The 60,948-nt window shown below is 38.3% G+C and overlaps 1 protein-coding gene and 1 long non-coding RNA gene across 3 annotated transcripts; one reads left to right on the top strand and one right to left on the bottom strand.

The window, feature by feature from the left end:
- The first annotated feature begins 11,297 nt into the window (after positions 1–11,297).
- LOC124086863 (rho guanine nucleotide exchange factor 6) lies at positions 11,298–59,155 on the top strand. Of its 2 annotated transcripts, XM_046435350.2 has the most exons (6): positions 11,298–11,815; positions 13,163–13,246; positions 39,818–39,902; positions 42,257–42,381; positions 43,895–44,096; positions 57,198–59,155. In XM_046435350.2, exons 1-6 carry the CDS (start codon positions 11,651–11,653, stop codon positions 57,383–57,385), a joined length of 849 nt encoding a protein of 282 aa, XP_046291306.1. In that variant the 5' UTR covers positions 11,298–11,650; the 3' UTR covers positions 57,386–59,155. The 2 variants fall into 2 exon arrangements, with proteins under 2 accessions (XP_046291306.1, XP_058432041.1); XM_058576058.1 differs by lacking the exons at positions 11,298–11,815; positions 13,163–13,246 and adding an exon at positions 19,361–19,537.
- On the bottom strand, positions 18,629–20,474 carry LOC124086860 (uncharacterized). The gene is made up of 3 exons (XR_006849947.2): positions 20,358–20,474; positions 19,716–19,839; positions 18,629–19,605 (listed from the first exon to the last, which is right to left on the bottom strand). It is a non-coding gene; the product is annotated as an uncharacterized LOC124086860 (long non-coding RNA).
- Positions 59,156–60,948: the final 1,793 nt, after the last annotated feature.

The following is a 60,948-nucleotide window of genomic DNA, read 5'->3' as shown; positions in this document are numbered from 1 at the left end:
ATTTTCATTTCTCTTGGGTATTTCTAGGAGTAGAATTGCTGGGTCAAATGGTAATTCAATATTTAATCTTTTGAGGAACAGCTAGTGATTTTGTTCAATTATACCCATTTAGTAGATGAAATGACTTGGACAAAGAGGTTTTAGTGACTTCAGGTTGAGGTTGTGGCTCAGTGGTAGAGCACTTGCTTAGCATGTGTGAGGCACTGGGTTCAATTCTCAGCACCACATTAAAAAAAAGTCAAGGTTTATCAACAACTAAAAAATAAAAATTAAAAAATAAATAAATAAATAAAATAAAGGCATTGTGTCCATCTACAACTAAAAAATATTTTAAAAATTAGTGATTTCAATGCACTGTTTTGCTGAAATTCTCATTCATTTAAAAGCAAGATTTCTGACGATTTCACACCTTGCCTTACTGACAGTTATTTCTCTGAACAGACAGAGGAAGTAACAGGAGGAAGTATTACTTTAGTCTTAATACTGACAAATATGGTGGAACTCTGAAGTGGCAGGAACCTTGGGGAAAGTAACCATGTCTAAGAGTTCATGCCAGTCAAGGAAGAAACACTGGGTAAGGTGGTCTGCCTCAATTTTAAGGAAAAAAGTTAAGAAGCTGAAAGAATATGCAAATATATTGTTAGGTCTTAACCTTGTATTCTGAAAGGGAAAATGGTTTGAGGGTAGGCTCTTGAAAACTACTATTTGTTGAATAAATATTTATCAATTACCTACTGTAGGGATAAGTGTGACCATGTAAGATATGATTCTTAACCTTATTTGATCTTTTATATGGACCATATTTTTGTGTACTAAGCAATTAGCACCTAGTGGTACTGAAAAAAAAATTATTGAAAGCATAGTTGATTCCCATTGAAGTTTACCTCTCTTTTTATTTTATTTTACTTTTTATTTTTATTTTTTTGGTGCCAGGGATTGAACCCAGGGATGCTTAACCACTGATCCACATCACAGCCCTTTTTAATTTATTTAGAGAAAGTGTATTGCTGAGTTGCTTAGAGCCTTGCTCAGTTGCTAAGGCTGGCTTTGAAATTGTAATTCTCAAGCCTCCAGAGCCATTGGGATTACAGGCATGTGCCACTATGCCCAGATTTCACCTTTCTTTTTACATTATAAATTCTATGAGGTTTGGAAACACATCTATAATATTTATAGATGTATCTCCAATGCCTAGAACTGCAGTGTTCGATATGATAGCCACATGTGATTACTGAGCATTTGAAATGTGGAAGTTTGAAGTGAGATGTACTCTAAACATAAAATGCATACTGAATTCAAAAGACTTATTATGAAAACAAAGTTTGCAAAGTATCTCAATAGGTTTTTTTTTTCTACTGAGTACATATTGCTATGGTTTGAATGTCCTCTTCAAAACACATGTTGAGGTTTTATATCCAATATAGTGATATTGAGAGGTAGGGCCTTTAAGAGGTGATTAGGTCATGAGGGCTCTGTTTTTGTGAATGGATTAATGCCATTGTTGTTGGAGATGGTTAATTATCAGGGGAGTGGGCTCCTGATCAAAGGGTAAGTTCTACCCTATACCTTTTCTCTGTGTCCCAAATTTCTTGTTTGCCCTGTTATAACAGCACAAAGGCAACTTGCCAGATGCTGGTGCCATCATGCTACAGTTTGGACCCGCAGGGTGGTGTATTGGGAGGTGGTAGAACTTTTAAGAGGTGGACCTGATAGGAGGTCCTTAGGACATTGGGGTAGTGTACTTGAAGGGATTCTGGGACCCTGACTCATTATTCTCTCTTTCTTTTGCTTCCTGGCCATAAGGTTAGTGTTTTTTCTTCTTGATGTGCTCCTGTCATGTTGTACTGCCTCACCGTAGGCCCAAAAGTAGTGGGGCCAATTGATCATGGACTGGAATCTCCAAAACTGTGAGCTAAAACAAATCTTTTCTCTTTGTAAGTTAATTATCTGAGATACTTTGTTAGTGATGGAAAGTTGACTAACACACATACTCTTGAACTTCATTGTATCTCAAACCATGAGTAGAATAAAGTTCTATTTTTGTAATTTACCCAGGATTCTACTACAGTAGAAAAAAAAAAACCCAAAACAACCAATCAACCAACCAAACTCACAAACAAAAACCAGACTAAGACATGGTACAATGACAATATGTTGGATTGTTTGGTCAATATATCATTAAAATTATCTTTCCCTTGCTTTGAATGTTGTTGTTTGAAAATTTTAAATTACATATTTGACTCACATTTTGTTTCTATTGGACAGTGCTAGTCTAGAACAATGCATTCCATAATCAAATGTGTTTCCATGAATGAGGGAGTAAAGAGAAAAGATAGTCATACAAATTGATGTCATTATACTGGGAACTCTGGTGAATTCATATTTTAAGGATAGTTAGGACAGTAGAAGGAAGAGTATCTAATAAAAGGTAGAATTAAAAGGACAATTTTGGGAAGATTAAGCATCAAGATAAACTTTAGACTCCAGAAACACTGATGACTCAAAAAATGCTCCTTTTTGTATGTTCAGAGCAAGAAAAACAAGAAGAGGATATCCCTACTTTTTGGAATAGGTGAGATATTATTAACAATAAAATTGCAAAAAAGAGGCTCATTCAACTTTTGTTTTGCTTACATACTCTTAGACTTGACACCAGATCTATGTGTTGTACATAACAGGAAAAATGGATGAGTTGGACCATATCAGAACTAAATCTTTTGCTCAGCAAAAGTCTATGTAAAGAGGATGAAAAGACAAGGTATAGATTGTGAGAAAATATTTATAAAATCCATTTCTGACATAGAACTAGTGTCTAAAGTTTATTAAAATCTCTAAAAATTCAACATTAAGAAAATAATCCATTGAAAAATGGAAAAATAGATGAACAGACATTTCACTGAAGAGGATATCCAAATGGTGAATAAAGCTCATGAAAAGATGTTTAACATCCTCAACCATCAGGTAAATATAGTCAGGGTCTTGCTGAGTTGCTTAGGACCTCACAAAGTTCCTGAGGCTGGCTTTGAACTTATGATCCTCCTGCCTCAGCTTCCTGAGCAGCTGAGATTACAGGTGTGTGTCACAGTGCCTGGCTTCTACTTATTTTTCAGGGAGTATGAATTAACGCTATGTGTTTATGAGTCTCAGAGGACTTCATTCTTTACAAACACCATAGCATTCATTTCTCTGTTTATAAAAGTAATGTTTTCTTATGATACACAATATAGACAACACAGAAAGACATAAAGAATAAAAATCAAGGGGGGAAAGGAAGGACAGCAGAATTAAAAAAAAAAGAATAAAAATCAGCCACAATACTACTACCCAGAGATTAGTACTGATAGTATTTTTAAATTTCTTATTAGAGAATAATTTGCATATAATAAATTTCAGTAAATTTTTATATATGAATGCACTTGTGCAATCATCACCCAGATCAAAATATAGAATATTGTCATCGACCCATATGTGACCTCATGTACCTCCAGTCTATACCATCCACCAGAGGCAAATTCTATTCTAATTTCCATCACTGTAGATTAATTTTACCAATTTTTAAAACTGATATACATGAAATTATATGATATTCACTCTTTTATATGTATGTCTTCTTTTGTTCAAAATTATATTTTTAAGATTGATCTATGTTATTTGTATCAGTAATTCATTACTATTAACATTCCGATATAAATTTCAGAAGGTTTTCCACACATACTCAGACACAACTATAAACGTAAGATCAGTCTGTGTGATAACATTTTTCTCCTTTTCATGTCAATATATATATCTAAAATTGTTTTGTTCTGATTACAAAAGTAATATATGTTTACTATATATACTTACTATATATATATATATATACTTACTTACTGAAGTATATAATTTACAAAGAGACTGTCTCCCATATTTTCCGTAATTTCAGCTACTCAAAATAAATAAATAAATAAACAGACAAATAAATAAATAAATAAGCATTTAGAAGGCTATGGTACTTCTTTTGTGGCAGTTTAAGGGATGAAATTTAGGGCTCATACATATTTGGAAGGCACTGTATCACTGAACAACACCCTGGCCCCATGGAAATTTTGACTACTTTATTCATGAACTTAATACTCATTTATTGAATGCATTCTATGTGCTATACATTTTTCTTGACACTGAGGTTATAGCAATGAACCAAAGAAAGTCTTTGCCATCATAAAACTTACTTTATAGTGGGAACTACTAACAAATACACAATTAAATATCTGATGTAATATTAAGTAATACTTGATAATAAGAGAGGTAAGGATATTAAAAGAGTGATAGGATACTCAATAGTATTTTTTTAGAAGAAATTATATTTTATTGTCAGAGAGAAAATGAAGGCAAAAGTCTTGAAATTGGAATGTGTTTGGTGTGCAAGGAGATATGGGAGGGGGCGGGGGAGAAGACAAAGCCAGGAGAAAAGTAGTAGAAAGTGAGGTTTGAATGTAGGTAGGGTGTGTAGAGCCTAATAGTTTGGGATAAGTCCTATGGGTCTTATTCCAAATATGATGAAAGCCATTGGAGTAGTGGAAGCAGGTGAAAGAGATGATCTCATTTTTGTTTTAAAAGAATTATTCTGCTCCTGTGTAGTAAATAGACTGTATAGGGGCAAGAATAGAAGTGTGAACCTCAGAGTGATGAGCTGTTAGCAATGATCCAGGTGAGAGGCAAAGTGGCTTAGACCAGGGTGATAGCAGTGGAAGGGATGAGACAAGGATGGGTCCTGGACTTGTTTATTGGTGACAGGACCATTGATTACCTGGGTGTGAGGTGTAAGAGAAAGAAAAGGAGTCAAGCATGACTAGAAGATATTTATGCTTGGTGATTTCAGTATTCGTATAGATGACCCATCCAACTCCCTCCCATCTCAATTCCTTTAGGCTTGATGTGTGTGTGTGTGGTGGGGTGGGAGGTCACATACTCAAGCTGAGTCACATTGAGTTTGAGGTTAGATCATTCAAGTGAATATGGTGAGTAGGCAGTTGAAATATGAGTCTAGACTTCAAAATAGATGTCAGGGCTGGCAAGTTACAGCCACAAAACTGGATGAAATCACCCAGGGAGTGAGTATTGATAGAAAAGAGAAGATACCCAAGGCCTGAGGCCTGGATCATTCCAATGTTTAACAATCTGGAAGAAGGAGGAGGAATAAGCAAAAGAGATGAACAGAAACTAGTGAGATAAGAGGAAAACAGTAGAGAGTCATGGAAGCCAAACGAGGAATCTGTTTCAGCAGAGCCACTGTAAGGCCATGCTACTCCTTTGTGAAAACATAACAAAGCAAACAAAAGCCCTCTCTTCCTTAAGTAAAAATAAATTAAATTACTATTGTATTTACTTTCCAGTAAGAAGAAATACAAAAACCATAAAGTCATTCTGTGTAGATTATACAAATCAAATATTGAGCACAAAAGTATAGACAATTTGCAAATTTGGTCACAGCAATTAAGAACTCAAAGCCACCAGAGTATAATAATTTATTATAAAAGAGTTTCATATCTTACTTTTTTTCAGAACAGACATCTTTGTGGCAGTTTCAGTGCTTGCTTATTGTATTTCTATAGGATGGTGATTGTGCTGGAGCCCAGCCCAGGAAGATGGCACCTTCAGCAATGCTGTATCCCCTCTTGTGGCTGCTGGTCCCGCTGAGGTTCCCAAGAGGCTCTTAGCAGTGTCAAAATCCTACCTGAAGGAGCCACAGAATGTCAAGTTCATATAACTATCATTTTGACTTTGAGGTGGGAATGTATCGGGAGAGTAGAACCCTGGGTCTCTGATAACTATGAAGCCACATGCTAGGCTTGGACCACCAAACTCTGGCTGTGTTATGCATGAGAGTGAGATAAAACATCTTATTCTTTAAAATAAAGAACTTCTGTTCCTTAAATGCACCATAAAATGAAAAATGAGAGAGTAAGACTATATTTGCAAACATGTATCTGACATAAGTTGAGAATCCATAATGTATAACATTTAGCAATTGGTAACAAAAAGATGACTCAATAAAAAATGGGCATAGAAATGAGCAAGTGTTTTACAGAAGAGAAATATATATGGCAAATAAACATATTAAAATGCCCAACCTTAATATTGTAGTAATAATAGAAATAGAAATTTTATATCCACAATATAACAACAATTTAAAAGTCTGAAATACCAAGTATTAGCTATGATATGGTACAATGGGAAATTATACCTTGCTTGTGGCAATGTAAATTCGTACAATTTTTTTTCTTTTGTTGTTGGTGGCATTGGTGTGATAGCTAAGAATTCATTGTCTCATCATTTTGGAAAACAATGATTTGGAAATCTGAAGTTATGGAAAGATGGTAGGAGTAACTGAGCAAGTAAGTTGGAAATATAGGTTGTCTAATAAATATGAGGCTTGAATTCATGATTCAAGAGGCAGAAAATTTTGTGTGATGACAAAGTACAAGGTGAAACCTTGCACATGGTTTGCTAAAGTGGAATTGTTCTTTGAAGATAACAAGGTATATTAATTTAGGTTCCATCAGGATAGAGAAACCCCACAGTAATTTGAACAGAAAAAGTTTAACATAAAAAATTAAGGATAAAAAATAAAAAGGGCTAGCAATGTGGCTCAGTGGTTGAGTGCCCCTGGGTTCAATCCCCAGTACAACCACCACCAACAACAACAGAAAAAAAGAAGTATAACAGGATTGGAACATTGAGGGACTGGCCTAGTAAGAAAAAAAGGAACTCTAAAATAATATAGGAATAGCAGATGTAATATAGAATAACAGACAATATAAAAATAACATGTAGGGGCTGGGGATGGAGCTCAGTTGGTAGAGTGCTTGCCTCGTATGCACAAGGCCCTGGGTTCAATCCCCAGCAACACACACACACACACACACACACACACAAAGACAAATAACGTGTAATAGCCAATACTCGTAGAACTGTGATAACCCTCCTCTCTGATATCTAGGCCATATATTAGAGAAGTTGTTTGGTGCTGAGTCAGTGGAACTTGTTGGACATCTGTCCTCTGGAACTAGCCATAAATATGCTCCTCTAAGATACTAGTTCGCAAGGAAGGTGTCTTAACAGAGACAATTAGCTACAGAACTGCCCAAGGGCAGTGCCAAGGGAAGCAGTACATTTGGTACATTGTGTCCTGGGGAAGCTAGCGCTTCAGAAGGTGGGCAAAGTAAAAATGTTTCAAAGTTCCAGGTCCATTTTCACAGAGTAGACATAATGGTGCACCAAAAGGAAAGCTGGGAGCTCAGCAAGAGTATGCGGAGGGAGCACACAGGAAACAGGAAGTAAAACCCCTCCTTACTGCAATGTCTCTGCACCATTGATTACTGGTAAAACTTAAAACCATACAAGCTGGCAAATCAAAATATATTTCAAAGTTCCAGGTCTATTTTCACAGAACAGGCATGAAGATACACTGAAAGTTAACACATTAATTACTGGAAGAAGCAGTCAAATAACTGAGTGCACATGGTGTTGGATTGTTGTTTTGGAGGAGTTGAAGTGAACTAGGTGTTGGCAGAAACTGGAGTACACTAGAAGGTCAGAAATCAATTTATTTCTTCAAGTGTGACTGTGACGTTGGTCTATCTACTGCAGAATCAAGTGTGATATTAATAATACATTTTCCTTTCCCCATTGCACATCTTCTGAGTTAGAATATATTTGGGAATTGGGCCCCCAATCCTTCTTTTTAACAAGTGTGCCATTAGATTTGAAATTTAAAAGTACATCAATTATGACTATTGCAAGTAGATAAAAGTAAAGGAAAAAAGTATAACAGGTCCCAGTGTACCAACTATCCAGTTTTAACAAACCTTCACACTTGCCTTATTTTCTGCAGATATTTTTATTTTACATAAAAACCTATTTTAGTTCAAGTTCCACTTACTCATTCCTTTCTCATTTATCACTCTTAGGAGGTGATTATTCTGAACTTCCCTGTTTGTCAATCGCTGCTTTAGGCTATGGAGAGCTTTTGAGGGTTTTGAGTAGGGATGTTAACGCTAGAGGTGCTTTTGGAAAATTGGTAAAAATGTGCTCAGCTGGAGAACTCATAAAATGAGAAGGGGAGGTGGACAAGTACTCCAGAGGCAGGTTCAGTGTCCCAGAGGGTGTGGTCCTAGACTTTTGCCCTTTTTACTCATGCTTATGGATGAAGTCTGCTCTTTGTGTTCCTGTGACCTCCAGTATTCCCCTGCCAACCTTATTCCCCTAGTTCATCAGTTGCTTTAGCAAGCCAGCTCAAGTTCCACGATTAGTCATTTCACCAAGATGCTTGCCACTGCCCTGAAATTCCCTGCTTTTTTGACATTATACCATACCAACTTTGACTCCAATCTTTATGTTAATAGAGCTGTTTCTTTTGTCTTGAGGTGGTGACCTTGCTTTTCTGGTTCTACTTTATTCCTTATATTAATTTGCTATAGCCAGCATCCAAAATGAGGCAGATTTTCATCCAGGTGACCTCAATAAACTCAAGCCTATTTTGGACTAGGCCAGGTTCCTGAAGTTACTCTTGCTTTGTTCTTCATTAGAAAATGAAAGTGATACCTTAATAATACTGCCAAATTTTGTTGTCTGTAGAGTAAAATTTTGATGAGCAATTGTGAAAATTGTCCAAATGACATATAAAAGTGTTTATAGAGGTCAGACCAGGGAATTTAATTTCTTAACAAATGAATTCTGTTTTTATTTCCATTACATAGATTTGGCCATGGGTCAAAGGCAATAAAACATCTGACTATATTTATTTTGCTTATATCAGCCAAAACATATGGGGGTCAAATCCCTATTATATGGATAGACTATGGATAGACACAACATGTATGAATCTCTAAATGATGATGTTGAATTAAGAAACCCTATGAAGTAGAACCAACCTAGATGCCCTTCAATAGATGAATGGATAAAAAAAAGTATGGCATATATACACAATGGAATATTACTCAGCAATAAAAGAGAATAAAATCATGGCATTTGCAGGTAAATTGGTAGAGCTAGAGAAGATAATGCTAAGTGAATTTAGCCAATCCCCCAAAACCAAATGCTGATTGTTTTGTTTGATATAAGGAGGCTGATTCATAGTGGGATAGGGAGCGGGAGCATTGGAGGAATAGATGAACTCTAGATAGGGGAGAGGGGTTGGAGGGGAAGGGAGGGGGCATGGGTAATTAATGATGGTGGAATGTGATGATCATTACTATCCAAAGTACATGTATGAAGACAGGAATCGGTGTGAATATACTATCTATACAACCAGAGATATGAAAAAATGTGCTCTATATATGTAATAAGAAGTGTTATGCATTCTGCTGTCATATATAAATAAAAATGATATTATTAAAAAACAAACCCCATGAAATGAAGTAGTGTGCTGTATACTTCCATTTATACAAGATAATTAAAAATACAAACTAATCTCTTTTTTTTAACCAACTAATTTAAAGAGACTGAAAACATTGGTGTTTGGTTGCCTGAGATGTCAGAGGAAGGAAGAGAAGAAGGTGTTAAAAGAGCACAAGGACACTTTTGGGGGTGATGGAAAGTTTATCTTGATTTTGTGTGTGATTATATCAAAAGTGTTGCATATGTCAAAATTCATTAATTTGTATGCCTTCAGTATTGCAGTTTATTATGTATTAATTATATCTCAATAAAGTCACAAAAATAATTAGTAAGACTGTCTTATGTCATTAAAAAAAAAAAAAAAAAACACCAGATGCAGTGACACACGCCTGTAATATCAGCAGTTCTGGAGGCTGAGACAGGAGAATCTGTAGCTCAAAGCCAGCCTCAGCAATTTAGGGAGGCACTAAGCAATTTAGGAGATCCTGTCTCTAAATGAAATACAAAATAGGTCTGGGGGTGTGGCTAAGTGGTCAATTCCCCTGAGTTCAATCCCCAGTACCAGAAAACCAAAACATAAAAATAAAAAAAACCCTCCAAAACAAAATCCTTGTTATAATCAAGTGTTGTCTATACCTGGGACACCATCTGAGTTCATTCATTCACACAACATTCAGCATTACTGAACATCTATGGTGCATACCAGGCACTCTGCTGAGAGCACAGTGTTAAATAAGGAGATGAGAGTTACTCTAGGAAGCTTACATTGTGGCAGAGGAGACAGGTCAACAAATAATAACAGTGTGATAAGTGTTCTGACAGAGCAAGAAGGGGCAGTTTTGAAAATGCTTATCAGGATTATCTGAGCTGATTATTTGATAGTAGATGCCTGAAACTGTGTTGAAAAGGATTCTGAAGCTTAGCAGGAAAGAACTGTGACTGGATGTCCCCCAGGCATCAGGGGTAGTGATTTTGGTGAATGACATACATTTGCCAATGTAGAGCTATCTTATTAAACTTGGCTTTACTTAAATTTCTCAATAATATGACTATTTTAACTGGTTCTGAAAATATAGTTGAAAATTAGAGCTCTCTTATTATGGACTCGCTTTTTTTTCAGAGCAGTATTTTAAATGCAAAGTGTTTCTTGTTGGGGAAACATGAACCTTCGAGCCTGTAGTATACACAGAGGACCAGTGCTCTTTTGTTCTCATACATTGTTTTTAAGTGTATTTTACCCACTTATGTGACTGTGTCTGAGCCTTTGCTAAGGGTACTGCAGCTGGATTGTGTAGTGGAACCAGGTCCAGAAAAAGAATTGCTCAAGAATGCAAGTAAACAGGATGTCAGATGTTATCCTTAGCCTATTTCCCTAAACATAGCTTTTTGGCTGCAAAGTAAAATGCCATTCTTCTAACTTCTGCTTATACACAGTGATGGCTGACAGCAGGCACAATCTTCATTTTCTTGGCACAGTTTCACTGTGCAACTCAGTGTGTTTTGCAAGGAAGGATCATGACACCCAGCATCTCTCTGAGATAGTATAAGGACATCCGGTCATGTTTTGGAGGTACTTTCTCAGCCTGCCTAACTTTTCCGAGCTTTGTTGTGCCAGCATAGCTCCCCACCAGGCTTAGATCTGTCTGCCCTAAGAACCAGTTGGCATCTTCCTCCTAACAGAAGCCAGATTTTCACTGAGGCTACACTATTTATTGATAGTGTTTTCCCTGACTGACCCATGAGTGTCTCATTTCCAAGGTCCCTGAAGTGCTGGCTCACCTCTGTTTTCCACAGCACTTGCTTCCTTTTCTTTCCTCCCTCCCAGCATCCTCCTCACTTCCTTTCCTTATAGCTTCTTGCACTGGTTTTTTTTTTTTTTTGTGTGTGTGTGTGTGTGTGTGTGTGACAGAGAGAGAGACAGAGAGAGAGAGAGAGAAAGAAAGAGAGAGAGAGTGCATGCATGTGTGCTTCTTCTTCCTTTTTTATCCCAATGAATTTGCTTTTCAGATTTTGAAAAAGAAAACTAGTTTATCCAGGATTCTTTCTGTTTTTTTTTCCTGTTTCCATATCTTTGTGTTGATCTCTGTAGTTTTCAGATCCCACGTTTTTGTGTGGGTTCCACTGTTGTCTAAGGAAAGTTGTTTTAAACCTTTGCTCTGCAAGCACCAGCAGAGAACTCAGAAAAAGGAAGACAACAGCAGATGCAATCACGGATGTGGCTTAGTCCTTGCAGCTGCCCCAGAGAACTGTTCAGAGTGTACCATCCACAGTAATGAATCCAGAAGAGAGAATCGTGACATGGCTTATATCTTTGGGAGTTTTAGATTCCCCAAAAAAGACCATCTGTGATCCGGAGGAGTTCTTGAAGTCCTCGCTGAAAAATGGGGTAGTGCTATGCAAACTGATCAACAGACTTATGCCTGGCTCAGTGGAAAAGGTAAGGTCAATTTTGCAGTATCTTTGGGATTGCTTGCCATCAGAAAGCAGTAATAATATAACTCTCAAGATTTCCCACTACTCAGGTTGTGAGAATCTCCTACTTGAATATGTTTCTGAAAGTTAGACATTCCTTTGTACTGCTTTTGTAGTTTGAAATAGTCAGGAAGCTAAGTGTATTCCTTCAGTAACTGGCCCCCAAATTTTCGCAGAATAATAACCTGTTACACCACTGGCAAGAGGGGACAGGGCAACACCCATATCACAAATTTTCTGTGTCGTGGAGATGCATACTGCACTTCCCTGTGTATCTCAGACATGTTTAAAACTTGGGGTGCATATGAGTCTTTGGAATAATTGTATGATTTATAGCAGGTCTTGATGATATTTACTGACAGGTTGCCTAAAAATTGATGTAAATTTCCTTTTCAAAAAATTGCCATTGAAGAAGGGACTATTTAGCAAGCAGAAGTGGTTTAAAATGTCACATAAGGTTTGTGAAAACAAGAGAAACCAAATATATATTTTGAATGCAATGTGCGTTCAAAGTGAAACTAAACTTACCCTCTTAAAAAAAATCCCAAGATTTTTAAAAATATTTTTTAAGTTATAGATGGACAAAATACCTTTATTTTATTATTTTTATGTGGTGCTGAGGATCAAACTCATACATGCCTCATATATGCAAGGCAAGCACTCTGCCACTGAGTCATAATCCCAGCCCCAAATCCCAAGATATTTTGATGTTGGGAGCCCATGATATTGACAATAGATAATTTCTAAGTTAGGCCCTTTAAGTAAGCTTAATGGTAGAGTCCTGCAATTATTTTCTTAAGCTCATCATGGAATATGACTGAGTAGCATTCTTTTGTCTTCTTGAACCAGTTTGTATTTTTATTGAGCAAGTAGATTTAACTTATAATCTCTTAAACCTGAGACACAGTGATAAAATGGGGGTAAAACAGAGAAATATAATCAAATTAGACAACAGCCAAGGGAAATAATTTTTTAATAATTTGTCATGGGGAGGGGAGGTAAGAAGTATTGCTTTCTTGCTTGAAAGCAAGAACTGAACTCAAACAAATACTGTCTTGGTCTTTCTAAATTTGTTATCACCACCTGAAGGTTGAAGGCATGAGAAAACGCTCATAAGTAGAAGTGGCTTGGTGACATTTGAAAGAAAAACCAACCATTTAGATTTTTGCATCACTTCCTTTGGTGGTTATTTCTCTTCCTGGTTTGGCAGCAGCATTACCCTCTGCCTTATTTAGCTATCAGCGAATGATGAATATGGTTTGCTGGGCATGGGATGACAATCTCCAAGTGACATTTGACTGTATTTCTCTAGTATTGTCTGGAGCCCCAAAATGAAGCCAGCTGCATCAGTAACATCAATGGCTTCCTGAAAGGATGTGCAACCCTCCAAGTGGAGGTAAGCCTACCCAGCTTATCTTCCTTGTTGTCACTATTTGTGCTCTGCTGATAAAAATTGGTGAGTAAGTGTACTTCATCGATTTTCACTGCCAATGGCCACTGACTTAAACAGGAGTAGTATGTTATAGAAACCAGAGTTGAGATTGGTGGCCCGCAGAGGTAGATTGCTAGTGTTGGTCTTTTCCATAAACCAGTTCCAAACAAAACTCAAAAGATGGTGCTGGGGTTGTGGCTCAGTGGTACTGCACTCACCTCGTGTGTGCAACACCCTGGGTTTAATCCTCAGCACCATAAATAAATAAATAAATAAATAAATAAATAGATTCTGTCAACTACCAATAACAGTAGTGCCTATTATTATTATTGTTTTTATTATTATTATTTTTCAGCACTAAGGATAGAACCCAGGGTCTCAAGCACTCTGGGATAATGCTCTACCACTGGGCTACATCTCCAGCCCTAAATTATGCCTTTTAAACACACATCCAATCCCTTAAAATAGGCTTCCAGTGACAGAGCTTTTGTGGGTGTTCTTCCCCACAAAGGGGAACCAAAAGTAGGCCACTGATAGCTGAAGAGGGTCACTGTAATTCCCTTGAGTTGGGAAGCAAAGAAAGGCCATTGCCATTGTTTCCCATTAACTCCTCAGACCAGGGGTCTTGAAAAGTTGAGAGAGCCTGGCCTCGAGGTATAAATTATATCTTAAAGTATGTTGCATCACTAATGGGTCCTTACAGCTTTTATAATGGTGTTACTGAAAAGGAGGTGATGCTTCCACCTGTGTGTCAAGATACTTAACTTTTCTGTGCCTTGATGTTTTTATCTGCAAAATGGACATAATAATAGTTACTTTTCCTTAATGGATCAAATGAGACACTGAATAACAATTTAGGGCTAAAAACACCAACCTCATAAGATCTATGAGATAATTTATGTAATGTCCTCAGCACAGGGCTGGGACAAAAGTTTCCTTTATTAGTAGATTAGCATTAGCAGTGTAACCTGTGGACAGGTACTAGTGTGTTTTTTTTTTTTAATTTTTTTTTAGTTGTAGTTGGACCCAATACCTTTATCTCATTCACTTATTTTTATGTGGTGCTGAGGATTGAACCCGGGGCCCCAAGCATGCTAGGCAAGCGCTCTACCGCTGAGCCACAATCCCAGCCCAGAGTAGTAGAGGTTTGAGCCTGGACTCTGGTGCTAGATTTCTTGGGTTTAAATCTCAATTCCAGGGGCTGGGGATATAGCTCAGTTGGTAGAGTGTCTGCTTAGCATTCACAAGCCCCCCCAGGTTCAATCCCTAGAACCACCAAAAATAGAAAAAAAAATTTAATTTCTCTTCATTAGTGGATTTGTGATCTCTGGCATATTACTTAAATATGCCTCTATGCCCTTGTGAAATGGGAATAATAGGGGTACCTATGTCATAGGACTGATGTGAAATCTCAATGAATTTAGTCATATAAATCCCCCAAACAAGTTCTTGGAACATTTTCAAGTGGTAGTTATTCTTCTTATTAGCAGTACTAGGAACTTCACCCCAGATACCTAGCTTGCTTCACAATTTCCCTAAAGCTAGCCCTAGTGTAAAGCAACACCTATCTCAGAATATCTTATTCCAGTTTTCCCTATTGCCCAATTTGAGAGCTGTGTGTGTATGTGTGTGTGTGTGTGTGTGTGTGTGTGTGTGAGAGACACACATGTGCATGCATGTGGCTTTTGGGGTAGACATAGCTTCAGACCACCACTTGATATTCCTTATAGAATGATGTCTACTATGGAACAGATCATGGTATTTTCTTTTTTAATTTTTCAAATAAAAACATGGTGAAGTTGCCAATGATTGCTGTGCTCTGAAGCTGCCAGAAGGTAGACTGAGCTACTCTGCAGTTCTAAGAATACTAGATGGTACAGAAATACCTCCTGGGTCTGGCATTGTTGGGGATTTTTCCAATAACTAATGCTTACTCCTTTAAGCATAAGTGCTTAAAATATTTTTATCCACTTTGGGTAGAAATCTTTCTAAAAAGTGCATCACAATAATTCATCTTCTTAAAAAGGATTGGGCATATTTTCATCTCTTTTTGATAATTCAGGCTGACCTGAATGTGTGATGAATATGGTAAAAAGCAATATCTGCAATTGCAGTTACTCATAAGCCTTCCCTAGTTTAATCTGAGTTAGAGTCTTGGCTTGGTCAGTTACTGACTCTGGGAAAAGTTACTTGCCATGTCTGTGCTCCTGTTTCCTCATTTGTATAATGAGGACATTAGCAATATGTACCACATAGGATTGCTTTGAGGATCAAATGAGATGATGCAAGGCACTTAATATATCACTGTACAAAAATATGAACACTGGCTGTTCTTGGATGTGTTGTTACTCATGTCTGTAGGTGATATACAGGTGCCATACTGGGGCCCTCCTAGAACCCTGAGAGAAGACTCATAAAATTAGTAAACAAGGGATGAGACTGGAAGCTGAGCTGGGAAGCTCCAAGCAGCTATGTTGACCGTAAAGTCTCAAGCCAGGAAACAGACTCAAACACACAAATATTTTCAAGTGTCACTAGACAGAGTATCTGTCAGGCCTAGCATAGTGCCTGACATAAGACATGTCTAATGAAGTTTTGTTCACTCTATAAAACTGTGAATATATTAAAAGCAAGAAAAATCAGGGCTTGACTATTGCCCAGAACACACCGTTACTCATCTAAAGAATGAGTGCCAGCTTGAAATGGTCAGTTTGACAATGTAAAAAACATGGAGCCTGAGATGCAGTTGGGAATCAGATTCTGGGGCATAGGGACCACATTAAAGAGCTGCTGCCTTCTGGACCTCTGAGGCCATTTGGTTTTTTCCAGATGACTTCTATCTTTGTGTTCTCATATTGTGACAATGTCTTAGGGTCTCCAGAGGATCACACAAATAGTAACTGATGGGGGAAGTCTGCTGAGACACCTGGGTAACAGTGTTCTCTGAAGCACTTCCCCAACTTTGATAAAATCCCTTGAAACACAAAAGTTTAAAAAATTCTGATGAAGTCAAATTCATTTATTTTTTTTAATTTTGTTATTTGTATCTTTCATATCATCTAAGAAACCCTTGCCTATTCAAAGGTTATGAAGATTTACTTTGATTTTTCTTCTAAGAGTGTTACAGTTCTAATTCTTACACTAGGGGCCTTGATCCATTTTGAGTTAATTTCTTTATGTGATAGGAGACAAGGGTCTAAATGAATTCCTTTGCATGCACACATGCATTTTTCCTCAGTATAATTGATTGAAAAATTATTCTTTCTTCAATTGAATTGATTAATGTAGCTTTTTAAAATCAGAAGGTGTGAGTCCTCAGCTTTGTTCTTCATTTTCAAAATTGTTTTGGCTATTCTGGATCCCTTGCATGTCCATGTGAATTTTAGGACCAGCTTGTCCATTTCTGTGGGGGGAAAAAGCCAGCTGAGATTTTGATAGTTATTGTGTTCAGTCTGCAGATCACTTTGGGACATATTGTCATCTTGATAACTTTTCAGTCTTTGAATCTATAAACACAGGATATCTTTCCATTTATTTAGGTCTTCTTTAATTTTATTTGACAATGTTTTGTAGTCTTCAGTGTAAATGTCCTATGCCTCCTTGGTTTAATTTTTTCCAAAGTATTTTATTCTTCTTGAAGCTATTATAAATAGAATTATTTTCTTAATTTTGTATTTGAATTTTTCATTTCAAGTGTATAGAAATACAATTGATTTTTTTATATTTCTCTTCAACTTTGTATAAGATTATGTCATCTGTGAACAGATACCATTTCTTCTTTCCTTCCAATCTGGATAACTTTCATTTCATTTTCTTCCTTCATCTGTCTGCCTAGAACCTCCAGCACAATGTTAAATAGAAGTAGTGAGAATGTTCTTGTCTTGTTTCTGATTTTAAAGACTAAAGCTTTCAGACTTTCACTACTGAATATGTTATTAGCAGTGTATTTTTCATAGATACCCTTTATCATGTTGAGGAAATTCCCTAACACTGCTAGTTTGTTGAGGGATTTTTTTTTTAATTGTAAAAGGGTGCTGGATTTTGTCAAATGCTTTTACTGCTTCTGTGAAGATGATCATTGTTTTTTATATTGATATGTTCTATTACATTCATTGATTTTCATATGTTAAATCAATCTTCTATTATGGATAAATTCCAGTGAGTTACGTTGCATGTGCACATAAAAAATTGTGTACAATTGTGATTATTTTTGAAGAATCTTTCTCAGAAGTGGAATGACTGTGTCAAAATTTGATAGATAATATTATTCTAGAAAAATGCTATCCAAAGTTACACTGCCACCAACAGTTAGAAGAGTCCTCTTCCTTGTGTGTATGACAGCATGGGATATTATTTATCTTTAAAGTTTGCTAAACTAATGGATGAAAACTATATTTTTTTGCTGTAATTTGTATTTCATGATTCCTAATGAATTAGGACATCCTCTCCCTTATAGTCCATCTGTATTGCTTTTTCTAAACCAAATATATCTTTTTTAGTTTCTTACACAATGAAGAAGGCCAGGGGGTGGTATTTGGGTCTGAAGTTAAAACTTTCCAAATCCCCTATGGAAAAAAATCTTTGTTTCCAGGTAGTGTAACTAATGTGACTAGGAAGTCTTTCACAACATGACAACATGAGTTTTAGCAATGATAGATAGATTTGTTGGTGTTTTGCCTTTGGACTCAGTGGGTATCAGGGACACATATGATTCTCATCTGTTGGAAGTGGCCTATGTAGTACCTCCCTGCATTGTTCTGGCAACAGCCACAGGACTGACTGCGAAAGTTCCAGCCTTGTGGCTTTCCTCTGCTTAAAGGACCAGGCCTTTCCCCTGCTTCATCCCCAATAGGTACTCTTGTTTTGTCCTTTACCACCACTGCTACCTACTCACTGCTAGGGACATCCTAACATCTCGTATTTTGCTCCTGGGTCCAGCTTACTTTTGCCAAAGGATGTTTTGCTCATGAAGAGTTTCATTGAATGAATATGAGGCTCAATTAGTGTTTCTTTCACTTTCTCTCTCTCCCTCCTTCCCTTTTTTCCCCCTCTCTCTTCATTGCTTCCTTCTTTCTTCCTTCCTTCCAATACCAGCTGGAAAGTGTATGGCTTTTTCTCTGTCCCCACCCCCTCACTCCCTCCTGTCTTCCTGAGTCACTCCATCTGCCTTGTCACTGGAACAGCATGGGTGCCTTCCCCAAAGTGAGGCCTGTGGGATGGACGATTTGCCATTTCCCAGGGGCTGCTCTGCAGGGAGGCGGGGAGTAAGGCAGCTCTACTAATAATCATGAGTCAAGGAGAAATCTCCAACCAGCCAGCTCCAGCTCTTAGGAGACCTGTACCTCCCTGGAGCATAGACCCAAGGCCCAGAACCAACCCATAGCTGTAATGGTACAACAGGCCTTCTTCCAAGCCCTGACCCTGTCATCTGTGTGAAGTCGGAGCCTCCTCTCTAGGCCTCAGTTGACTCACCTGTAAAATGAGACTAGTGTAGGGCTTGGGTAATGTCTAATGGTCTGAGACTCCTCTTAATTTTTCCATTGCCATCATTCTCCAGTGGGCAAGCTTTGCATAATTAGCTGCTCAATTTGACTAGTGAGAAGACTAAAGAAGATTTTGGTAAGTTTTTCTTCTCCTGCTGAGCACATATGACACACCAAATGGAATTTCCACAACTTAATTGAATGTCACCCATGACTCTGGCCATCCTAAATTTTTATTGACCACATTGTATTTCTGTAAAAATTAGACTTCAAGTAAGGTTGTAAATATTTCCCATCTATCAGGAAACTGTTTTATTCTTCCTCAAAGAGACTATTTGATTTGGGGTCTGTTGTCAGAGAGCTTAGGAAGGGCATCTAGAGTAGTTCAGGGAGGGGAGGTATGTGAAGGGCCACTGAGAGCTTTGTGCTTGGGTGTCTCATGGCTCAACAGGAAGCTTGGGGGTTCTGAGTAGCATCTGGGGGTGGGGGAGAAAGTGGGCCACTACTAGGAACGTCTAGTCCAGGATTCCCGCCCGAATCTTTGGCAGTGGCCCAAGGCCAGCCAGGCACTGGTAGCCCAGGGCTTGGGACTGAACCGGGTGGTAGCAGCATGCGCAGTGTAGCTGCTGCTGTTCTACCATGGCTTTTGCTGCTGCCACAGCTAGCCAGGCTGCTGTTGTTGCTGGTGCTGCTGCTGCTGCTGCTGGTGCTGCTGCTGCTGCTGCTCTGCCCTATGCCGCTGTCACTTCCAGTTCCTACTTCTGCGATCCAGGTCCGGGTCACTGCTTCCCTGCCGCTGGCCCAGTCCCTCCAGGCCGCTTCCCCTCCCGGGCTCTGGCTCTGGGTAGGAGGGAGGTCAGTGCTGGCAGAGGAGTGGGGTCCCAAGGAGCCTTACGAGCAGGCTCCCTGAGTAGCCGCTCCCCTCCCGCCGCCGCCCCACGCGCCCTCACCAGGCTAGTCGCCAGCGCACCCAGCGGGGCGCGCTTCCCGCACCCCCAGTTGGGCCCCGAGGTCCTCCGTCCCGCGGAGCCGCACAGCTCTGGCAGCAAGAACTTGAGGACAAGAATGACTTCCCTTTAGATTAAAAAAAAAGGGGAGGGGGTTGAAAAAATCCCTGGACTGGAGAGACTGGCGGCGCGGCACGGAGTTTGGAGACGGGCGCCCCCTCCTCGCCCGCGTCCAGGAGCAAAGTTGCAGCCGCCCCTCCCCGCTGGGGCGAGCCGAGCCCAGCTCTCCAGTTTCGCTCTGGTGGCGGCCGTGCTCAGGGCAGGGTCCCAGCTCTGGCTGGGTAGAACGGTTCCCGCAACCTTGGCACAGGCTCGCCCGCCCGCTCGCCGGCCCCGTGACTTGGGAGGGCGAGCCGCTTCCAGGAGGCGGCGGCGGCGCGGCAGGAGAGAGCGAGCAGCTGGAGGACAGGCGGGCAGCGGCCGAGCCAGGTGACCTGCCCGGGGGCAAGGGGTCAGGGGTAGGGGAGCGCGTGAGGGCCGGGGGCTGGGTGCCGAAGGAACCGGTTAGAGAGGAGCCGCCCTTCCTCCCCAATTGCCACGGTTCCCAGCCCCAGCCGCGGGGTCCGTTCCCTGCCAGGGCCTCACCATGCACTGGGATCCTGGGTGCCGCGAAAGTGGGGGAGTGGGGGCCGAGGGCGCAGAGCTAGGACGCGCCAAACTTAGGGGCGAGTTGTCCAGCTCTGGCCTCAGGGTTTGCATCAGACCGGATTCTTTCTTTCCCCCGGAACCAGAGCAAGAGTCAACAGTACTATTTCTGCTACTAATTTGATGCCCTCCCAACCCCAGGCATCCGTACATTTGGGGATGTTTTACACTGGTCTGTCGCAGAAATGGTTTGTGGATGGGAAAGCCCTGTACCGAACAAGGTTATTTCCTAGTGTTCATGGTTAATTTCGAGTTTTCATTTTCTAGACATTTAGGAACCCAACAGGTATTTGAGCTATTACATTTCTTAGCTCCAGAGTGGCGAGCCCTCAAGTTTATCTGTCTCTTAAAACATTTTTATTTTCGGTTTGGCATTGTTTTTAGATATAGGGGAGACTCAATGAAAATTTCCCCCTTTTCTTAATGTGTAGAGGGAGTAAAAATACAGTCAGGGAATATATTTTCCTATACAACTAAGGTATATTTTTGTCAAAACCTTCACATAAACAACAACCAAAAAAACCTTACAGAATAGGATGAATTTCACTTGATGTTTTGTAAAGTATTCATAAATTTTAAGACAGAATTTTGGATCTAAACTGCTTTTCTAATTTATATTTGTCTGGAAAACCTACAGTTTGTCCTTGAACTTCCTATCTTAATTTTGACATTGGCCATGGTAAGAGGATCTTGGATGACATCATTTTCTCCAGCCACAGTTTGGTGTTCTGTGACTGAGAGTACCTCTTTCCAAAATATACAGCCTAGGCATGTCCTTGGACTTCACATTTTCAAGGAATTCTATTAAGCAAAGTATTATGCTACATGCCAGGCAGTGCTGCAGTCCCTTCTTACATAAGTGAGCTCAGGCCGGTGTAGCTCCTGGGTGTGCTCAGAGTAGTTAAAACAAGAGTGTCTGTCTCAGTCTGGGGTGCTGGGGGAGATGATTGGAGTTTTGAGCAAAGTAAATTTCCAGCTAGTATTCTCATCTTGCATTTTTTTGGAGCTTAATTTTTGAATGCCTTTTACGTATCTCAAACTCATTGGGTCCTTATAAAGGATGTAGGGGAGATGGCATTACTTTCATTTGACAAACAGAAAAGTTTGGTTATCCAAAGTCATACAACTAATTATTGCTAGAGTCAAAACTCTAACCTGGATCTCCTGTTTTCAGCCCAGATTTTGTTTTGTTTGTTTTTGCGAAAGCATGACATTTTGTACAAAAGTGTTCATTTGTCATTTTATGAATAGTATGTCTTCTGGATTACTAGGTTTTTTTTTCTATTCTTTTTGCCAACTCACATTTTGGCCTCATCTTGACTCGCACTTTCTTAGAGGTGAACACAGGGGCGAAGTCTTCCAAAGAAGGTCTGTGATTTGTATTTATCTATGATCTGCCTCCTCTCCAATCACACTCAGGGATAGTAGGTGCTGAACAGAGTGAGAGCCCAGGGTCCAGAAATTTCCAATATTCATTTGGCATCATTATTCCAACTATAATATTTCTTCAATCTTTAGAAATTCATTCAGAAGGAGAAACCTGGGAGCATGAGTTTTTGTTCATTTAGGGCAATATGTTCACCACTGTGCTTAGCAACTCAGATGCAAAGGATGAAAAGGAGTTGAATATCTACCATTTCTCCAGCACCTACTATGTTGTAGGCACTGTGATAGGTGCTCTAAGTATATTATCTTATTTAGTCCTCACAACAATCCTGGGAGGCAGGTGGCATTGCAAACATTATACAGTGGCCGAGACTGAGGTTTGAGCATGATCCAGACAAAAGCTTCACATTGCCAGCCCAAAGCAGAGCCACTCATGTGGTTCACTGATGTACCGTATTCCAGAGCTCATTTCTTTTATCATGTGCTGGGCTGCTGCCTCCAAGGAGCTGTTTACAAATCCAGGAACCAACTAGCCCCTTGGTTTTCAGATATGATGATACATTAGAGTCATCTGGGATGCTTTTTTTTTTTAAAACAAAGACAAATCTTTGAGTCCAATCACCCACAGATTCTGAGTTAACTGGCCTACAGTAAGGCCTAGGCATTGGTGTTTCTTTTTTTTAAAAAAATGTTTAAGTCACGGCTGGGGTTGTGGCTCAGTGGTAGAGCACTTGCCTGGCACATGTGAGGCACTGGGTTCAATACTCAGCATCACATAAAAATAAATAAACAAATAAAATAAAGGTATTGTGTCCATCTATAACTAAAAATATTCTTAAAAATGTTTAAGTCAACTTTATATTGAAATATAAAATACATTCAGGAAATTGCACAAATCCTAAGTATTTAGTTTGATGAATACTCATGAACTGAATACACTATATAATCTGCACCCCAATTAAGAAACAGACCAGTACAGACACCCAGAGCCAACCTCATACCCCTTCCCAGTCACTATCTCTCCTTAAGGGGCACTACCACCCTGAATTCTAAAACAATAAATTTATTTTTTCTATTTTATTTTATATGAGTAGAATCAAACAGTATGTACTCATTTGTATAAGGTTTCTACTACTAAGAATAATTGTACTAGCAACCCATGTTATTGAAGATAATAGTGGTTCATCCTTTTTGATGGCTGAGTAGTATTTAATTGCATGGACCTACCATATTTTGTTTTTCCATTTACTTGTTGATGGATATCTAAGTCATTTCCAGTTTTTGGTTGCTATGAATGATGCTGTCATGAATATCCTTGTGGGTGTTTCCTGAAGAACATATACCCATATTTCTGTTGAATTTATAATCTGGGTCCTAGGGAATATAACATTCAGCTTTAGTTGGTACTCCCCAACAGTTTTCCAAAAGGATCAAGCCCTGTGGTTATATTTTTTTAAAGCTCCACAAGTGATTCTTATGTGTATCCAGAGTTGAGAACCAATTCCCTGGTTTATGCAGAGTTCACCAGTGTGACCACCTCAAACATCTACCACCTGGCTGAGAACCATAAATGATATAGTAGCCTCCTTTTCAACCTCAGATCTTCTAGATTATCTTCTTTGCTAAATTACACAGCTTGCATCAATTTCCCCATAATTGCTTTTGCCAAGCTACCCTCACTCTGTTCATCCACTCTGATTTTGGTCATATTAAACACACCTATATGCTAGTCTTAGACCTTCTCAAAGCAGGAACCAAAGTTTGGTCATCCTTATAACGCTAGCACCCAGGATAGAACATGGCACATAGAGGTGCAGAGTAAATGCTTCATCAATAGGAAGACTGAGTAGTTGGAGAGGATCTGGGCTGGAAAGAAGTCCTATCTTTGCACCAAGACTTATGTACTTTATTCCTAGGAGAATGCCTCAGGTCCTCACTCACAGCTTGATTGTTTTAACTTATCTAAACATGTTAGCATTATGGGTACCCTGGTTGTTCATCTTAAAGCTGATTAGAAATAGAAACTTAGATGAGATGAAGTAAGGTATGTGGAAGCACTTTGTAAACTGGAACACAGCATCTAAATAGATAGAGCTAGGCATGATGGTGCACACCTGTAATTCCAGTGGCTTGGGAGGCTGAGGCAGGAGGATCATGAATTCAGAGCCACCCTCAGCAACTTAATGAGGCCTTAAGCAATTCAGTGAGACCTTGTCTCTATATAAAACATAAAAAGAGCTGGGGATGTGGCTCAGTGGTTAAGTACCCCTGGGTTCAATGCCCAGTACCCTCCCCCCAAAAAAGCAGACCCACAAACACGTATAACTACCCGAGGCCCTTTAGTGTGGGGTCAGGCATAATCTGTGTAGGTCTAATGGCAAGAGCTTTTCCCTTTCCTTGCTTTGGTCTGAGTTTGATTTCTGGTTAGGGTAACTTGTTTTTATTTTCCTTTGAAAAGTAGTACAGTAGTACAGTCTGAAATCTTGAGCTTTGGACTTGAACTGACCTGGATCAACCACTTAGTAGTGGGCTGGGGATGTGGCTCAAGCGGTAGCGCCCTCGCCTGGCATGCGCGCGGCCCGGGTTCGATCCTCAGCACCACATACAAACAAAGATGTTGTGTCCGCCAAAAACTAAAAAATAAATATTAAAAAAAAAATTCTCTCTAAAAAAAAAAAAACCACTTAGTAGTATATGCTAATCTCCTAGGTGGTATTGGTAGGGAATACCATTTATAAGGTATGTTGCTACCTCTAGAGTTAAATGAGAAAGCAAGTAATGCACCTAGTACAGTGCCCGACACTAAGTAAACTCTCAATGAAAGCTAGTTCCTAACTGGAATTTTCATGTACTTTAGTAGACTGGTGTTCATAAATGGTATTTCATTATCAAAAAAATGTTTACTTAATTCAGTTATGTTAAGCTAACTCTGTTTAATAACTGAGTCTTTGCTTTTTAGAATAATTTCCTCTTGAAATCTTCACATTTAAACAAATTGAATGCAGAGAAGGATAAACTGTGGGCTCTCTAAGGGTTCTGAGATTTTACATTAGTTACATTGCAATTTTAGACAGGGGTGAAGCTTGAAATAAGAAAACAAAGATCCAGCCATCTTGTGTCTCAGATCCATGTACTATTTTGGCAGGGGTTACTTGTTTTTGGAAAAATGGTTTAAAAACTAAAGTCAAAGGTGAAAGCCCCACATATTTTTGAATACTTAATACACCTCTTCAGAAAGAAAAACAAAGTTGAATGTTTCTGGGTGTTTTAGATGAATAGTGATCATGGGCTTGGCTCCTGTTCTCATGCTCAGCAGCAAAAATAATCCTCTCAATATCATAAGCATCTTTCTTTCACTAATTGAAGTACCTTTTTTGAATATTTATTTTTTAGTTGTAGTTGGACACAATACATTTATTTATTTATTTTTATGTGGTGCTGAGGATCGAACCCAGGGCCTCACACATGCTAGGCAAGTGCTCTACCGCTGAGCCACAACCTGAAGAATCTTTTTTCTTTTGAAATTTTTTTTTGGAGGGGCTGTGGCTGGGGCTCAGTGGCAGAACACTTGCCTAGCATGGGTGAGGCACTGGGTTCAATCCTTAACACCACATACAAAAATAAGTAAATAAAATAAAGGGATGCTATACATCTATAATTACAATTTAATTTTTTTGTAGTTATAGATGGACAGAATGCCTTATTTTATTTGTTTATTTTTATGTGGTGCTGAGGATCAAACCCAGTGCCTCACACATGCCAGGCAAACACTCTTCACCTGAAGTATCTTTTTATTTATCTGAACTTGAAATTCTCAGTGCCTTTCATCATAGAAAACAATTTGAATTTAGAGTGTTTTGAAATATTTTAAAAATCATTTAAATATCATATTTAATCTGTGTATTTATTTGGACGACTACAGTAAGTGTAAATTTCAGTGATATTGGAAATTCCAGTGATGTCCATGGACACAGGTTGGAATTTAAATTGTAGTTTTAGACAATAGATGCATAATCTTAAGGAGCTTTAAGACCTGGTTATAACGGTTCTTGTTCTCTTTTCTGCTTATTGTGTTGTTCTCAATGCTTAGCAGAGTCAATTTTTTAACTGATGAAACCAATTTGTATATGGTTTCCTTTATAACAAGTCAGGACTAGAAATGTTTGGGAATCCAGTTGTAAAGGGGAACTGGAGAAGACAAAGCAACTGAACTCTTCAGAGACTATGAATTATTCAGTTGTTAACCACAGTAACTTCTTTAGCTACCATTTTGTGTTCTAATAATAGAAACAGTTTGGATGGATTCCTTTTGGAGTTGAAAAATCAGGAAAGCTTTTCATTCTTTTCTAGTCTACACATAAACTAAAAGAATGTGAGAAAAGAATATTTGCAGCTTCTCATGTTTACCCAGATGAAGTAGTTTCACCTTTTTGTGTGTCTTTTAAAACAGTTTTATGTATTTTATAATTAAAATATCTCAGAAATTTAAAATACACCCCAGAGAAACATGCTCAATGTTTTGGTTAAATTAAACAATTAAATGAATCATCTTTTCTTTTTGGTGATTACTGACAGAAACATTCCCCCCTTGCATTCAGGAAATAAGTAATAAACCTGTTGAATTGAGCATAGCTGAGGGGAAATCAGTATCAATGGATCCCATTTGAAAAAAAAATAACAGTATATAATATAATTTCTAAAAAGGAAATACGATGTTTCTGAATTGAGTTGAATGTACCAAATACATAAGAAAAGGAAAGCATTTTGTTAGAAAATTTGATCAATGGAATCTTCCTAACTGGAGATGTAAATTATTTTGTTTTAAATTAAACTCTCTGTAAGTTGGTTTTAATGCTGACTTTAATCCAGACTGTTTCTGGGGGCAACAGAGCACAATATGTCCCTTTATTAAAACCACACAATCTTGGCCAGCTATTCTCTATTCCAACTCCATTGTAATTTGGTCATATGTGTCACTGAGGTGGCCACCAAGATCAGTCTAAGAGGTAATGCTGCATTGGCAGCACACAGCATAAGGTATGCACAGCAATTAGTGTGCATATATTTGGGGTTACTACAAAAAATATGCAAGGTCTGCTTTTTGAATTGCTAATGACTGAAGTGTGAAGGCATTTGCCAGTTTCTTGGGGCCCTTGTTTACCAACATTTTAGAGGGGGTGACCTCCCCTGAGTCCAGAGTTGAAAAATCAGGAAAGCTTTTCATTCTTTTCTAGTCTACATGTAAACTAAAAGAATGTGAGAAAAGAATATTTGCAGCTCTCCCTATCTGCATTTCAACTTGGACATTGCTGTTTCCTTTGCTGTCATCTGGAAGAAAGACACTGCCAGACTTCTGTCTGATTAGCTCCAGGCTTTGTCAGATCCTGGCAAACTGTACCCTACCACACAAAGAAGTGTATGGGTTCAGAGATATGGATCATCCAAAACAGCATAGAGTCACACCTCATTTCTGTTTGACTTCTGGCAGAAGATTTACCTTCCTAATTAAGTTCTGCTTAGACAAATAGAGTAAAATCCCAGTTTTATATTTTCTTGGGGACTTGAATATTATTACAGAGATCAGACATGTCAATTGAGGGATTGAATAGGACAACAGGGAAAAGAAAGAATTAAATTAAGGTGAGATGAAATGCAGCAGTTTGCAAAGCAGCAAGTAAAACTGTTCCGAAGCATTTGTCTCACCCTCGACAATAACAAAGGCATTTTCCTACTCTCTGGAAGTGTGGACATTATTTTAAGAGGCAACTTTAAGGTGTCAAGATCCTAATATCTTTTATGAAGAGCCTGCCTGTGAAGCAGGCTTGAACACTAAGAAGTATTTTGTTTTATAATTTGTCTGTTCCTCATGTCTTGGTCTACAGCAAAATGGGGATATTTACTAATAGTTTCTGAGAAAGGTATACACGCCAAAAAACCACAATATTTTATTTGCAAAAGAAATTGAACATCTTTTGTGGGGAAATTATGCATTGTGATAGTATAAGCATCTACATTGTAATTTAATCAGTTTGCCTTCTCTGGAGGCATATGGGAATATGTTGTATATTGGGGAAAAATATTGTTTTGGGATTAAAAAGAAGGACAATGAGCAGAATGGAAAACAATAGTTTAAGGGTTGGTATACTTGTGGGTGACTTCTTCATTTGCTGGATTTTATATACTGTCTTTCAGTTTTGTATTTTTTTTTTTTTTGAGTACCAGAGATTGAACTCAGGGGCACTCAACTACTGAGCCACATCCCCAGCCCTATTTTGTATTTTATTTAGAGACAGGGTCTGGCCGAGTTGCCTAGGACCTCACTAAATTGCTGAGGCAATTTAGTGAACTCGTGATCCTCCTGTCTCAGCCTCCTGAGCCACTGGGATTACAGGCCTGCGCCACCGCACCCAGCTGGATTTTTTTCTCTTAAAATGAGTTTATTTATTAGTGCCTGGCATGTATCAGGTGTTCAGTAAATATTTGTTGAATACATAATAAGTAGATTTTGGAATAGAAATGAATTTTTAGAAATTCTCTTTGAGATATCAGCCTACATATAGATGATCAAGAGTTGACTTTTATTCATAGAAATGACTCTTTAGTGGATAAAAGAAAGTATAAACAGAAAGTATAAAAAAGAAAGAATAAAAATAAAGCCAGGGCTCCCCTAACATAGCATTACTCAGAGTCTCTATGCCAAACTAATGTACCTATTTCATGTTTTTTATAAAAATAAAATAATAAGGTTTGAGAGGTTAGGTAGCATGGTTCATGTGGAAGCTCTTCTCTACTTTTCCAGTCCACAGGCTGCTTCTTGTTTCTTATATTACCCAAAGTCTTTTGATTTCACTGAGCTTTCAAGTTGTGAGCTTTGAACACAACCTCCCTAAGCTGTGGCTTTCTCCAAAGTGATCCAGTCAGCAACCTCACTTTCTTTTGGTGAGGTAGGTGCTCTGTCAGCATTCTTCACTTCACTCAATCATATTCTTTTAAAAGAATAATTTATTTTAGCAAGTGATGGAAACTATATGAACCATGATTTATCCAATTCTACAAGGGAAAAAAAGGTTTTTCCTTTTTCTTTCCTTTGGGGAAAGGCATGCCAAAAGGACAGGTGTTTCAGGATAATCTGAATTTTAGATTGGGAGGAAAGACTGATATTCACCATCTAGACAGTGAGTACCAGGTGGGCTTCTGCCTGTGAATGTATGAAAGAGTGGAAATTAACAGGGTATAGCCATGTATACAGCTGGGTGTCTAAGCTAGGGGATCCAGAGTCTAAAGCCCAAATGCAAGAGGAGTTCAGAAATAGGGAGGCCCGTTGTAAACAGAGGAGTAGTGGTTGGAGAAAACCCAACTGATGGGAGTGATTTGGATGGTCTCTGATGAAGAGCTCAGATTCAGATAGTTGAGGGAACTTTCAGAAGGAGAAGTATAAATATTACAGAGAAGCACAGCAAAGCAAATGAAATATTCAGGGGAATACAAGGAGAACACAGTGAAAAATGATGGGCTAGGTTGGAGTAAGCTTGAGAAGAAATTTGGATGCTAGCCTGAAGAGGGTAGACTTCATCTTGTAAGTAGTTGTAGGCTGGGTCACATTCCTTTTTTGCTGCATAGAGTTTCTGTGCTTTGTGACGTGAGTGCTAACAGAAAGCACCATTCCTGATGTCTCTCATATCTGAGCTCCTGAATATCCACCTCACAGTGTTTGGATTGTTTCTGAGGTGCAAATCCAGATTCTAAAAAGATGTAGCAAAATTGATTTATCAATTCATCAATTAATTGATGTCTGTTAGACATCAATTGGTGTCTCTGAAAATGACATACTTGACATCTGTTTTTTTTTCTTCTTATGGTGGTGCTGAGGATCAAATCCAAGGTTTTGTGCATGCTAGGCAAGTGCTCTATCCCTGAGTTATATCTCCAGTTCCTGACAATGACATGCTTTTGAAAAAGTAACTCACACAGAGATAAAAGCATGGAGTGCCAAAAGTCTTTCCCAAATGAATTACTGAAGGTGATCTCTAAAGAAAGAAAGAAAATGATAGTAACTTTGGTACAACATCCTTCTTTCCCAAATTAGCTGGTGTTAGAAAGACTTTGGGCATGTGCTTTATAGTCTTTTAAATTGTTTGTTACCCCTTCTTGCTTCTGGTGAGATATTTTGCCATGCCCTACTATGCTCTGGCTGTAACTTGGAGCTGGTTTTAGAGCACGGTATAGACAGGCGAGTGTAGCTTGTAGTATTTGTTATTTATTCTATTTTGTAATAAAAGTTTAAAAAATACAGCCAATTTCAGCAAAGCAGCAAAATTCCACAGTTCTTTCCTGTTTCCTTCATCATAATACTTAGTTCACAGTGTTTGTGGTGGCATTGAAAGGAACTTCTATTGCCTGGGACAGGCAAGCTATTGTGGACATTGTCTATACTTGGTACATGACTTAAAAAATCTCCGACCATGGAGATGGAAGCACCTTTGGTCACCTCACAGTCACGGAGCTTAGTTTTGTAGATGGGAACAGATTTATCTCGTTTTATGTAATAGACATTTCCTGAAAAGTTGCATGGATATTGATATTTTCTTTCCTAATTATTTTTTCTTTCTGAGTTTATTTTACTTCCAGAAATTCTTTTTCTTCAATTATTATCTATTAACAAGAGCATCTACACGTTCATTAATTGATCAAATGTTGATTGAGTTCCTACCATGTTATAGGAACTCTTCTACAAAGTGAATATACAGAGGTGAACAAAAATTATACTGGTGGCATTAAATTTTAGGTGTAATGTACCCATAAGTCTCTTTGAGAGAGCACCCTGTTGATCAACCAGTGAATAATTATTTATTAAGTATTTCATATATGTTGAGTATTAGGTCAGGAGTGCAGGGAAATTTGGACTTCAAAGAACCCACCTCCTTTTTGGAAATCCAAGAATCTTAACACACAGAGACTAAATAAAGATTTTTATGCTGGTAGATCATTGAGGGCTCAAGTGTGCAGCAGCACAGCAGGCTGGAGCTGTTCAGAAGAAAAAAAGGTAAAGGTAGGTCAGTGGAAGACTTGATAGAAACTACCAGAGGAACTGCTACTTAAAGCAACCTGCAACAGTACAGTGCCTTTGCTTGTGGCCCTTGTCTCTCCCTGATCTTTGTGCAGAACTCATTTACCATCTGTCTCTCCTGTACCTGGATTACCTAAGTAATTTCTTCTACTAGGTTCTAGGGCTCCAACCCAAAACCATCAAAAACTTCTAGGAAATCAGGGGCTGAGGGAGCCCTCTCTTTGTAGGTAAGCATCTTCCCTAGCTGCCTGGACAATTGCAGAGGTAGTTACTTTTTTAAAAAAAAATATTAGTTATTAATGGGTATTTGTTTGTTTGTTTATTTATTTATTTAGCTGAGAATCGAACCCAGTACCTCACATATGCGAGGCAAGTGCTCTACCACTGAGGTACAACCCCAGCCCCAGAGGTAGTTACTTTAAAAAAATTTTTTTTTAGTTGTAGATGGACACAATATCTTTATTTGTATGTGGTGCTGAGGATGAAACACAGTGCCTTTCATGTGTTATACAAGAGCTGTATCTCTCTACCACTGAGATACAACCCCAGCCCCAGGCAGTTTTTTTTTTTTTTGTACTGGGGATTGAACCCAGGGGCACTTAGCCACTGAGCCACATCCCCAGCCCTATGTTGTATTTTATTTAGAGACAGGGTCTCACTAAGTTGCTTAGGGCCTCTCTACTTGCTGAGGCTGGCTTTGAACTCACTATCCTCCTGCCTCAGCCTCCCAAGCTGCTAGGATTACAGGCATGCGCCACCACGCCTGCTTCACGCAGTTACTTTTAACTACTGACATTTTTGAGAATATTCTCCTAGTCTTCATATATTTGCCTGGTTCTTTAATCAAGGAGAGTTCTAAAATAAATAGTACTACGAGTGTCTAGGGCATTTGTTCATCTGTTATATAAAAGGACAAGGGGAAAAAAACCCTAAAAGATATTGGCCATTGATTGGAAACACATATCCGAGCACTCTTCAAAATGAAAATGGATTATTTTCCAACAATTTATTTGTGAATTACTGTTGGGAACACAGAAAATGTTTCCCTGTAGAAACAAGGTTCTACATGATGATTATGTTTTTTGGTTGGCCCACAACAGCCTGTTTAATACTTAATGTCACTAAACTATAGAACTAACAGAGACTAAGTGACAGGTGTGATGCTATGTCTCTGGGAAAATGTGTTCTGCATTCCAATTTGGAACACTAGGAAGTCAGTCCCTTTCTCTGAAGGAATAGGGGGGTGTTGGGAGGGTACCCCCACTCTGGTATACAGACACTCCAGCATCTGAGGTATCACTCATCCACCCCCATCCTTTAAAACTGGCAGCCAGTGTGGCTCCTGCAAGGGCTGTGGTGACAGGATAATGGGAGGAGGGGTAGGGGCAAGCCACACTGGTTGGCTGGCTGAAAGTCAGCTGGTTTTAAGCCCTCTGCTTCTTGACCTTGGCTTGGCAAGCACTACTGACAAGAAAGATTTCATCTTTTCCTTTCCTTTATGCCTACTCTCTTTTTGGTGAGATTATCCTAAATCAGTTGTTCTTTTGTGATCTCTCCTTTTAGACCAACGTGTCTATTTTATTCCTCATTCATCTTCCTCTTTCATGAACACTTAATAGTCAACTGAAGATAAATCTCTATTGTGGAGAAAGCTGAATTTCCCCTAAAGGAGTGCTAACAGAAGAATGGAAGTCATAAGGTGTGTTACAGTGATGGGGGTAGGGGGCAGGAAGTAGATTTGGTAACTTTAAAATGGGGAGTAAACAGTGAGGGATTAAGCTCACATCTTGGCTCCTACCACAGGAGCTCTATGGAACTGAACTTCCTTGCTCCGAATTATATGAGGTTCAAGTCATTCAGAAGCCCATATTAGTTACATAAAATAATTATAGAAATTCATAGAGACAAAATAACATAGATGGTTTAAACTGTCCACAATCGAAGTCCAAATGCCTCTTGGCAGCAAGATAGAGGTAGAATTTATAAATAGGTCATTTTAAAATGACATTTGAAACATCAACTTATAAAGAGATAATAATTATCTCAGTCTATAATACCCAAGACTCTCTTGTTCTCATTCTACACTATCCAACCCATTTATAATTATAACTTGGCTTACCAGGTGGATTTATGTATGGAGAGAGAATGCCTGGCCATGAAATGAGAGTACCCAGTCCTCTTAGTAGTTCATTTTATCCAAAATTAAGAAATCGGCATTTTGGTTTATGTGTTGTTCTTTGGTGAACTTGGCTAGTGTAATGCCGTTCTCAAGATCCTTGAGGATTGAAGACCAGATTTTGGACCCAGGAGACCCAGCTAAGCTGCTGCCTTTGAGAGCTCCTATTCAAAGATGCACCTTCAGGCCTCTCATTGACTTCCTTAAGTCAAAGATACCTCTCAATTTTCAGATGGGAAAGCCACAGAAAAGTAGTGCTGCCTCCCTAATGTCCTTATAACTGCTCAGGAGTGACAAACCTAGGATTGGGATCAGGTTTTCTGACCCCCAACACCAGTTTTCTTTTCAATATACCTCAGTTGCTGTAGCTATAGTACACAAGTCAGATCTTGTTCTCTAAATTTCTGATACATAGAGAAATGGAGAAAACAAAAGTAGAGTGCAGACTTTGGTCTCTTAAGTTTGTTCCACATCATTAGGAAGAGTTATTATTTAAAACCAGGCAGGGTACAAATGCCATCCACTGTATTCTATTAAGTGGAATGCCAGTGGGCAATGAATCAAGTTTCTGAACTAAGAACATTATTTTTACTGACTTTGTGACTGCTATTAGTAGGAGCTATGTGAAAGCATCCCAGGTCAAGTTCCCAGAGCCAGGCGCAGTATTACCCAGTGAGATATGACTAAGCATCTCAGATTTGATTGCTCTATCTCACTATGTAATGATTTTTCCTCCAAAGTTCAAGGGTTCAGGTGCTCAGCTCTGAGGATTTATTTATAATCTAAGTCAATTTAAAATTTTGTTCAGTAAGCTGGGTACGGTGGCACGTACCTGTAATCCCAGCTACTCTGGGAGGCTGAAGCAGGAGGACAGCAAGTTTGAGATCAGCCTCAGAAACTTAGGGAGACCCTATCTCAAAACAAAAAATCAAAAGGTCTGGGGATGGAACACAGTGGCAAATCACCCATGGGTTCCATGTTTAGTACCACATGAACAAAACAACAATAACAACAACAACAGCAACAAAGATTTTGTTCAATAAGAGTAAGAAAAATAAGGAAGAGCTGAAATGTTCTTAAATATTTGGAATCATTTTTTTAAAACATAAGTTGTATATCCTTGTGGTCCCACTGAATCACTTGCTTTTCAGTTGATTAAATTTCTTAAAGTTGCGTGATGGAATCTACTGTGATCACCCCAAACCATAAGTTATCTTTAATGGAAGTTGATTGGGTATTACTGAAGCTAAGATGACATTAAAGGCATTACTAGTTCTGAGTGAGAATAAAGTATGACTTCCTTTCTTAACCAGGATGTGGCTGGAGTGCTGTGACTGGTTGACTTAGATAGTCATAGCATAATACCAAGGAAATTGGGGGCTGAATGTCACTGCATGTGACCGATACCTTGGGCCTGTTTGCCTTAACTTAGTTTGGTCCTGTAACCACAAGTTGAACCCCACCCTATTAGCAACTCACAAAATACGGACTGTGTAGCTCTTCCCCACTTCTGGAAAAAGTGGCCAAGTGCCTACTTAGTCAGAGCTGTCCCCTGAAATCGGAAGGACAGCGCAGGAATTAAGCAAAGCCCCTTCAAGACAGTCTAGGCATGTGGAAGATTTTCTCTTCCCCACAGTTAGTTGAATTAGTCATTTTACAGGTTGAACCAACTTGCTCCAGATGAGGAAGGTTCTGCTTGTGTTGACAGCAGCAAGGGATTTATTTTTGTGTAGAAATCTACAAATTGCTTTTTCATGTTTTTCTGTTTCACGGAAACATAAAGCGTGCACACAGAGCTACAACACCCCTCAGGGCACTTATGTGTGTGTTTTTATTGGCTCCATCCCTTTCTTGTTCTGTGACTTAACTACTCCAAGTCTTATTGTTCACCTAAGAAATGAAGGAAATAATTGTGCCCCTAGCGCAGGAGTTCTGGAAGAACCAAATGCAATGAAAAAATACACAGTTTAGTCCGTTTTTGCTGCTATAACAAAATACCATAAGCTGGATACTTTATAAACAATGGAAATATATTTCCCATGGTTCTGGAGGCTGGGAAGTTGAAAATCAAGGCACTAGTAGCAGATTCACTGTCTGGTGAGGACATGCTTACTGTGTCCTCACTTGGTGGAGGGGTCAAGACAGCTCTCTGGGATCCCTTTTATAAGGCCACTGATCCCATTCAGGAGGGCTCCATCTTCATGAACTAATCAGCTTCCAACGACCCCAACTTCAATTATCATCAGAAATGGGATTAAGTTTAAATGTAAGAATGTAGGGCCTGGGTACAAACAATCCAACCATAGCAATATATATGTAATCTCCAAGTATGGTGTTAGGCACATGGTAGGGGCACAGTAAGTCAGTAATGGTAGCTATAAGATTAGTGAGGGAATGGAACAGGGGATCAGGGGAGTTTCTTCTCATGTGCTTCATTGCTTTTGTCAGTTTAGGGACAGTGTCTTAAAATAGCACATATGTTGAAACCGAAAGCTACTCCAAAAGAATCTACTTGTAAAGTCATAAAAATATTAACTTCTGCTCAATTTGTACTGACAGATCCCAACATTTCAGAATTAGCACCTGGTGTTTAGTGGACGGAAAATAGATTTTGTTGTCATTGTGGATATCCAGAGTGGAAAAGTGTGGGGAAACATAAACATTTAAAAGCAAAATGTCTTTATATATATATATTTCAATCCTATATCTGCTCATATAGGATTGAACCCTAGGCTGGCAATTTATAAATGCTTAAAATATATTTAATGAAGTGTAGTCCCTGTGTCTCCTATTACTTACACAGAGTGGTGTAAATATTTTTGCTGTTGTTACAGTTGAATCTTGCCTCATTCTGTTGCAAAAGTGGTACTTTGAAACTATCTTTCTGTAATCTAAGAAGCAGTCCTTTTTTTCTTGTTGGCGTCACAGTAGTGGTAAAACGAATGGGGGGCAGAAATCCTGCTGTTTATCTGATCTTCACAGATCTAACTGGAACTAACTAGCTTATTTCTGGTGCAGAATAGATGTTAAGAAAGTTCAGAGTTAGAGAAGATAATGCTAAGTGAAGTTAGCCAATTCCCCAAAACCAAATGCCGGATGTCTTCTCTGATATAAGGAGGCTGATTCATAGTGGGGTAGGGAGGGGGAGCATGGGAGGAATAGACGAACTCTAGATAGGGTAGAGGGGTGGGAGAGGAAGGGAGGGGGCATGGGGTTAGAAATGATGGTGGAATGTGATGGACATTATTATCCAAAGTACATGTATGAAGACACGAATTGGTGTGAGTATACTTTGTATACAACCAAAGATATGAAAAATTGTGCTGTATATGTGTAATAAGAATTGTAATGAATTCTGTTGACACATGTAAATAAGAAAAAAATAATTAAAAAAGAAAGTTCAGCTACTCTGGGACTCAGTTACATACCAGAGATGCTAAGCAGGCTAGTGAGGCTTGCACAAGATGCCAGAAGATGGGTATGTATCATCATAAGTTTGTCATGATGGAACTTTGAAAAATTCCTTTGAAAAGGACTTTGGAAAATCACATACAACATAAACATGCGACTATACTTTACCTTTTAACACATTCCACTGCTTTTCAGACAGATAGAGGAATTGGTTCTCTATTTTGTATGTATGAGTGGCAGTAGGCCAAAGCAAGTGGTCTATACTATAATATACCTTTCTCACACCTCTCCACATTGAGGGATTCTTCCTTGCTTTCTCCCAGTTGAGCATCAGAGCTGTCAGTCTTTCTGCACATCATCATCTCTAAACTTGGTCTCCCACTCTCATTTCCACTAAGGCAAACATGAGTGATAGTAGCTGAAAGTATGCTTTTTCCCAAATAATATTTCCATTTTGTAGGGGATAGATCTTTATGGAAGAAAAATCTGGGGTGGAATTTTTAATATTATTCAATTTGGAGCTTGGGAGGGTGTGGGGTGGTGTAGGATATTCATAGTTGTATCTAAGCTTCTGACTACTTTGAAATAATAATGGTGAGGCTTTGCCTTTTCTCTCTCCATACCAGTCCCTTGTGGCCTCTTACAGTTCCTTCCTGTATAGTTCCTAGTACTATAGAATGGACTTGGCAGTGAGAGCAACAGTACCCATGGATAGACTTGAGTATATTGTGGTTTTCTGAAAAGGGAACTGCACAGTCCAGGCAACTTCCCTCAAGCAGATGCAATGATTCTTGTTGGTGCACATTTCATTTTCTGATCAGTTTGTTCTCAAATTAGTACAAATGAATAATTCTGACATTTCCATGAATAGGCAGTCAATTAACCTGGATAAGGAGCAAGCAAAACAAAAAGGGGAGATTTTTATCAGTTTTTGCTTATCTACCTTATTCTGCTAGTTATTTACTTCTGGTTATAATTTTACTCTACTCACCTCCCCCACACCCACCCAATGAATATATCTACATGCACACACACATATTCATTCTGCCTTTGAGAATCATAAGCTAAAGACAAGTGATTTTTTTGCTTTGTGACTAGTTTGGCATAGATGTCATTAACCCTTTCCTACTTGACCACTTTTGAGGGAATTCAATATGTCTGGAATCCTCTGGGGTTCTGAATACTCTTTCTAGAGTTTACTGCATCTTGTTCACCCAGGGTTTGACAAAAACAGAATTCTTAATTTGCTCTTGGAAAACTTCTCATTTTATATTGTAGCAGTCAGAAATTATTTGGATTGTAGTGTCATTTAACTCTTTAGTAATATTAATGCTACCCTTTTATTAGAAGTCTGGCAGTGTTTCCTTTTTAGGTATGGTTGGGCTCTTCAGTCATTTAACTTTGAATCCAAACCATTCATGGATTGGGTGAATAGTAGAATCCCAAAATAGTCAGACTTGTGTAGGCTCACATTTGCATGAATCTGTATTGCCCCCAGACTTGGTGAATAAAAGGATATTACGTATTTCCATTCTAGAAACAAAGTTTGATTCTTCAAGAATATGTACAAAAATAAGATAAAAATTATCTTGACATGACTCCCAGAAAATATGCAGATTAAAAATGGAACAAACGGCTCTACCTAATGGGAAGACAGACCCTTCAAAATCAGTATTAATCATGTCCCATTTGAAAAGGTACATTTGACTCTCATCACCATATTTGGGGAAAAATTATGTAATCTGTTTTCTTCAAGAGACTTTTTATGGAATGAGATGTTTTTTAGAAGGAGCATGTCTGTATTTCTACACTGTCAACTAGCAATTAATAGATTGAGCCTGTGCCTGAGAATGCTTCTAGTTTCAAACATATGTGTTAGAGACTATAAGAAATCTCAACATTTGTTTCCTAAAGGCATAAAACAGAGGTTTATTTAGGAGAGTAGATACACATTCAAGGGACAATGTGGTGGGGGAACAATCTCACAAGAGAGATACCTTTTGGGTAAAGCAAGGAATATGCACTCAAGAATGTGGGCTATCTCCAGAGGGAGAGATGATAACCCATTGGTGTGGGGTGTTAATATTTACAGAAGGTCGTTGCTAGGGGCTGGACAAGAGATGGAGGTGGGGTGGAGCTACACAATTTTGTGCCAGTTTTTCCTTTGCTTACACATTTCCCTCATTTTACAAGGGCATGGACCAAGGGCATGTCCCTTAAGTTCAAGATTTACAAGTGTGTTTTCTGCATCTCAGTGGCTTGTGGATATTTCCTTTAAGATTCAGTATATCTCTCTCTTTATCCTAATTCCCTATCTCATTTCCCTCCCCGAGATATTGATCTCTTAATCTTGAGACTTGGTGAGGGGTGAAGATCCATCTTCTTAGGGCTACTTCAGGCCACCAAGAGGTCAGGGATCAGAAGTCTCACCCTCACTGTTATAAAGAAGATAGACACTCTCAATACATTTTAACATATTGAATACATGGAAAAATTAACAATTTTAAACTGTATTTAAAACAATAACAAGTGATTGGTGTCTTCACTAGGGACAGTAGCATATCAGCATGTAATTGTGATGGGGAAAGTGAAATTTTCTATTTACTCAACAGTTTGTTGCTAAAAGATGAGTGGTATCAGGAAGGCCAGAGGTTATATTTGGAAAAGTCATCTAAGGCTGGGAAGAACCCATAGGCTCCACCAGGCAAAGGTTTTGATTCTCTCAGTTCTAAGATGAACTGCAAAGGGCAAGATGAAGCAGTAGAATCCAAAAACTGAGGCTGGGGGCAAAAGGAAGACCTGGGCAGAAAGTTTGGCAACATGGAGTTGGGATCCCAGGCAATTGGCATCCAGCAGTCAGCACTAGGGAGGAAGGGGATTAGAGAGAAATGCACTTCAGAAAGTGCCCCTAGTGAACACAGAGAATAAACTGTAAAGATGAAAGTGTGTCAAAAAGGCTCCACCTGCTTATTTGTGGACGGTTGAGGACATTCTGTAGATGATAGGCATTAACTATAACCCAGGCACATGAGCTTCCTGTAACTGGGCTGAGCATATTGATATGTTTAGGTCAAAAGAGCAGGTCTGAGTATGTGCTGTGCATTTCCGGGTGGGTGCTGCCTTCTCGGCTTGGCTCTCATTTCCCATTACTGCTTTGCTGTGACTCACTGATAGCCTGCCACATGTCATTAGGCAGCTCAGCTGCTGCTCTCATTTCTCCCAAAGGTATACAGAGGTTTGCATCTTGGCTTTTACATTTTTTTTTTCCTCCGAGAGCTGGAGGAAGTGGCCTTTTCACAGTTTGGTTCATTGAGTTGAATACTTATCGTGTCTTACAGTTTCAATGTTTCTTGCTCATAGGTATTTGATCCTGATGACCTTTATTCAGGGGTTAATTTCTCCAAGGTTCTGAGTACTCTTTTAGCTGTCAACAAAGCAACAGAAGGTAAGTAAAGTTTGTGATTTATGAGTTCTGGGTGACATTTTTGAATCCATGTGTTTCTGATTGTTCTAAGAGTTAACCATGCCCTGGATTGATTAATTGGTGAAAATTTGCCCCTTTTGCCCCCAAATAAACCCCAACAAATATCAAGTACTTTAATTTTTCATGGTTTAAACATACTTATCACCATATTTAAACATGCATATCACAGAGGTATTCTAATGCCCTTAGTACAATAATAGGAACAAAGAAAACCCAATTTTGTTCCAAAACTTTTGAATAGTCAACTCAGTATAGCAAGACAAAAAAAAAAAAAAAAAACAAAAAAAAACAGTTCCCTCTTTTTAAAATAAAGTTTACCAAGTACAACCATCACTTCCCTTTCCACACTAGGAACACATTTTTCTCATAGTCTTCCCTGTGTCTGTGTGTATGTTGAAGGAACCCCTCAGTAACCTTGCACTGGAAATGAAACTTCAAGGTCTTAGTAAATTAAGAGTATCTTTTGTTTAAATGTTTACCATCCGTTACATTGGAGGTTATTAAGTATAAATCCTAGTAAATTTGAGGGAAGTGTTGATAAACTTTTTTTTTTTTTTTTTTTTTTAATATTTATTTTCTAGTTTTCAGCGGACACAACATCTTTGTTTGTATGTGGCGCTGAGGATCGAACCCGGGGCCGCACGCATGCCAGGCGAGCGTGCTACCGCTTGAGCCACATCCCCAACCAGTGTTGATAAACTTAAGAGTGGAATTTTACTCCTTCTATGATACAGTGTCTTACCTACAGTGGTAGTAATAATCATAGTTCAAATTCTTTGAACCCTTTCCCTGGGTCTAGCCTGTCCTAAGAGCCCTAAGTGGTCTTATTCCATGTTTGAAACACACCTGGGGATAGGCATTATTATTATTATTAGGTCCCTATTATCAATAAGGAAAGTCAGGTCCACAGTTGCCCAACTAGAAAGTGGCTGAATTAGAATTCAAACTCATACCTGACTGACTTGAGAGCCCTTGAACTCAAATCTGAATCTTCCTGCTCAAACTGTTAGAGAGGCAAGAAGCTGTGTGCCCAGCACTGCCAGGTGTTACCAAGAAAGTGGAAGACATAGTTCCCCCGCCCTTGGAAAAATTACCGTCTATTTAGGGAGACTCAACTTACCCAGCAGAAACAATTGGAGAGCAAGAACAGACAATATAATCAAGTGCCAAATAAGATGGAACATCTAGGAAGCTATCAAGTAATTATAGTTTTAGTCAAAAGAGCTGTATATAATAGCAAGACATGGAAAAATACTTCTTTAAAGTTGTTCTTTTGCTATTTGAAAAAAAAATGCATTTGAGCTATTGCAAGGCGTATAGCAGAAAGTACAGCTAATTCAAGTAACTATATTTAACACACATGACAACTATCCAGTTCTGGGCAGGGAGGATCATATAATTCTAACATTATGCCACACAAATTATATGTTCCTTTGCCAAACTCTCCTAGCAAGTTTTACAGTCTCTTCCCTTGCCGCAGATATTTATAAAAATACAAGGTGAAAGTTAAAACCCACGGCATCAAGGAAATTACTTGGATACTGAGCTTGTCGCCTAGGGAATGTTTGGGCTTTAGACTTTTGCAGTTTATATATTTTAAAAATAAATGGAGAGGAAAAGAACCCTCATTTGAATTTGTCAAGAAGCCAGATTCTCTCTTTAGTACACTTTCAGCATACTGAAAACATCCAACTCAGCTTTGGTCTGATCAAATTTCACAAGGTTTCAAGGAAGAGAAGACTCCTGAGTTTGATTTTAAACAACAAATTATTCTAGTATCAAGATCGCATCTGTCTCAGACACGCACTCTTTCTTATTCTCATTCTCCACTCTTCCCACGGCACACTAGGGAGATTTTAGATTGTATGTGCCACATAAATCCTTACATGTAAGAAAGAGCCACTGAGTTATGGGCCAGAAAACAGGGCGAGAAATTTAAAATATTTCAAAGTAATAAGAGCCACAAACAGCTGTTTGGTACCCGATATAGTTCTGCCTTGGATAACAGGGCATATAGTTGTGACTGGTTCAGGAAGGAAGAGTTGTAGGGAATGGGTTAAGAGAAAATGTGGTTCTGTCGCTGCTTTTCATTCTACTGGAGAGCAATGGCCAGTAAGGTTGAGAACAAGAAGTTGGCCACCAAAAAGGGAGGAGGGCGGGGGTGGGGGTGGGTTTGAAACACAGTTGGCATGTTCATAACAATACCATTGGGATTATAGCTAGGATGCTTTTTATAAAGTCCCATACAAGATTATGTTGTAGATGGTTTTCTGACCTGAGTGCTTCCTTTACCATGCCTTTTCCTCTTTTCACAGATCAGCTCTCAGAAAGACCATGTGGACGTTCCTCTTCTCTTAGTGCTGCTAACAGTTCTCAGACAAACCCACAGGGAGCAGTTTCTAGCACAGCTCCAGGGCTGCAAAAGCAGGCAAAGACAGTGGTAAGTATAGTCCCCAATTCTCCCTGTCTGCTTTAAAATTCATAAAATAGGACTCATATCCCAGTTGCATTTTCATATGTGGTGAAATTGTCATTCTGTTTGTTTTGGGTGCCACCAAGAAAACTAGCTATAAACTAAATACCCATTCAGGCTAGACTTTGGAACAAATCAGGCATGTGGGGCCCAGAGTCTGAAAATCAGGGTTAAAGCCCCAGCTTGGCTGCTTATTAGAATCTGGCAAGTTACTTAACTGAGAGTGCTATGCAAATGTAAGTTATTATGACTATTCCGGATGACGCTTTGCTGTTATTTTCCCTATTCCTTGGTTTATTAGAACTAAGTGGGTAGCTGGCACTTTAGTAGGCAATCAATAAATATTCAGTGCTGTTCTTAGCATTATTGTCATCTTTATTTTTCTCTTTGAGTAAGACTTGATTTTAAATATCAGTCTATGATGAATTTTTATATTGAGATCTCCCAGTTGTCTTTGCATTTGGTCTTTTTTTGTGTGTGTGGGAGGGTACGGGGATTTAACTCAGGGGCACTTGACCACTGAGCCACATCTCTGCCCCCTTTTTATATTTTATTTAGAGACAGGGTCTCACAAGTTGCTGAGGCTGGCTTTGAACTCGTGATCCTCCTGTCTCAGCCTCCAAAGCCACTGGGATTATAGGCACGTGCCACCATGCCCTGATGCATTTTATCTTATTGGGAGTTTTTATTTGGGAGGAAATGCTCCATCTCGTCTTTGGGTGAAGCCTCTCTTCTCTGTCAAAAGCCACCTGCTCCCTGTAGGCCATCATGTCCTGTTACTTCCAAAGCACTTAAACGGGTGGTTCTTAACCTTTCTGAGACCACAGATCTCATTGAGAAGCTGATAAAAATCATGGCACCACACCATTTGTACCCTCTTAAATTTTATACCAAAAGTCATGTTTATGAACTCGTTTGGGTAAAGAGCCATTGTGCTTATTATTTTCTCAAAAGGGTCTCAAAAATTTAAGCCCAATTGATGCAAGACAGGCTAAAATTATTCCTAATTTAGTTAGCTATGAGATATTTGACCTTTGCATGGGACCAAGTATGACCAAATTAAGATGTTATTAGTAATTGGAAGATAGGAACAGATTTCTGTGAGAGTTGATTAGTACCTAATATGTGGGCTAAGATTGTGTGTTGGGTAGAGGCAGGGTGAAATCGTTTATCATCACTCTATTACTTAGGTTGGTTAAATAGGTATCTTTAGATAATAGATGAAGGGAGAGGGAAATGAAAGCTATGACCCCATCCAAAATACACATTCTGACAATGCAAAAATTTGCATAAAGTTTCAAGGGGTTAATTAATACCTCCGGAGGGCCATTCATAGACTCCTAAGTTTAAAAATCAGAACTGAGATGGATATAGGGTTTTATTCTTGGTCACTCAAGGATAGGTCTTACCTAAAACCATATAATTTCTACTATGCCTCAATTAGATGCCTCTTAATCTGCTGTGGCTTTTGTTTCTCTAGGAGATGACGGAAAATGGAAGTCACCAGTTGATAGTGAAGGCAAGATTCAACTTTAAGCAGACTAATGAAGATGAGCTGTCAGTCTGTAAAGGGGACATCATTTATGTCACTCGAGTTGAAGAAGGAGGCTGGTGGGAAGGCACATTAAATGGGAGAACAGGCTGGTTCCCTAGTAATTATGTCCGAGAAATTAAATCCAGTGGTAAGTGAGACCTTTAACTGTCTTTTTGAATATGACTTTTGTGTTTTCTTGTTGAAATTTTCTTATTGAAAATCTTGTAGTTTTAATTGGTTAACAGAAACTGTTTATACTTACATGTGTAGTCAAAAATAAGACTAGAACAGAACTGGGAAAAATCTGTGGTTAGATATTTTGAAACAAAGTTGTATTTAGATTACATCAAGGCAACAGAAAGCTAAAAAAGCAAAGGAATTCAAAGCTCAGACAACTGTTCCACCTTAACTATGTCCCTTTCTGTCTACTAATTCAGGCCCCTGTAATATAGTACATAGTCCTTACTGCTACTCTGAGTCCCCATGGCAGAATACAATAATAAAGGAGGCCAAGTGCTGACTTCCTTTTTTAGCCCTAAGTAGACCTAAGACTACATGCCTCAAAGATGTGTTTCAGAGATAACAATCATAGGGTTGTAGGAAGTTGTCTGGCTGCTTTATTAACATTATTGTCTTTAACCTATTGTATATTCTTAAGAAAGAAGGGAAACTCTACTTATATTTCAAAAACCAAACTAAAACAAAACCAAACCAAACTAATTCCAAGACTCTGATACATAAAAGCATGTTACAACACAGACTTCACTTTCTAATAATATCCACCCAAGGGCTCCTTTCAGTTAATAGCTCTTTGTGCGTTATCTCTTCTGTAGGTATCTTCATTGCTTTTTTTGGGGGGGGGGCTGGGAATTGAACATAGGTGCAATCTATTACTGAGCTACATTCCCAGACCTTTTTCATTTTTTGAGATGGGGTTTCACTAAGTTGCCTATGGCCTTGCCAAGTTACTGAGCCTGGCCTCCAGTTTACAATCTCCATCTCAGCCTCCCAAACTGCTGGGATTACAGTTGTACACAACTACACCTAGCTTCATTGCTTTCTTAATGCCTCCAAATTGCTACTTTTAATTAATAAAATTATAGATTCACTGTAAATAAAATGAAACATTATGGAAATATAGTGTAGACAATAAAAGTTCCTTTTCTCTTTACCCCTCCTCCTAGATAACCATTGTTAGAAGTTTCTCCCAAAAGCATTGAAGATAAAATTTAGTTTGCACACTTTCTGTGTTTGGATAAAAAGGGACATATCCTTTAATGGAATATGTTTACTACCAGATTTGTAATTATTTTTGTGGTGCATAGACTTCTCAACATTTTTCCCCAATACTGGGGATGGAACCCAGCTCATGCATGCTAGGCAAGCAATCTATCACTGAATCACATCCCCAGCCTCCAGTATTTTTAATTATTGGGAATTGCGATGTTTCAGTTAAGCCTTGAAGTATTTTCACAGGCCTTGCCTGGAATTTCCTTGGTTCTGATGATTTTTACAGCTGATATTTACCCATGGCTACATCTTTCCATTTATATAATTGTTAGGACTCCTAAAACATTTTCCAGATTTACTCTGACGTTTTTTCCTTGATTAAGTGTCTTCATCTGCAGAACCAAAAGGAACAGGCCTTTGTTGCCTGGTCTGGAAATTCCAAGCATTGTTGAGGGGACATGGGAAGTGCATAGCATGTCCTCACTTTGATGGCTTTCATAATGGTGTCCCCTATTATGATACCTTTTGTAGCAGTCTGGTCATTCCTTTGTGGACTGCCCCAGACTGTTAGTTCTGGTGTCCAACCCCTTCCCTTCAATTTTTTTCCTATATGCTCTTTGATTTGGGACTCATATGGTAAATTCTGACTCTGAGTCAAGCACCTAGGTAATCCCAAGAAATAGCTAAACCAGATGTTAAGGATAGGTCTGAGATTTGGGAGACAGGAGGCCTGCTAGTCAGAGATGGCCTAGGATTAGAAGTTTATGAAACAGCATCTCTCATTAGCTCAGTACAATAGTTTCCTAATTGGTGTCCTTGGTCCTGTTCTTGTCACTTCTGTAATGTGATCTAAATTCAGGAGCCAGAGCGATTCTTTCAAAACTTAACTTGAGTCACAACTCCTCATCTCAAAAAGGATAAAGGCCGGGCTGGGGATGTGGTTCAAGTGGTAGCGTGCTCGCCTGGCATGCGTACAGCCCGGGTTCGATCCTCAGCACCACATACAAACAAAGATGTTGTGTCCACTGAGAACTAAAAAATAAATAAATATTAAAAAATTAAAAAAAAAAGATAAAGGCCAAAGTCATCACAGTAGCCTAGAAGTCCTCCAGGATCCTGCCTCTTTTCTGACCTCTGACCCATCACTCATTCCATTCTAGCTATACTGGCCTCTTGCCTGCCTGTGCCAGACAGACTTCTGTCTCCTGTATGGTCCTTCTATGTGGACCATCTTCCTCAGATGTCAACATGGTTGCTTCCCTCACCTCCTTCTGCTCTGCTTACTTTCTGCTTCAGAGTAGAAACTCCTGGTCACACAGGAGAAAATCAAACCCTGTCCCCACTGCCTCTATGCCCCTCTCCTGCTTTATTTATTTATCTGTCATTTCTCTCCATCTAACATGCTATATTACTGCTTATTTATTTAATTTACTCTCTAAATCTCACCATTTAAATGTAGACACCACAAGAGCAGGGATATTCTTTTCTATTTTGCTTGTGCTCAGTAAATATTTATAAAATGAATGAATATCATGTGGTATGTAATGAAATTCATTGTTTTCATTGAGTATCTCTTAGGTACTCAGGGCATCTAGAACAATCTATTCCTCATGGACTCTGCCCCTTAGGACCTTCTGATAGTCAAGATAAGTGCGTGCACAACTAACAGGATAGACTAGAGTAAGTGACAGAGAGATCTAAATAAGATGCTGGTGGAGCAGAAAGACACAATTCAATTAACAATGACATACATGGGTCTAAGAACTTGAACTGGGTCTTAAAAGATGGAAGAAGATAGAAGGTTAGAGGGAGGTAGTAAGTTAAAGCACAAAAGTAGGAAAGCATGGTATATGGGTGGCAGAGTGATTTGGGTTTAAATTAGGTACATAAAGAGTATGACTGAGGTCTTGAGCTAGAACTGCATGAAGAGGGTGCCAATGTAAAGTTTTAAGCAGAGGATAGCATGTGGTTTGAGAAGATATTTCTGGTGGTAGGAAGATCTTTCTGTTGGGGGCTGAATTTCAGGAATGCCAGCAAAGGCTATTGCTGAGGTCCAGGCAGTCTAGATAGTGGTATAGACTAATCTTGGTGATAGTAGGGAGGAAGAGAAGTGGATGGATACAGTACATGTTGTTGAAACAATTAAAAACTTGCCAGTGATTAATTATGAGGACAAGGGAAGAGGTGAGGATAATTCTACATCTAGGGGTTCAGCTTGATGGTGGGTTCTTTAGGGCATGCACTATAACCCATCCAGCCATCCAATAAAGATTTATTTCCCATGATTAGGATATTAATTCTGTCCTGGGCACTGGTAGAGTAGAGAAGAATAAAACATGACTCTTGCCCTCATGGTACCTAAGGCTAGGTACTCAGGGCATCTATAACAATCTATTCCTCATAGACTCTGCCCCTTAAAACTTTTTGATAGTCAAGATAAGTGCATGCACAACTAACAGGATAGGCTAGAGTAAATGACATAAACAGAGATCTAAATAAGAGGAAGCTATTAGAATATAGTATGGTAAGTTCAGTGATAGAGCTACTACAAGGTTCTATAGAAAGTGGCAAGGAAAAGAGGGGCATCTAATCATCCTGATAGGGAGGTCAAGGGGAACTTATTGATCTTTATGCACCTTTCTGTCTCCATAACACAGGGCTTTAAACATAAGACGTGTTTTATCCATACTTATTATAGTTGGATATGGTTTGAACATGTCCCCTAAAAGTTCATGTGTTTGAAACTTGGCCCCTAGTGTGGCAGTGTTAAGATGTTGTGGAACTTTTAGAAGTTGGGCCTAGTAAGCAATGATTACTCACCAGGGGCATCACACTTGGAAGAGACTAATGTAGTCCTTGAAGAATGCCAGTTAGTTTCTGTGTGAATGGGTTGTTACAAAAAGAGTAAATCTGGACCCTGAACATTTCTGGCTTTCTGCCTCACTAAGTGATCTCCCCTTCTGTACATGACTGATTTCCTTTCCATTTCTCTGCTATATTGTGACCTAGCCAAAGGAGCCCTGACTAGAGGCCAAACAGATGAGGCCACTCAATCTGGAACTTTTGACCTCTAAAACTTCAAGATAAATAAACCTATTTTATTTATAAGGTACCCAGCTTCAAGTATGTTGTTATAGCAACAGAAAACAAACTAATATAGTGCTGAATTCAGTTAGTGGAGAAAATAGGAGGAAGTTGTTGTTGGTCGTGTTGGTGGTGGTGATGGGTGGTGGTGGTGTGTGTGTGTTGGGAGTTAGTGATGATTGATACTGAAGATGATGGATTGTTTGAGAGTTGCTGAGTGAAAGTGTAGCAAGTCATAGTTCCAAATATTTCCAGCAAACAGTGTGGATAGGGACATGGGAGGGAGATTAAGAACTAGAGATGAAACAAACAAATGACAGTATAAGGTTTTAGGCAATGAAGTGTAAAATATATTGCAGATCAAAACTCTGAGGCTGAAAGTGCATTAAGGATGGAAGTGATAGGGCTTGAGCTGAATGCTGAAAGACAGACAGGCTGTGGACAGGCCCAGAATAAGGGGAGGGACAATCTAAGTCATAATAATTGGTTGGGAAAAAAGACACCATGAAGGTTCTCTGGTAGAACAGAGCAGAGGGAGCTTGGGGGATAGTACAATAGATTAACATAGTATAATGAAAATTTCTTGTTGGGAAAGTTAGATGAGCAATAAATCTTTGCTGACCTGAATTCTTTTTCAACCCAACTCTTTGCCACTTCTACAAAATAGTAAGCCAAAATCTATCTAGGATGCTGCAGAGGGACATTATTAATTCTAATGCTTGTTTTTTCATGTTTAGTCTAGAAAATATTGTCATTTTTTCTTCTTTCCATAAACTCTGTTCTGTAACTTAGGAAAGAAGATTTGTCTTGCAGGAGGTTGAAAAATAGTGATTCTTAGATGAAATGCATATTTCAGGGAAACAAAAGCTTCAATTTAAAAATTTAAACCCCACTGCCATACAAACTATTGGGCCATTTATGAAGTTGAATTAGGAATGTAACTGAAGAACTTCAGTGGTCTCCATGTGATTACTATTGGGTCCAATGTGTGATACTGGGGTTGCTTGGATAGTCAGCAATTGAGACAAATTCATACATACAGCTTGACAGTACACAGACTTTTGTAATGCCTTAAAAGTCCAGAGCCATATAATCCTCACCCTGTAGAGTGCTGTTACACCATTGCACTCTGTGATGTAGTAAATTTTCCCTTGGCATTGTAAGTTTCATATTCCACTGTAACTCTTGTCTGTAGATAACTATGGCCAAAGCCCTAGGGACAGCTTTGTTCTGCTCTTTGAGAGAAGATTGACTTCAAGGGGTGTATAACATAAAGAACAGCCCACCTAATACTATAGAAACTTAAGAAATAGAATATTTGAGCATAATACTCAAATATGCTTTCAGCATGAGCTTGACGCTGAAGATAGTGTGTGTCTTTATGACCGTGATTATAAAAACATCTCACCAAAGGGCTAGAGATGTAGCTGAGGGCATAGTACTTGTTGAACATGGTGAAAGCCCTGGGTTCATCCCCAGCACTACAAAAACAAACAAACAAACAAGAACAAAGATACAAACCTCTCAGCAAAAATGATGGAACCTGGACACTGATGACATCAAGAAGCCATTGTTACCAGTTATTCTTGCCTATCTCTAAATTTCTTATTATGTGAGGAAAAACCCCTATTTTAGCAGAAATATATTTTTCAAAGATCTTATTCATGAAAGTATATGTATTGAAAACTCAGTCATTATATAAGCCATAGAAGGGCCTTTACTCCTTTGTTTCATTTGAGTCAGATACATTGTAAATAAGAAAATTAGTCATTTATACGATTTCCTGTTCTTTTTTAAAAAGTAGTGGTAATCTATAAACTAATATGTTATTAATATAACAAAGAAACTTCTGCCAGTGCATGTATAACATCATAAATTATATCTTTTTTATTTTTGTCTTTGTTCTGTTACCTAGAAAGGCAAAGGGTTTTGTTAGGACTTTGCATTAAAAATTTTCCTGGAAAAAATTTTCCATGTCAGGAAAGCATTGAGACAAGTATGATTAGAGGAGATATTTTGAACAAATTCTATTTTCTCCTTCTAATTCTGTTAAGGGATCATTAAATCCTTCTAAAACATTAGTAGGCAAGTATAGATACCAATTGAGGGGATTATTAGGTACATGGTTAATTAAATTTGTATTAAAGCAGATTAAGAAATAATTCTTCCTGCTCATTATAAAACAAGGCTAGGGTTGAGCTTTATATTTCAACTTTCTGTTTTAATCCCTCAGGTGTATCACATAGATGCCCCATGTCCACAAAAACTGTTTATCTCTATATTTCTTTTAGTTCTATCACCATCAACAAATACTAAGAATCTTGACATTAGCAAAAAAGAGGAAAGAATCAAAAGTGAATATTTCTTTACACTGACTGATTCTTTTGCACTGATTTAATTAAATTGACCAATTTTTGTTCTTTTTAATTACAGATGACAGTAGAATGTATTTTGACATATCATACATACATGGAGTAAAAGTTCCCATTCTTGTGGTCGTACATGACATGGAGTTACACTGGTCATGTACTCATATATGAACAGAGGAAAGTTATGTCTGATTCATTCTACGGTCTTCCCTAATCCCATTCCCCTTCCCTTCCCTTCATTCCCCCTTGTCTAATCCAATGAACTTCTATTCTCCTCCCCTCCACTTTTTTGTGTGTTACCATCTGCATATTATAGAAAACATTTGGCTTTTGGTTTTTTGGGATTGGCTTATTTCACTTAGCATGATAGTCTCTAGTTCCATCCATTTACCAGCAAATGCCAGAATTTCATTTCATTGTTCTTTCTGGCTGAATAATATTCTATTGTGTGTGTGTATATATAAAATAAAGAAAATATGGTGTGTGTGTGTATATCTATATATGTGTGTGTGTGTGTATATATATATATATATATATATATATATATATTTATATATATACACACACACACACATACACACACACACCATATTTTCTTTATTCATTCATCTGTTGAAGGACACCAAGATTAGTTCCATAGCTTAGCTATTGTGAATTAAACTGCTGTGAATATTGATGTGGCTGTGTCACTGTAGTATGCTGATTTTAAGTCCTTTGGGTATATACTGAGGAGTGGGATAACTGAGTCAAATGGTGATTTCATTCCAGTTTTTCTGAGGAATCTCCATACTGCTTTCCATAGTGGTTGCACCAATTTGCAGTCCCACCAGCAATGTACGAGTTGACCTTTACTCCCACACCCTCATCAACATTTATTGTTACTTGTATTTTTGATAATTGCCATTCGGACTGAAGTGAAATGAAATCTCAGTGTTGTTTTAATTTGCATTTCTCTAAGTGTTAGATATATATTTTCATATATTTGTTCACTGATTTTTTTTTCTGTGAAATGTCTGTTCAGTTCCTTTGGCCATTTATTGATTGGGTTATTTATTTTTGGTGTTAAGTTTCTGAGTTCTTCACATATCCTAGAGATTTAATGCTCTATCTGAGGTGCAGGTGGCAAAGATTTTCTTCCATTCTGTAGGTTCTCTCTTCACATTCTTGATTGTTTCCTTTGTTGTGAAGAAGCTTTTTAGTTTGATAACTCCCACTTGTTGATTCTTCATTTTACTTCTTTGTGCTTTAGGAGTCTTGTTGAGAAATTCGGTTCCTAAGCTGACATGATAAAGATTTGGGCTTACTTTTTCTTCTAGTAGGCACAGGGTCTCTTGTTTTATTCCTACTTCCTTGATCCACTTTCAGTTGAGTTTTGTGCATGGTGAGAGATAGGGGTCTATTTCATTTTGTTACATATGGATTTCCAGTTTTCCCAGTACCATTTGTTGAAGAGGCTTTTCTCCTATGAATGTTTATGGCCTCTTTGTCTAGTATGAGATGACTGTATTTATGTAGATTTGTCTCTGTGTCTTCTATTCTGTACCCTTGTTGACCAATCTTTTTATTGCCTTAGAAACACCACCAAATATTTATGTTTTCATGTTAGTTCTGATTAAGTCACTTTAAACTACCCCTAGGGACTGAACTTGTCTCTTCTCAACCTCAACATATTTATTCCTTCTTTGCATGTTGCTGAGCATGGATTTCAGAGAGAACTTCACATGGTGAGAGTAGTGAAAGGGGGGTGGGGAACAAAGGAAGTACAAAAAGGCCTTAAACTGTCACTGAGGTCATAGTGCTGGTGTTTTTTCTATTTGCATCCCCCTCTTGAATTTTTTCATGAAGCCATTTGTTTGCAAGAGCTGTGTTATTTTAGATTTCCCAAGTTTGTTCTTCCAAATTAGTCTTCCTTCTGTTCCTTGTGTTGATCCCTCTTCCTAGAGCAAGCCTGCAGAGAGAACTAGAAGTTCAGCATGGTGCTGAATGAAGAGTGGTGAGAACATACATCCTTGTCATGTTCCTAATCCCAGAGAAAGCATTCAGTATTCAGTCATTCACTGTTTTATAAAATGCTGGCTGAAGAAGGTTTTTTGTAGATGCCCTTTGTTGAGCTGAAGAAGTTTCTCTTTATTCTTTTTTTTTTTTTGAGTTTGTTTTTCTTAAATGGGTGTTGAATTTTGTCAAGTGCTTTTTATGCATTTATTGATAATTATTATGTAATTTTTATTTTTAGACTTCTAAGGGCACAGGTTATATTGATTCTTTTTTTTTTTTTTTTTGGTACTGGGGATTGAACTCAGGGCTGCTTAACCACTGAGCCACATCCCTATCCCTTTTTACTTTTTATTTTGAGACAGGATCTCATTAAGTTGCTTCAGGCCTTGCTAGGTTGCTGAGGCTGGCTTTGAACTTCACGATCTTCCTGCCTCAGCCTACTGAGCTGCTGGAATTACAGGCATGCACCACTGTGCCCAGCCTCTTTGATTGTTTTGAATATTTAACCAATCTTGCATCCATAGGATGAATCCTATGATATCCAATTTTTAATACATTGTGGAACTCTATCTGCTAATATTTTGTTAAAGTTTTTTTTTTCTTCTTTTTTTTGTATTTTATACTTGAGGGATGCTGGTCTGAAGTTTTTTTTTTTCTTTCTTTCCTTTTTTGTACTGTCTTTGGGTTTGTTTCAGTCTAATAGAGACCTTCTCAAAAATGATTTTAGGGGCTGGGGCTGGGGCTCAGTGGTAGAGTGCTTGCCTAGCATGTGTGAGGCACTGGGTTCAATCCTCAGCACCACATATAAATAAGTAAAATAAAGGTCCATTGAAAAATTAAAAAAATTTAAAAATGATTTCAGAAGTGATCTCTTTATTATTTTCCACAAGAGATTTTATGTAATTGATTTTGATTTTTCCTTAAACATTTGATAGAACTCTCCAGTGAAACTACATGTGATTGGAAATATTTTTTTTAGAATTTTAATTTACAAATTTTATCTCTGTTGAGAGCCACAGCCTAAGCAGCCCCAGCAAACTTCCAGCTGATTGGCTCCTCTGTGGTGATGCTCATTGGGCTGTTTCCCCGCCCTTTCAGACCACGGAGCTGCTCATTGGGGGACTCTTTTGGCTCCGCCCATGTGACCCAGCCAATCGGTCTCAAGAGCAGGAGGAGTGAGGGGGGGGGGTTGAGAGGCTTGTGGGAAGCCAGTGGTGGCAGTTGGGCTCTGAGGGAATTCCTGAAGAGCTCCTGTGGTGCAGCCTGTGTGTTCTAAAAATAAAGTTCGTTTCTGGTTGACAAGTAGCTTGTGAATTGTGCCCAGCCAGACTGCGGCATATTTCCTTAATATTTACAATTCTATTCAAATGATCTATTTCATATTGGGTAAGTTATAGTTTTTGTTTTCTGAGGAATTGGTTTGTTTCATAAAATTGTCAAATTTTATGTGTGTAGGGTTGCTCATAATATTCTTTTGTTTATCTTTTGATAGCTCCTTGATCTGGAACAATATCCTCTGTTTCATTTATGATTTTGGTAACTTGTGTTTTCTCTCTTTTTTCCTCTCAGTCATGCTAGAGGTTTGATAGTTTTATTGATTTTCAAAAATTTTATTGATCTTTTTAAAGCACCAATTCATTTTGCATCATGTTCACACACTGAGAATCTCTAAGACAGTCACTTCTTTCTTTTCAGTTTGTTTCTCCTCTATCCTACTTTTACATAGTTAACATTTTCTTTCAGTTGCATTACACATTCCTGTGGCCTTTCCTCTCCTCTTCTGTGTCTTGGCAGGTGCTCTATTATGTTTACCCTTCCTTTTGGCCTTGCTTCTGAAAGGTGACCACATCTTGCTGGTATTTCTAGGTTTCATTTTTTATTAAGACTGCTTTAAATAATAATTGCACAAGACAACTCTGAGTTCTAATTAGAACCATTATAGCTACATTGTAGAAATCTTGCCTAATAAAAAACCCAAATAATTTGATAGTTGCCAATTTTGAACACATCTAAGTGTGCAAGACCATAGTCTACTGGAAAGGCATGGTGATACCACACTAGGGTTTAGGTCCTGGCTATGTTGCTTACAATCTAAAGAATAGCCAGAGTGACTCTTCATTGCTTAGGTCTATTCCAATGAAGCCTTATAAGGTCACTAAGTGGATTGAAGGTAGATCTTGAAGTAGCATCAAGTTTTTAGAAACTGGTCATATCTACTGTCATCCCAGGGGAGTAACAAGTTGGCATTCATTGCTGTGTTTTTGACTTATTACCACCTTGCTCAGCTTAGCTGAGTTGGAAGACTTCAGTGTTCCATGTACACAACTGCCTTGAGTATTGTCATTTTTGCAACTGTGTTTTAGGAATGCTCCCTGTCTAGAAATCTCCTTGCTTTCTTCTGTACTTCTCTGAATTCTAGCCACTCTCCAGGGCTAAATCAAGTAATCCCTGACCAGAGAGATCTTCTCTGGCAATCACAGATTAAACTGATGGACACTCTGAACTCTAGTAGCATTTTCTGCCTATGCCATTGAGCTGTTTTTTTTTTTTTGTTGTTGTTGTTGTTGTTTTGTTTTTGGAATCATTGGTTTGGGAACACAAGGTCTTGTCAAGACATTCCTGGGCTTCAGTCTTGGCTCTGCCATTTCTTAGCTGCATGACCTTAGGCAGGTGACTTTGCTTCCCTGAATCTTGATGGCCTCCTCTGTAAAATGAAAAATCATCTCTGCCTGTCCAGTTATTATAAAGATCAGATAAAATATCTTAAAAGCTATTAAGTGCCAACTAAATATTGTGGGGTTTTAATACAATAATAGTTAAAAATCAAGGTTAAATGAGAAAATATTCATGATATAATGATGTAATAAGAGAATTGCAGCACTATAGGTAAAGTAAGAAAGATCCATGTGTGTTTAAGTGTGTGTTCACAAACATGTACATTAAAAGAATAGAAGACACTCTTCAAAATGTTACTCTGAGTAATGGTTAGTTCTGGGTGATGGGATGATCATTGTTTTTCTCTGTATTTTGAATTTTTAAGGATGGGACTAGAATAGATTTATAAATTTAAAATATTATTTAAAAAAGAAAAATCAAAGTCTGATGGTATGTTGTTATTTTATTATTTATATTCCACCATATTTTGGAAAGGCTTTAAAGTAGCATATAATATAGTAAGATAAAACTGAAATGTAAGACAAAAAGAAACAAAAGAGAAAACACAGACAGGGAGATGATATGTAGTGACACTTTTAAATATTTGGTATTAAGTATCTTGTGTTTTTTTAAAGCATGTTTTCTTCAGTCATAAATTAATAGGTAAGATTAACTTTGTAAAAGAAAGGCAGCATTTTACAATATAATGTAATCAAATTAAAATGATATACAAAAATGACTGGGGCTGTGGCTCAGTGGTAAAGCACTTGCCTAGCATGGGTAAGGCACTGGGTTCCATCTTCAGCACCACATAAAAATAAATAAATAAAAATAAGGGTATTGTATCCACCAGAACTAAAAAAAAAAAAATAAGAAATTAAGTACAAAAGAATTTTCTGGTAGTTTTGAGTGAGTTAAAAATTCTAGTTTTTTTTTTTTTGCATCACTATTCTCATTACACATATACAGCACAATTTTTCATATCTCTGGTTGTATATAAAGTATGTTGACACTAATTCATGTCTTCATACATGTACTTTGGATAATGATGTCTCTGGTTATTTTATTGTTGGGTCAGTAAACATCTCCAAGAAGGCACAGTTGCTATTGATTATATTATATTATACTCATAATATGCAAGTTACAAATATACATTTGATTAGTGTTGGGTTTTCATGTCTTTTTTTTTTCTTCTTGGTACTGGGGATTGAACTCAGGGCACTCAACCACTGAGCCACATCCCCAGCCCTATTTTGTATTTTATTTAGAGACAGGGTCTCACTCTGTTGCTTAGCACCTCACCATTGCTGAGGCTGGCTTTGAACTCGTGATCCTCCTGCCTCAGCCTCCCATGCTGCTGGGATTATAGGCATGCGCCACCATACCTGGCTCATATCTGTTTTTTGTTTTGTTTTGTTTTGTTTAGAGAGAGAGAGAGAGAGAGAGAGAGAGAGAGAGAGAGAGAGAGAGAGAGAGAGGATTTTTTAATATTTGTTTTTTAGTTTTCGGTGGACACAACATCTTTATTTTACTTGTATGTGGTGCTGAGGATTGAACCCAGCGCCCTGCACATGCCAGGTGAGTGTGTTACCGCTTGAGCCACATTGCCAGCCCTCATATCTATTTTTAATAAGTTTAATGGAGAGGCAAACTAGAGTAATGAAATTCAAATTGGGAGTGACATTCTTGCCCAAACTCTGCCATTAATTATGCTTAACTCCTTGGCTTATTCCACCTTGCAAGTTGAATGGCTTAAACCGTTTATAGTTTAGTAAAGTTGTAGTTTTATTTATTTAGGAATGTATATTTCCCTTAGTGTTTCCACTAAGAATAATTATAGTATGTTAGTTGATCTATGTTATTTCGCTGTGTTGTTGGATATTAACATAACTTAAATATATATTTTTTTTTCACAGAGAGACCTCTCTCCCCCAAGGCTGTCAAAGGATTTGAAACTGCTCCACTTACCAAGAATTATTATACTGTGGTGAGTGTTCAGATGATGAGCAAAAATTTTCTTGACTCTGTATGGAAACTTTCTACTTGTCAAACCATTGATGTTTTCAGGTGTCACAAAGGAAAACTGGATAAAGTTGTATCGTAAGGTTCTAGTGCCATTTGCATTACCACATTGCTCTTCTACTTGTAGGACTCTTACGGATGTCTGGAAGTTCTACATACATGGTACTAAACAATTCAAGGGTAGCACAAAGAGTGAGGCCTGTTAAATACCAGTGAAAGAGAAATTGGTTCATACATAAGTATTATGGAGAAATTCAGCAGTTAGACAAAGTCTTTCCAGATATCAAGAAGGTGATTTCCCAAGTTCCTCTATTGCTGTACGTTTTAAGTGATTATGTTCTATAAATTTTACTTTAGAGTCAATCAATCCATTATATCCTCTGGAATATTATCAACTCTATTCTTGAGGAGAGCCCTAAGGAAGACTACCCTTTGGCACAGAGGGAAGAATGAAACAGCTCTGGCTTGAACACAGATATGTCAAACTTTATTAGCTATAAATAGGGCATGTGCAATACTCAAAATAAGTTCCTGTTTGAAAAGAAATCACATCATTCTCCTTAATCTACTCTCTGCTTGCCTTCATGCCTCCTTTTCCGACTTGGCTCAGTCACTAATGAAAAGGCCAAGTCATCATCACTCTAAGTTGCCCTGTCTGGTTGCCTCCCCCCAACCTCTGCTGAAACACAGCTTCAGTTTTTACCCAGTGTTTTCTGTTAATTTGTACTGCATGCTCATTTCATTTTGTGCATGGAAAAGAAGTTTTTAATCATCTCTATATAGGTATGTGAATGTCATTTGGTTTCCAAAAATTGAATTTCACTCTTCAGTGGATTTGTTTCATACTGGTGACATAAGCAGTAGGTAATAAGAAAACTTAAGACAGGAACTTTATAGGTAACATGGACAGTAATCATAAGGAAACTATTTTGTCAATATTTTTTTCCTCTAAAATTTCTGAGGAAAAAATTTATGACTCAGCAGAGCTGGGTTCCTTCATCCCTTTCTTCCTGATCACTTTTTTACTGGTCCAGGTGACCTCTAATAATTTAATTTTTAAGGAAAGCAGACAGTTGAGTGATAGATGAAAATGTTACCATAGCTTCTTCTCTGGAGATCTGGAGCATACTATAAGTCTGCTTGCAATCTCTCTGTGTGTCTGCTGGTTCCACCAGTTCAAACTGTTGTTAGGGGTCTGGGGTATAGCTCAGTGGTAGGATGTTTGCCTAGCATGCACAAGGCCCTGGATTTTATCACCAGCACTGAGAAAAAAAAATGTAAGGATTACCTGACAGATTACCTGGCAGATTAACTTCTGTGTTTTTTATGGGCTTTGTGTAAATCCTATACATATATTTTATAGAAACTACAGTTTATATAATCTACCTCTTATTGGAAAACATGTGCATTGTTTCTAGTTCCTTTATACTATAAACAATTTTGCAGTGAACATCTTATATATACAACTTTATCAAAGCATATCAAGATATGTAGGGTAAATTCTTAGAAGGCAAATTGTTTGTTTGAAAGATACATATGTTCTTAAAACTTTTTGATGGCTATTGTCTCAAATCGCAAGCTTAATGAAGAAAATAGAAAGTCTTGGCCAATTCTTACTGACTTATGAAGGAAATAGAGAACTTTCGCATTAATATTGTTAAATTATTGACTAGAGGCCAGTTGGTCATGTTGTAACTATATATGGATGTGAAGAGATTTTAGTTGGTGTTGTTTTACAATTTACATTTCTTTGGCTTTGAGTGTTTATACACATTTTTAGTGGTGCTTAACTCAACATATGTTCTCAGTGTTGTGATTGCCTTCCTTATTTGAATTGAATGCCTGAAACAAATTTTAAAAATACTGTACCATTAAAGCTGGGCACAGTGGTGCATGCCTGTAATCTCAGCAGCTCAGGAGGCTGAGGCAGGAGGATAGCACGTTCCAAGCTAACTTCAGCAAAACCAAGGTGCTAAGCATTTCAGTGAGACACTGTCTCTAAATAAAATACAAAATGGGGCTGGGGAGGTGGCTCAGAGGTTGAGTTCCCCTGAGTTCAATCCCTAGTACCCCCCACCAAATACTATCTCATCTATAGGATTTGGAGAAGTGGAAAGTCACATTCACCACATGAAAGATGTCTCCATCTGATCTTATATTAACTCTTCTTCCCACTAAGACTCATTAATTGTGTATCTTTCCTGTTGCCAGATCTATAAAACTACAAGTGACTGATTTTTACTCAATTTCAAAAACAACTTTTCTGATTATTTGACCTATTACTTAAAAAAATGTTATTAAATATCAGACAGTACAGGAGAATTCTAAAGAAGAAAATAGATACACCTGTGGTCCCCACCACTTAAAAATGATCAGTATTAACATGTGAGTGAATCTCATGTCAAACTTTTTATGAAAGGCATATGTTATATGCATATATATGTGTGTATATATATATATATATATATATACATATATATAGTGGGATACATGTGTGTATATGGTATATGTCTGTATCTTTTTAAAAATAAAAATAGGTACTATGTATTCTTCATTATTTCCCCTTCAAGGAGATTTTTCTATCCCCATACTCCCCTAGTACTTATCTCTGACCAGACCCATTATTATTTATTTATTTTAGATATACATGATAGTAGAATGTATTTTGACATATCATACATACATGGAGTATAACTTCTCATTCTTGTGGTTGTACATGATGTGGAGTTTCACTGATTGTGTGTTCACATATGAACATAGGAAAGTTATGTCTGATTTTATTCTACTGTCTTTCCCATTCCCAGCCCCACTTCCTTCCCTTCATTCAGACCCATTTTTTTTTAAATTTTTTATTGTTGGCTGTTCAAAACATTACATAGTTCTTGATATATCATATTTCACAATTTGATTCAAGTGGGTTATGAGCTCCCATTTTTACCCCATATACAGATTGCAGAATCACATCAGTTACACATCCATTGATTTACATATTGCCATACTAGTGTCTGTTGTATTCTGCTGCCTTTCCTATCCTCTACTATCCCCCCTCCCCTCCCCTCCCCTCCCCTCCCCTCCCCTCCCCTCCCCTCCCCTCTCCTCTTCTCTCTCTGCTCCCTCTACTGACATTCGTTTGTCCCCCTTATATTATTTTTCCCCTTCCCCTCACTTCCTCTTGTATGTACTTTTGTATAACTCTGAGGGTCTCCTTCCATTTCCATGCATTTTCCCTTCTCTCTCCCTTTCCCTCCCACCTCTCATCCCTGTTTAATGTTAATCTTCTTCTCATGCTCTTCGACCCTACTCTGTTCTTAGTTACTCTCCTTATATCAAAGAAGACATTTGGCATTTGTTTTTTAGGGATTGGCTAGCTTCACTTAGCATAATCTGCTCTAATGCCATCCATTTCCCTGTAAATTCTATGATTTTGTCATTTTTTAATGCAGAGTAATACTCCATTGTGTATAAATGCCACATTTTTTTTATCCATTCATCCATTGAAGGGCATCTAGGTTGGTTCCACAGTCTAGCTATTGTGAATTGTGCTGCTATGAACATCGATGTAGCAGTGTCCCTGTAGCATGCTCTTTTTAGGTCTTTAGGGAATAGACCGAGAAGGGGAATAGCTGGGTCAAATGGTGGCTCCAT

The sequence above is a fragment of the Marmota monax genome, unplaced genomic scaffold (assembly GCF_021218885.2).
Source record: "Marmota monax isolate L192 unplaced genomic scaffold, Marmota_monax_Labrador192_F-V1.1 WCK01_AAM20220418_F8-fsc00261, whole genome shotgun sequence".
NCBI lineage: Eukaryota > Metazoa > Chordata > Mammalia > Rodentia > Sciuridae > Marmota > Marmota monax.
Note: the sequence above shows the minus strand (reverse complement) of the source record. Positions and strands in the feature narration are given on the sequence as shown.

Coding starts and splice junctions, on each gene's coding strand:
- LOC124086863 (XM_046435350.2), top strand. CDS start 11,651: ATGAATCCAGAAGAGAGAATCGTGACATGGCTTATATCTTTGGGAGTT. Junction 39,903..42,256: donor TGTCAACAAAGCAACAGAAG/GTAAGTAAAGTT, acceptor CTCTTTTCACAG/ATCAGCTCTCAGAAAGACCA. Junction 42,382..43,894: donor AAAAGCAGGCAAAGACAGTG/GTAAGTATAGTC, acceptor TTGTTTCTCTAG/GAGATGACGGAAAATGGAAG.